At 37.4% G+C, this 72,089-nt stretch overlaps 1 protein-coding gene across 3 annotated transcripts; it reads left to right on the forward strand.

The window, feature by feature from the left end:
* Positions 1 to 23,024: 23,024 nt before the first annotated feature.
* Positions 23,025 to 53,857, forward strand: LOC109057484 (trichohyalin-like). Of its 3 annotated transcripts, XM_042722891.1 has the most exons (5): positions 23,025 to 23,339; positions 34,615 to 35,304; positions 44,038 to 44,670; positions 49,423 to 50,838; positions 52,017 to 53,857. In XM_042722891.1, exons 1-5 carry the CDS (start codon positions 23,324 to 23,326, stop codon positions 53,855 to 53,857), a joined length of 4,596 nt encoding a protein of 1,531 aa, XP_042578825.1. In that variant the 5' UTR covers positions 23,025 to 23,323. The 3 variants fall into 3 exon arrangements, with proteins under 3 accessions (XP_042578825.1, XP_042578827.1, XP_042578826.1); XM_042722893.1 differs by lacking the exon at positions 44,038 to 44,670; XM_042722892.1 differs by lacking the exons at positions 23,025 to 23,339; positions 34,615 to 35,304 and adding an exon at positions 39,929 to 40,593.
* Positions 53,858 to 72,089: the final 18,232 nt, after the last annotated feature.

A 72,089-nucleotide genomic window follows, 5' to 3' on the forward strand; every position in this document is an offset into this window, starting at 1 on the left:
GGACACACACAGTAAACTACATGTGGATTATTCTCAGATGGAACATTGTATACATATGTTTCTTTTGAAGCTATGGTCATTTTCATGGCCCATCCATTCTCTAGCATCTTCTCAGCAGATTGCTTTATTTCTTCCATTTTGCATTCCAGAGGGTTATTGACCCTCCCAACAAACTGCAAATCCTGTATTATATTGAAGTACTTGTCAGTCTTGTTCAGCAGAACAGCAATCAAATGATCCAATCTACGATTTCGGATGCCACAGAGGAATTGGTATTTTAAACAGTGGAAGAAACTATAAGGGGGAAAAAAAATGATCAGAATGAAGTGCAGCAACAGGTTGGAATTATTACAATGTACACTTTTAAACAAATTAATAAATACTCAAAACACTACACTAGCTTCCAGCAAGCCCACAAATACATAATGCAGTAAACATGCATAAAAATGATATATACCGTTCTATTAGATTGTTTGTGTCAGAGTCTCTATGCTTATAGCATCTTCTGAAGTTAGACCACAGATGACCAATAGTCTCCCAGTGGTTCCTGAAGTACTTGCAGACATCTTTTAAGTTCTTAAACTGGCAGTGAAACATCTCAGATTTTTTTCTTAAATTCATGTTCCTATACAAATGGACAAGGAAAATCATGTTTGATGTTATTAGTATAAGAACTGCAGACCTATACCCAAGTGTGTGCAGTTAGTGTACTGAGAATCTGTAATGTTCTTAATTGATTATACTGTCACAATCCATTTAGGCCTATATTAAACATGATAGAATAAACAAATATAATAACACTTTTTGCAGTTACTAAAACAGTGACCCACCTGAAATAATCCATGTTTATACACCCAAGACATGCAAGGCTATGTACACTTTCTGAATTTCCATCAGCCATTACTCCAGTATAAAGTGTCACATGTTGCAATATGCTGATTTATTATTAGAATTATCAATGTTGGCAACAGCTGTACTGCCAAATATTTTTTTGGAAACTGCGTTACTTCATTATTCAAACTATAAATATTTGCGAATAATATAAATCTTTGCTATCACTTCTTATCAATTTAACACATCCTTGCTGAATTAAAGTTTTAATTTCTTTCAAAAAAAGAAAGAATACAATTTTACTGACCCCAAATTTTGAACGGTAGTGTATATTGTTAGAAAATATTTCTATTTTAAATAAATAATGCTTTTCTATTAAAATAGAAAAAATGTATTTTGCATAGTAATACATATTATATATATATATATACACACACACACATATATATATATATATATATATATATATATATATATACATAGATATATATATAAATGTTTCCAACATTGATAATAAAGCATCATATTAGAATGATCTCTGAAGGACTGTGACACTAAAGGCTGAAGTAATTGGCTGCTGAAAATTCAGCTTTGCATCTAAAATTAAATTATATTTTTAAGTATATTCAAATAGAATATCATTACTTTAAAATTTAATAATATTTTACAATATTATATCTTTTTTTCTGTATTTTTTGCCAAAGAAATACAAATATAAAATACATACATATGTGTATGTGTGTGTGTGTGTGTGTATATGTATATTATATATATATATATATATATATATATATATATATATATATATGTATGTGTATATATATATATATATATATATATATATAAATATATATATATATATATATATATACACACACAAACACATATACACATGTGGGTTAACATTTTATAATAACTTTCTTTACTAAAAAATTTAAACATTATAAAACTGCATGTTGTTACAAGCTTGTTACCAAAGTTTCATGAATGTCACACTACAAGATAAAATTTTACTATAAAACAATTGAAATAGAAACACACCATTGAACTGATGAAAACTTCCATTGGCCTGACACATTTGGCTAGAATTATTACGATCAATTGATGGCAAAAATTTTTTACAGTTAAGCGTTACTCAAAACAAATAAAAATGTTATTGCTATAGATTAGGAAAATTTAGCCCCACAAATTTCTTTCTCCAAAATATATAAAAAAATAAAAACAGAATTAAGAGACAAATTGTAATGTCATCAGGAATTTTAATTTAAACTGTGTTGATGATTGGCAGGCTGACATGAACCCACTTTGAACATTAAGTCATTTTATAGGCTAGCTGTATTCTCAGTTGTATCTACATTATGTTGCAATGTGAAATGAAGCTATTTTCTATCCACTGATAAATTAGCCATTGAAAGGTAAATAACTAAAGAATAACTGCAGTAAATACTAAAACTGTTTGTAATATAAATTTCAACTCATATTAATATGATAACAATAAATTAATATTAATAAAAAAAAAAAAGGAAATATCAAAGCCATTCTATCTTAACTTAGTACTTACTTGAATTACATGGTACCAACAAAGGAGAACGTATGACTCGCTGAATACCTTACGGATGGAATTGATTTCAGCCTGGTCTTTATCAATTATAAAGCACCTAATAAAAATAAAAACATATTAAGCTTCAAGGCAGAGAAAAATATAACATATTACAGATAATTGCTGCTAAAAAATGCCTTATGTTTTATCTTTGTTGTTTACCATCTTCCATTGTTACTAACCAAACCAATTTGTACATTGTACAGAGATCAACATCTACCAAGTACCAAGTTTGGTTTGAATATGCTAAACCGTTGCAGAAATATAGCCTTGCGTCCAATTTTGCATGCTCTTCTTCGAATTTGTTTGCACGTTATTTAAGAATGGTTGGGTTTATCAAAAAGCTTCTGATAACTTTTTTTACCAGCATAATCGTAAGATTATCTGATTTGATTTTCATGAAAATTGGAGCAACCACCTAAGGGGAGGTTAGGTTTTTTTGGTGGGTAAAATTAGCGGGAAAATGTTTATTTTACGGAAAATGACACAGATGATTGCACGATTACATAATGGCACCAATTGAATTGTGTGGCAAATTTCATAACTTTCCCACAAGCAGTTCTATAGGCGACCATAGACTCCCAGAGCAGAAGAAGAAGAAGAATCGGTGCTTGGCTCCTAATTACACAATCTGTGTAATACATATTGCCATGTGTTTTTAGACATCCTGTGCAGAGGATACATTTTGCTATGCACTGGATTAAATATGGTACATTAATTGCAGTTGTGATGTACTCATTTAGGTGATCTACACAAATAAAAAAATCAGAATATTATGGGGAAAATACTATGAAAATCAATGGTGCCCCACAACTGCTTGGTTACATTTGTTCAGCAGAACAAATAAATTTATTCAGGCTTGGAACAACTTGAAGGTGAGTAAACGATGACAGAATTTTCATCTTTGGGTGAACTGACCGTTTAAGAAACTGTGTATACCCAAAAAAGTATTGAATAATTTATTGTATAATTAAAAAAGAATTAAACATTTTAATTAATAAAAAAATAATAAATTTAATTTATTTATTTCTGTTTGTATTTACCTTGGAGGTACAGAAAATGTTGGTTTCAGCTCTTCCAGTGCCAACTGAAGTGTGTCCTGCTTTTCAATCCCCAAGATGATAAAGGCAACAGGGATTCCATGACCATGACTGTCCCTGACAAGTAATGTAAATAAAGGAAAACCATACTGGTTGAAACCATGTGTCGCATCCATAAAAACGATATCTCTTCCGTATTCTTGAAGGTTGTCTTTCATGGATGGTGTTTGCAGAACTATGACAAGATCTGTTTGAGGACTTTAAGGCTGATAAAAAATAACAAAGTCTTTAAAAGGGCCCTCCAGAAGGCGTGAGGTACTAGTGGCATCATCTTTGTGTTGCTGATTTTTTCGCATCATACATGTCCAAATATTTTCAATGTCTTTTGGGGTAACAAAATAAGCTCGGTTGTTGAGATCAGAATGTCCTTGTTCTTTTGACCACTTATGTGATTTTAGGAGAATTGTATCTGGTTTAACACCAAGAGATATTAAATCCTGAATATGCTTGACTAGCTCTTGACTAATGTTTTCTAAGTGACCCTCAGAAGAACTTGATGGGTCATGTCCTGAATGAATGGTGTAAAGCCTTTCGACTATAACCAGTTTGTTGAGCCAGTCTGTCCTCTTTTTAAAGGAAACATAGGCCTTGCATCCTTTGGCACGTCGACTTCGTTGCGTGCATGCTTCAGACCGTTTGCATGAAAACAAGAAATATCATTTTTTTTGATTTTGCAGACTTGCAGAATTCACAGTCCTGAAGTTGGCATCTTTGGAGGTGTTTATGGTAGTGAGTCTTTGCTGAATAAAATCACAGGCATCTAAATCCTTTTCTAAAACATGGACTGTTATATCTGTCTCTTTTTTGTTTCCTTTAAAGCTCTCCTCTTTGTAGACCGTTGTTTTTATGAATTCCTCCATCTCTGATGTCGAAACCTAAAAAGCAAAAGGACAAACAATTAGACTAAAACATCAATAATGTAAAGTAAAAATCCATGATAATCTCAAGAAAACAATGCTATGTTTACTGTAACTTCTTCTAAACAGATCTGAGATCATCATATTCATGTGACAATAAATCAGTGATGATTTGAGGTCATTATATTCATATGAAACGTAACAGAATAAATCAGTGATGACTTGAGGTCATCATATTCATATGTAACAGAATAAATCAGTGATGACTTGAGCTCATCATATTCATATGTAACAGAATAAATCAGTGATGACTTGAGCTCATCATATTCATATTCATACATTTACGGCGTTTTGCTTATAGTATAATGAGCCACACCCACTGATTTCCACAGCCAGTACAATTGAAAGGTTTTCACCCAATCAATGGTAAACTGAGTCAGACCAGACCAGACCAATTCAGCACAGATAATTTTAGCCAAATGAATTGCCTGTAATTTTTTTGGATATTTCATCTCTACTAACATTACACATATTAATTAAAGATCGCACCTCTTCATCATAGTTTAATGTAGGCTAATTGCTAAGATTTCATGTTCAGCAATTATCCTATGTACCCCATTTTATGTATTCAACTTATTACACTGATACTTTTTACTACTGTGTTAGTAAATAACTGGACACTAGCTTTGAGTTAGGGCTGAATAATTTTGGAAAATAATCTAATTGCGATTTTTTTTTTAAACTAATATTGCGATTGCAATTTAATATGCGATTATTTTTAAAGCTCTTTATGTTCTGTATTATTCAACAAAGACGAGCTAAAAATCATTGTATAGTATGACCAACACAGTATTAGATAGATTAAACAGATGTTTATTTCTGTAGGCCAGGCCTATGTTACGATGAAATTAGGTGATGCATGAATTGATGAATGACATTTTTATTAAACAACTACAATCACAGTATATTGACTGATTTGTTGAACGTCCTACCTTGAAAGCATGTAATAATTATGACAACATAAAGCATCGACAAATAAGCCTGGTGTAAACATGAATATACAAATCACACAAACTAAAGTAGATTGCAGAAATATATAAACAAATCAGTTGCTTTAACACACTACTTTAGGTAATTCAATTCAGTCACTGTAATAAACATATGTAAACATGTGGACTGCACTTTTTAAACACTGTCTGTTAACTTTAGACCAACTTGGCATCAGGGGCCCGTTCCAATAAGGAGGTTCAACCAACTCTGAGTTAAAACTTGAACTCTTAGAGTTGACTTACTCTGAGATGGGAAACTCTTGTGTTTTCGGTTTCAGAACAGCTGAATTGAGTTAGTTCAGTCAACCCTGAGTAGGTTGACTCTGAGTTTAGTGTGTGCACCACGACTATGAAAAGCCATGATCAATGGAGCTCCGATATTATGATTCACCATGGCAACAGCTCCCGCCAAAAAGACGCCGGCTTACATGCACTTTTCTTATTTTACAAATGATCTGCCAATAGGGTAAGAAAATATGTCAGAGGCTATTTTCACTAAGTGTAACTAAGTGGCACTTTACTTCCACTTTTAGAACATTTTCTTCATTTTTATTGAAAATAAATTCTAATGTGATATGTGATGGGAAAAGTGAGAAGAGCGAGCTCAGCAAAAGTCGGAGTCAATTCTTTCTATTATGCTTTACTACTGGATAAGGTGAATGTAAACACTGATCATATTAGGCAAGAATGGGAAAAGGAACTTCATGGGGAGTCATGGGAAGAGTGTCTTAATGAAATTCATGAATGCTCTATTAACGCAAGGCATAGTGTGATTCAATTCAAAGTTATTCACAGACTTCATTATTCGAAGACCAAACTATATAAGATTTTCCCAAAAGTATTATCAATATGTAACAAATGTAAAATCTCAGAAGGCACGTTGTCTCATTTATTTTGGACATGTCATAAAATTAGACCATTCTGGCAAAGTATATTCAGATTTATTTCAGAGGCATTTAAATTTAATTTGTCACCTGAGCCAAAATTTGGTGTTTTTGGAGATACCTCAGATATAGGAAGTAAATATGTGTCTTTATGCATGATCTTAGCAAAAAAGGCAATTTTACAGAAATGGAAGTCTGAATCTGTGCCTGTATTTGAAGTTTGGCTAAGAGACCTAAGCTATGTGTTATCCCTAGAAGAGCTGAGATATAGACAAAAAACATTTTCAAGAATATGGAACCCAATAAAATCCTTAATTAACAATTTTAATTTATAACTTATTATTGGCATAGGGGTCAAATAATTTTATATTTTGTTTAATTTTTCAACAAAGAATAATAAGATATACGACAATTAAGTTATTGTACTACTATTGTACTAAAGGCTATAATGTTACCTGTTTGTTTAAAGCAAATAAAATAATAATAATTGTTACGTCCTGTGGACGTATTTGTGAATTGTGCGCTCTTGGGAGAGTGATTTCACCTACTGGGCAAGTTAGACATTGCATGTTTTCTTCTCCTGCTCTTTCTGTCTCTCTCTGTTATAGATCGCTAATTGGATTCCAGCTGATGTCCATCATTCATCAGTACTGAGTGAATGCTACAGAGATCCAAGGTGTATACAAATAAATAAATAAACAAAGTGGGAGTCAAACCCAGTCAATCTAGTCACAAGCCAGTTCTCCGCACCCAACACATTACTGCCTACACCACTGAAGCCATTATTCACACGCGTCGTATTTAACCTTGTGTGACATTGAAATATTTTTATTACACTGGCAGATAATTTTACAGGTAAAATGCACTTAATTTAAATCCCCCCAGGAAACAAGACTAAATATCTTATATCATTTTCTTATATAGAAAATCCATCTTGATTTAAAAATTTATATATTTGTACTTGAAATAAGAAAAAAAAACATGGTAAGAAAAGCATTTTTGTAGCATGCATGAATGAATTAAGTATTTAAACATCACTTGCGCTTTAAAAAGGAGGAGGAGGCCGAAAGAAACTCTGGATTTACCAAAGAAAACCTTCTCCTGACCAGGTTAGCTTCACAGAGTAAGTTACCATGGTAACTGACTGAGAATAAGTTACCTCTCTTTCAGAAGTGGGCTTGACTTACCCTGCTTTCTCGGGTTTGACAAACCTCCCATTCTGGAAAACCCAGTTTCCCTCATTTTAGGTTTAACATACTCAGAGTTGTCACTTAACCTCCTTTCTGAAATGGGCCCCAGGTATGCAAGCTAAAAGCAATAATACACCTTTTCTTTTGTTTATACTACAAATTTTAAGGTAGATGTATTTACATTTTGAATAATGTGCTTGAGCTAGCTTGAAATTCTAGTTATATATTGTGGCAAGTCTACTTACAAACAGACATACTTTTAATTGATTATGATACAGTAACAATAGAAGAAGTTTAATCAGCCTGTTTTATAGATATATAACTTACCTTAGCTGTAAGGTTTTTGATAATGCATTTAGGAAATGCCTACAAAAAGTGCTTGATAGACACTGGAAAATGTGTTGGAACCATACAGTACAGATAACTGTGTTTTGTGCTTTGTGTTATTTACAGGGGAAAGCTTTAGTAGCCTTTCATACCAGTTCCGAGTGGGGGTATCAACCATTCGGCAATTTATTCCTGAAACCTGTTCTGCAAACTATCAGGTTTTAAAAGATAAATACCTCAAGGTATGTGTGTTGTATCTGGTTATATATCTATGTAATTTTTTTAAAGATATTTTTATTTTATGAATCCTGTAGCTCCACAGTTCTCAATCCAGTCCTTGCCACCCCCTGCTCTGCACATTTTGTATGTTTCTCTTATCGCTTCAGACATTTGTTCTATTCGAACGCAAGTGCACTGCGAAGTGGACATCACAAGATTTTCTGCCATGATTCCAGCTCGAAACAAATATGTTCCATTCTAAGTGCATTGAAGTGTGCGAGACATGAATTTAAATTGTATTTATTTACAGAGATATATGGTGTCACACTTGTCCGTGTGTGAAGATGTTGCGCAGTGCAAATCCGTAAATGTTCCGAAGTAAGGTAAACTTCAACAGATTTCTCCTGCTCAGGGAGTAGGGAGCAATGAACACAGTGTAGGGACAATGTCAATCGGAACACAGTTCATGCATGGAGCTCACTTCTAACGAGCTGATTATATGAATCAGGTGTGTTAACAAAGAGAGACATACAAAATATGCAGAACAGGGGGTCACGAGGACTGAAATTGAGAACTGACAATAACTGACATGAAAGAAGCCAACATGTGTTCTTAGGTGTATTTTTTTTGTATTTCAGGGCCCTGACTCAGTGGAACAGTGGCAGCAAGTAGCACATGGATTTGAGACTCAGTGGAACTTCCCAAACTGCCTGGGTGCTCTGGATGGAAAACATTCAACATTCTACAATTACAAGCATTTATTTTCAATAGTTCTAATGGCTCTGGTTGACAGCAGTTACAGGTTCCTGTATGTAGATGTTGGGTTCAATGGACAGATTTCTGATGGCGGAGTGTTTGAGGGGTGTTCACTGCAGAATGCCCTAGAAAACAGAACTGTCAACATCCCTGCCTCTGCACCACTTCCTGGTTCTAATCAGCTTACTCCTTATTGTATTGTGGCAGATGAGGCATTTCCCTTGAAGGAGTATCTCATGAAGCCATATCCAAACCGCAGACTATCAGTTCAGCAACGCATCTTCAATTATAGACTTTCACGAGCTCGGAGGGTGGTAGAAAACGCTTTTGGCATCCTGGCAAATCGTTTTTGAGTCTTTCTAACCACCATTAACATTCAAGATACTACCAAAGTGGAGGACATTGTTTAAGCTTGTTGTGCTCTGCACAACTTTCTGCAGACAGAATGCGGTGAGGTATACATGGAAGGAATCGACCAGGAAGGGCCAGATCATGACACTGTTCCAGGAAGATGGAGACAAGACCCAGACTTACTGCAGGCCCCCCTGCCAAACATCACCAATACAACAACACAAGCCAAGCGGAGCAGGGACAAAGCCAGTACTTTATTTCAGAAATTGGTGCAGTGCCTTTCCAGTGGAGCAAAATATAGCTAGTGTGTATATGTATACAACGTTTAGTAAATGAGTAGATATTGTACACCAGGGATAGGCAACTTCGATCCTGGAGGGCCACTGTCCTGCAGAGTTGAGCTCCAACCCTAATTAAACACACCTGAACAAGGCAATCAGTGTTTTCGGGATTACTAGATAGATACAGGCAGGTGAGTTTTTATGAGGGCTGAAGCTAAACTCTGCAGGATAGTGGCCCTCCAGGACCGGAGTTGCCTATCCCTGTTGTACACTGACATACTTGTTTACAGTACTAGATCTCGTTTTCAGTTTTATGACTATAGTGTGACATTACTAAATAAAACTTTTTTTTATCAAATTGTTCTCGTTCTTTTGAGAGAAAAAAAAATTCTTTACCCAGTCTTATACATACACAGTATGTATAAGTATATATATGTATGTGTGTGTGTGTGTGAATAGTTCATATGCAAAAGCCTCTGAGTGCCGTTTGAAAATTCCCTTGTAAAATGAGCATTTCTATCGGGCTCCTATGTTTCTTCAGTTATTTCATTTTAATGGCAATGAAAATAACCTATTCATTGCCATTGACGTGAAGCCAGATAAAAAAAATAAAACCATTTTCACATAGACAAATATTTCAGACATTACTTTGAGGATTTTGCATATTAACTTTATATAATGATGTTTGTAGGTAGGTCCTTAAAGTGTGCAGAAATTATTTATAACATGTAAATAAGTTTCAATTAGTTATTGGTTGCCACAACACATTACAGATTTGTTCATATACTTTGTTGGTTTAAAATGTATGCAAAGTATAGTAAATGGGTAAATATACTACACTCACAAACTAACTTTATCACCAAGAAGTGCCCTTGGTTTGAGCTCTAGGACTATTGTCTGAATTTGTTTTGTGTTCTTTTTTGACCAAAAAAAAAAGTAAGAAAGAAAGAAATCAAAGTATCCTGTAAGTATTTTATTTTCAAATGTGCAGTGCACTGGGCAGTCCAACTCTTATAAGACAAAGATATGAAAATGTATACATTAAAAAAAAAACTAAAAAAAAAAAACTAGGTACTTAAAGTAAAAAATAATTTGAATACAATTTTCAATATGTACATACACTGTAAAAAATTCTGTAAATTTACATGGAAATTTAACAGCAAAATGCTGTTTTCATGTAATACCAGTAAATTGCCGTTTTTTACAATGCATTATGGGAAGACTTGTTCACTTCAGGTTGTGTGGTCGAACAACAGCAGTACAGCGCTGTAATTTAACAGTATTATAACATATTTTTTCAACGCGCACAAAACGACATTTTGGATTATCTGCACGAGGTAAATTTGCAGGTGTATCTATGATTGAAATTACCTATTAACTTTAAATATTACATCTTGAACATCTAATGCTCCTTTTTTATTTAAATCACATGATTCGTCTGTGTGTTTTATTCAGGCCAAGCAGTAACGTTCATTGAGCGAGCAAATGATCATAAGATTCGGATTATACTCACATCCCACACACATAGGCTACAGGTAAGAACTTTAAAATTTCATCCAGACTGGTTATGCTTTCTAAAATGCGCATTCCGTCTATGTAATGAGAGACATTATTATTAACGTTACGTGTCGTTGTTATTTGCGTCTTCGTTACCAATAACTTTTAAAAATCATCAGTGAGACCTTTGTAATTTTATAATCCGGTTAGCGTATTTAATAATCGAAAAGTATTACGGTCATAATCCATGCCCGCGAGCTAAAGTTGCCGGTGTTATAAAACGTGCACAGCTAACTTTATGTCAGTAAAAGGTAAGTGAGGCCTGAACAAAATTCATATTGTCTGATTACTGTGAACGTGCTTATTCAAACTGCTTCTGTCTTTATCGCAGAACTATTAGCGGCATGACAAGATGTCTTGCACCACATGTCGACCATTTTATGAAAACTTTATAGTTACATTCGATGGCATCGTTGGTTAGTTAACTACAGACATCTGTTCTTTACATTATGTTTCCTTGTCAGAATTGCGGGAAAATATGTGGTACCACTGCGACCTATGTGACACATATGAAAATACACAGCAATGTTTCAAATCTTGTGTTTCGTTGCTGCATACCTAACTGTAAAAGGAAGTTTAAAAAGCATGCAGCTTTAAAATCGCATGTGTACAGGCACCATAAAGGATATAAGGCAGAAACCACAATGTGCACTACACTTCCTCTGGAATGCCATGTTGATTTTTGCCATGCCAAAAGTTCTTCTTTCCCTGAATTTATTTCTCATATCAAAATGCACATTAAAGAGGGACGAAAAGTGACATGCCCTTTCAGGCAGTGTGGTAAAGTATTCACTGTTATATCAACATTTACCTCTCATTTGACCAGAAAACATAAAGAAAACACAGGAGACCTAATTGACTCTATTACAGCAACCCCTGAAGCCAGTTGTTCCCAGATTCAGGACCTTGATTTTCAGTATGATTCACAGGTTGATGCTGGTGAGAACTATGAGGAACCTGATGTTAATCCTGAAAATGTTGATGAAACTTTGTTTTTAAAGAATCTTGCTCTTTTCTATTTGAAATTGCAAGCCAAACTATTACTTCCAGCCTCAGTCATCCAGGCAGTTATTGAAGACCTGCAGTTAATACATGAAATCAATCAGTCCCATTTGCTCTTCAGACTTAAGGAAAAGCTGCTATCACTTGATGTTCCAGAGGCAACAATAACAATGGTACTGGATGATCTGAAAGGTGAAGACCTTTTTACATCATGTAATAGTCATACATTAAGATCAGATCAGCGTAGAAAAACATTTTTCAAGAAAAATTTTCATTACGTTGAGCCAGTACCTATTCGTCTTGGACAAAACGAAGCAGGAAAAGAGTGTTTTGCACAGTACGTACCTGTAAAGCAAACAGTTGACTCTCTTCTTCACTGCAAGTCTGTAAGGGAACAGTACAGTGATATGCATAGTCGTGTCCAGGTTAAGGACATTTTAAAAGATATGTGGGATGGCGAAAACATCACTGCAAACTTGCAACATGCAGATGTATCTGCGTTAGGCTTGATCCTATATCAAGACTCTTTTGAGGTTGTGAACCCTCTAGGGTCTGGGAAAAAAAAACACAAAATTCTGGCAATGTATCTTACATTAGCAGATCTGTTTCCCCATAATAGGTTAAGTACTGACCAAATGCAACTGGTGTTTCTCTGCAGGGAACAAGACTTTAAGTACTTTGGTCAAGAATTGGTCATGAGGTGCTTAGTCAATGACCTTAAAGACCTTGAGAGTACAGGCGTAGATTTTCCAGATGGACAGAATGTAAAAGGAATCTTACGGGCAATAGCTGGTGACAATTTAGGCTCACATAGTATTGGTGGGTTTCTGGAGAACTTTAGTGCAAGCACATATTTTTGCAGATATTGTGAAATTGACAAATATGCATTTCAAGATGATCCACTTTCCAGTGCCTCATTTCGCACAGTCCAGTCTTACAAAGATCATGTTAAGAATCTTGATGAGGGTTTAATCCAGAGTGGAGGCATCAAGTTTGACTCATTATTCAACGAGCTCTCCTGCTATCATGTATGTCAGCCAGGGTTGCCACCATGCCTTGGACATGATTTGTTCGAAGGTGTTGTGTCGTATGACCTTGCTTTATATATACAACATTTTGTACAGGTTGACAGACAATTTACTTACCTAGAATTGAATAGAAGAATCAGTCAGTTCAAGTTTCTAGGTAATGACAACAGTGACAGACCTTGTGAGATTAACCCAGGAAGTGAGAAGCTAGGTGGGCATGCTGTACAGAACTGGTGTTTTTTGAGGATGTTACCAATGCTGATTGGTGACAAAATTGAATCACCTGGTACGAATGAAGTTTGGCAACTAATTTTACTATTAAGGGAAATTGTTGCACTTGTTTGTGCACCAGCCATTTCCAGTGGTCAGATTGGGTATTTGAGAGTTTTGATTGATGAGTACCTACATTTTAGGAAACACATTTTTCCTACTCGCAGTCTGAGACCTAAACATCACTTTCTTAGCCACTACCCAGAGCTCATTGTTCATTTTGGACCACTCATCCGTTTGTGGACGTTACGCTTCGAGAGTAAGCATGTGTATTTCAAACAGTGTGTAAGAAAACTACACAACTTTAAAAATCTTTGCTTAACTCTTGCAGAAAGGCATCAGCTTCTACAGGCATTTCTTGGTGCTGGTGAGCTCTTCCCTCCTGCTGTTGCTGCTGAAAAGGCATCGGAGTTTGTGGTGAGTAACTACAATGATGCCATAAAGGAATCTGTATCTGGATTGGATTTTCAGCCTGAAAATACTTTAGTTACACATGAGGCAACTATGAAAGGCACAACATACAAGAAAAACATGTTTGTTGTCATTCAAGAATCTGATGAGGGGCTTATTGTGGGGAGGATTATGATGACAGTCATATACAACAGTTCTGTTTATTTCATCACAGAACTTTTCCAAACCTGTAGAATCCATGACTTGGGGGTTCACAGCTTGACACCACTGAATAGATCCTACTTGTGTGTAAATCAAAATGATCTTCTGGATTATTATCCCTTGTCAAAATACACAGTGTTTGATATGTCTGTAATTGTTCTTCATCATTCTGTCATCTCAATTTAGAGCAATGTCTACCTTGGTGGGAGAACTGAGAAAAATCATCCTCAAGGCTTTGCCCTCTAATGATGAAAACATCACACAGCATTTGATCGACCGAATTTTGGACTCTGGATTGGAATCCACAGATGACCTAAAGTTTGTTCAACAAGAAGACATCAGTGACATACTTCCGACTATAAAACTGCGAAAACTACTCAATGCTTTTAAAATGGGTAATTATAATCTTACATATCATCTATGCTTATTCATAAAAACAAGAGCATACATTTTAATAATTTTTGAATGGATGTATAAGTGCATGATACATGATTGATTTTCACTCGAATTGTTAAACACTGCTTTTTTTCCCTCACTCCAGTAGTAAAAATTAACAATGTGAATAGTTTTATATGTAAATTACTTTATTTTAAGATATTGGAGTTGTGACAATTTCTGATGCCTACATTTGTATAAAAAAGGCAATATTACAATGTATAAGATTGAATACATTATATTCTGTATAAATTAAATTGTGTTTGTATAGTTCATGTGGATTTTAACTGCCTGTTCAATATTTTTGTGAGGTACAGAGACAGAAACTGTCACCTTGGATCTCACCATCATGCAGCACACGCCTTCCTTATCAGCTACTAACTCATAACCAACAAATCTCTAATCTAACATTCAACCATCCACAACCCATTTAAAAAAAACCAGTCCAAAAGACAATATGCCATCTACATCCCATGTCAAGAAATCATGGTCCGATACCTTTCAGGTACCGTGGCAGCTTATGCCTGGAGAAATTCAGTCTGCTATCTCCACTGGGAAGAGACCTTCACCACAAGCAAGACGACAGATGGTTAGGGTGCTTGCAGATGAAATAAGAAAATTTGAGCCAACTCCAACACGTGCACAGTGTCTTTCCATTTGTAAAGCAATTGTTCGTCAATATCCCCAGAGCTTTGCAGATCAGCTTCATGATGGCCGAATTGTAGTAGAATTTAAAACCTCACCCTTGCCACTAGCTTCCACAAGAATAGAGAACCTCAGTCGAACCGCCAGCTTCCGACAGCACAGGTCATCAGGCAGTGGTGTTAAAAGAGGACCTACCGACACCTACGGTTGCACACGGTTTCAGCCTGATCTTCCTTTAGAGGAAACGGATTCCTCTGTTGAGAATAAACGTCAGAAGCTGGAGAATATCTACCTTCGAGAAGGCGCAAAGGGAGCTGAGAAAGCTGAAGTAAACCAGCTGATGAAAACAACTTACTGCCTGCAACGAAGCCAAATAAATAGTGTACCATCTCCGTCTGTTGCAGAGTTAATGGAAAAGTGGCCATACCTCTTTTTGCAAAAAGGCCTGTTCACACATTTTGAACTTCTCACTGACATCAATGTCCTACGTGCACTTGAACTTTCAATGCAGGAGTGTGGAAAGAGCATTGTGGAGTTTTTTAAACCAAGCCTACGAACGACAAAGTGAAGTCAGTCCTTTCCAAAGACGGAGCCACTGATTCATCATACCTCGTTGTTCAACTCCTAATGGCTCACTTCATCGAGAACCAAGAAGGACTCATTCTTCAACAAAATGTAAGTTTTTTTTTTTATTTTTTATATTCATTATGTTTGTTAGTTTTTGAAAGAATACCTGTATTGAAATTCTCATGTACTCATTCTTATGCGGTCTCAGACTTGTGTGACCTTCGTTTGTGGAGCAAAAGATATTGTAATGGAAAATTATGTGTTTGTCCATATAAGGCAAACGCATGGGGAGCTTCAAGCTCCAAAGGATATAAAGGCACCATTAAGGTAATGCATAAGACTCCAGTGATTTAATCCATGTCTTTTAAACCAATCCAAATGTTTTGGGTGAAGACAGATCAAATGTAACTAATTTTTCACTGTGCTTCTTGAAATTTCTACCTACATTCTACCTTGGCAGATATGATTTTAAGCTTGATAACTCATTCTCACCTCTGCATATGCATCAAGTGCAAAGAAGTGTAGTCAAGGTTAGATTCATGATTATGCCTAGAAATTGATGGTTAGAAGCGTTACAGTTTGAGCTGTTCTAACCCCAAACCAATGGAATCACATCCAAAGGCTGGCTACTGTAAATCACTTGACTCATCTGAATTACCTTTATCCTTCATTTATGGTTATTTTGGTGTTTAAAGGTTTGGTCCCCATTCTCTTCTTTGCATTGAATTGGCAAACAAGTCACACAGGTTTATTTATTTTATTTACTTGTAGATACTATCAATTATATAAAATTATTATCTTTACCAATAGATGTCTGCCACTCCTGCTGATCTTGAAAAGGCGGGTAACCTGCCTGTGACTCCTCGTTTGATCCTGCTTGGTAAGTATATCATATGAGACATGTATGTTTTTACACTATAACAAAACTAAGCACAATCCAGGCTGACGCAAGTTTTTATTGTCAGGAAAAGATCCACCTTTATGTGCATCATTGTAGAAACGACTGTTTTGGATCTTGTTTTATTGCACTTGTATACTGGTTTGTATTTGAGGAGATTTAATTTTTAATTCAGTTTAATTTAACGAAATATCAGTCTCCATTAGTCTGAGATTTTAGTTTACCTGTAGAAACCTCATAGGTTTTTTATCATGATACAATTAAGTTATTTTGTTTCTCACAAAATTAGTCTCTGAAGCTGCAATGGCATTAAAGGGATAGTTCACCGTGTTTATCAGCTTACCCCAAGGGCATCCGAGATGTAGGTGACTTTTTTTCTTCATTAGATCCAATTTGTAGAATTTTAAGTCAAACCGTTGTAGTCTGTCAGTCATATAATGGTAGGTATAGGGAACTTTCTCTATGAAAGGAAAAAAAAAACATGCACAGAGAAATCCAAATTAAAACGTTGCCCCTCGTAGCTTCACACTGTTGCTCTAAGACACGAAACGAGCGGTTTCATTTGGATTTCTCTGTGCATGTTTTTTTTTTTTCCTTTCATAGAGAAAGTTCCCTATACCTACCATTATATGACTGACAGACTACAACGGTTTGACTTAAAATTCTACAAATTGGATCTATTGAAGAAAAAAAGTCACCTATATCTCGGATGCCCTTGGGGTAAGCTGATAAACACCACATTTTCATTTTAAAGTGAACGATCCCTTTAAGTTAAAAACTGAAACCGAGTTAGTTGTTCAGTTGTAATCATGTACTCACAGTAAGATTGTTACAAACCTATAAAACTACATTTCTAGAAACCTACATTGTTGGTTATCTAAATTTCTTTCTTTCTTTTTTTTTTTTGCTGTATTGAAGATATATTCATACAAATTACAAGCAATAAAAGGTTCATTTTCAAATGTCTATGAATTATCCCTGAGTCTCAAATCACATGATTTGTTTTCATTTATGTTGTGTTCCTTCATTCATTTATTTATTTGTTTGTTTGTTTATTTATTTATTTAAATCATGAAAGACATGACATTGTGTGTCTTTTTTACACCAAGTTAATAAATGACAAATCATAGAATAAATCCCCAGAATAAATAATAAATTATACTTTAATCAGTCCATTTCTTTTATGTACATATCACACTACTCGCTACTGGATGAAACAATGGATGATCAGCCTCGAAGGCCGAATAATCTGCGAGGGTGTGCAGTCAACTTTTCTCTCTGGACTTGCTGCATTGTTCTCTTCGTATTACATTTTTAATTTGCAGTACCAAGAGGAAGCAGCATCCACACTAGAATTCCTTCAAAGGTAAAAAGTTTGCACTTACTTATGATTTTTTGTTTATATTAGTATGTGATTACAGGAATAGTTCCCCCTAAAATAATGTTCTCATTTAAAGTGTTACTCCACCCAAAAAATTACAATTTTGTCATTTATTCACTTACCCCCATGTCGTTCCTAACCTGTAAAACTTTGTTTGTCCTCAGAACACAATTTAAGATATTTCAGATGAAAACCAGGAGGCTTGTGACTGTCCCATTGACACTGTCAAGGTCCAGAAAAGATTGAACCACTGACAGCAGATGGAGTATTTAGACAATGTCTTTCATACTTTTCTGGACCTTGACAGTGTAATTTACCCGGCAGTCAGTGGGACAGTCTCAAGCCTACCAGTTTTCACCTAAAATTTCTTAAGTTGTGTTCCGAAACAACATGGGGGTAAGTGATTAATGACAAAATTTTAATTTTGGGGTGGAGTAATCCTTTAACCTCTTCAGCTGTGCAGCATATTTTGCAATTTTTACTAATTTTGGCATAACTGAATTAAAAATTTTGTGACTTGCTTGTTTTTGGGGAGCACAAACAAAAGCTATTCTGATATTGGTTTTTCCATACAGTGTAAGTGAATATATATATATATATATGTATGTTGTGGAAAAGTTCATTTATTTCAGTAATTCAACTCAAATTGTGAAACTTGTGTATTAAATAAATTCAATGCACACAGACTGAAGTAGTTTAAGTCTTTGGTTCTTTTAATTGTGATGATTTTGGCTCACATTTAATAAAACCCACCAATTCACTATCTCAACAAATGAGAATACTTCATAAGACCAATAAAAAACATTTTTAGTAAATTGTTTGCCTTCTGGAAAATGTTTACATTTACTGTACATGTACTCAATACTTGGTAGGGGCTCCTTTTGCTTTAATTACTGCCTCAATTCGGCGTGGCATGGAGGTGATCAGTTTGTGGCACTGCTGAGGTGGTATGGAAGCCCAGCTTTCTTTGACAGTGGCCTTCAGCTCATCTGCATTTTTTGGTCTCTTGTTTCTCATTTACCTCTTGACAATACTCCTTAGATTCTCTCTGGGGTTCAGGTCTGGTGAGTTTGCTGGCCAGTCAAGCACACTAACACCATGGTCATTTAACCAACTTTTGATGCTCCTGGCAGTGTGGGCAGGTGCCAAATCCTGCTGGAAAATGAAATCAGCATCTTCAAAAAGCTAGTCAGTAGAAAATTTCTTGGTAAACGGGTACAGTGACTTTGGTTTTCAAAAAACACAATGGACCAACACCAGCAGATGACATTGCACACCAAATCATCACAGACTGTGGAAACTTAACACTGGACTTCAAGCAGCTTGTGCTATGAGCTTCTCCACCCTCCCTCCAGACTCTAGGACATTGGTTTCCAAATGAAATACAAAACTTGGTCTCATCTGAAAAGAGGACTTTGGACCACTGGGCAACAGTCCAGCTCTTCTTCTCGTTAGCCCTGGTAAGACGCCTCTGACGTTGTCTGTGGTTCAGGAGTGGCTTAACAAGAGGAATACGACAACTGTAGCCAAATTCCGTGACACGTCTGTGTGTGGTGGCTCTTGATGCCTTGACCCCAGCCTCAGTCCATTCTTTGTGAAATTCACTCAAATTCTTGAATCGATTTTGCTTGAAAATCCTCATAAGGCTGCGGTTCTCTCTGTTGGTTGTGCATCTTTTTCTTCCACACTTTTTCCTTCCACTCAACTTTCTGTTAACATGCTTGGATACAGCACTCTGTGAACAGCCAGCTTCTTTGGCAATGAATGTTTGTGGCTTACCCTCCTTGTGAAGGGTGTCAATGATTGTCTTCTGGACAGCTGTCAGATCAGCAGTCTTCCCCATGATTGTGTAGCCTAGTGAAACAAACCGAGAGACCATTTTGAAGGCTCAGGAAACTTTTGCAGGTGTTTTGAGTTGATTAGCTGATGGCATGTCACCATATTCTAATTTGTTTTAGATAGTGAATTGGTGGGTTTTTGTTAAATGTGAGCCAAAATCATCACAATTAAAAGAACCAAAGACTTAAACTACTTTAGTCTGTGTGCATTGAAATGATTTAATTCACGAGTTTCCCAATTTGAGTTGAATTACTGAAGTAAATGAACTTTTTCACAACATTCTAATTTATTGAGATGCACCTGTGTGTGTATATGTAACTTCAAAATACAAAGGGCATAAAAGCATCATAAATATAATTAAAGTACAGTGGTTTAATTTGGTTTAGTTTGAGGTGAGAACAGACCAAAATCAAACACTTTCACTGTTCATCATGCCACTGCAGTCTGTCGGTATCATGACTTCAGTTGTGAGTACACTTTCTAGTAATTGACACACATGAACATGAAAAAGATCTTCCCATTTTAGACTCTTATCATCCAAAAATGGAATTGCTTCAGAAGTCATAGATTAAACCACTTGTGACTACCTTTAAAATTCTATTGTCTTTTTGGAGCTCAATTTCATTTTCGATGCACCTGCATGACAATCAGACCTTATATTTCATCATATTACATTATCTTGGTGGAGAAAAAAAAAAACATGAAAGTACTTTAAAACAGCCTTTGCTGTTTCACTTATTTTCTGTTACAGAACACAAAATCAGTCATTTTTCTCCAGAAATAATACAAAGGATTTAATATGTATTTATTTTTTGTAAATCATACCGTTTTAAAGCATTGTTCACTGAAAATGTTTTACTTTACTTTTCAGACGCTTTGTTGGGATAAATCCAGAAAAGGGGACCAAGGCTGCAAGGGGAAAAGTGACATCTAAAACTGAAAACCGTGCAGAAGAAGACCATAACCGTCAGTAATAAAGTATCAAATCTTTTAAAAAGACTTATGGACTTTGAATGGCACTTTATTTAAGATGTAGCTGGAACTCCCCACTCATGCAGTCGTTTTTCAGAAATATGTAGTGGGCTGATGTTTATTTTTGTTTTTCCTTCTGTATTATCGATTTGTATACTAGAGGCCATTTTGGGCTGATTTGAGGCTAGATTTGGTATTTTATGTACTGGAGAGTTATTTCTATATTGTTTTGTTTCATTTTTCCTCAGCCATTTTTGTATTTTGAAACGTTGATTGGTGCTTTTATTGGTTCTTTTCTCTGTTTGCTTTTTTTTCTCTTTCTAATATTGATTTGCACACTAGAAGCCATTTTATTTATAAAACAAAAGAGCTGTTGTTTGTTAAAGGCTGATTTGAGAGTTCAATTTATGTAATAATTTTAAGTAATTTGTTTATTTTAGTGAAACTGCAGTTTTTGAGCTGGTGTTTGCTGAATATTGATTAGAGGCTAGATTTGTATTTTATGTACAGGAAAGTTATTTTTTATATTGTGTATTGGTTATTTTTTTTTTTTTTTTCTTAAGCCGTTTTTGCATTTAGATTTTTTGATTGGTGCTTTTTGTTGCACCATAGCGTACAGTATGCACTGAATATTTCTTGGTTACTTGTAATTTTTGCCTGTTTTGTTGCATAGTGTATTCACAAGCACTGTGTAGAATTTATGGTGTTGTATTAAAAAAAAAAAGAAAAAAATAACTAGCATTTTTCTGTTTTTTTGTAATCCACATAGACAAACATAAAATGTAGTGCATAATAGTAGTTTAATCTAAAATATTGTGGTTGTGTTTAGCATGTAATTTAACAGCTATATGCTGTATTTAACAAAACGGTAAAATTCTGTTAATTTCTAAAACAGTAGGGCGCTGTATTTTTACAGTATGATGCTGGCAACCTCAGCTGCCAGTAGATTACCGTTTTTTTACAGTGTAGTTACTTGTTGGCACATGAAGTTACAGATGAAACTGTTCACTGGATGTTTCTAGGATCTGGGTCTGGCCCACCAAATACTTCAAAATTTTTCCACCTCCTGCTGGAAATGCGGCAGTACATGTGAAGGCAAGTATGCAGTATGCGGAAATGGCATCATTCTCAAAGAAGCTGGGCTCATCGGGAGTCCTGGTATCAGTGGCGTTGCCATCTGAAGGTGAACAGGAATCACTATGGACTGAAGGTTCCTTAGAAAAAAAAAAAAAAGTATTACTACACACTTGATTGGCATTTGCCATTGAACACCAGAATTGGCAGGTCCGCCTCTGGCACTCTGTGCTTTTCACAGATGAGAGCAGGTTCACCTTGAGCATGTGTGACACATGTAAAAGGGTCTGGAAAAGCGGTGGAGAATGTTATGCTGCCTGCAACATTGTTCAGCATGACCGGTTTGGTGGTGGGTCAGTGATGGTTTGGGAAGGCATATCCATGGAGGAACACAAAGACCTCTACAGGCTAGACAATGGCACACTTACTGCCATTAGATATCAGGATGGAATCTTTGGACCGGTTGTCAGACCCTTTGCTGGTGCATTGGGTCCTTGTTCCTCCTGGTGCATGACAATGCCCGGCCTCATGTGGCAAAAGTATGCAGTCAGTTCCAGGAGGATTTAGGAATTGATACCATTGAATGTCCCCCACGCTCACCTGACCAAAATCCAATAGAACACCTCTGGGACATTATGTTTCAGTCCATTTGACGTCGCCAGGTTGCACCTCAGACTGTCCAGGAGCTCATTGATGCCCTGGTCCAGATCTGGGAGGGAATACCCAGGACACCATCCTTCGTCCCATTAGGAGCATGCCCTGATGTTGTCAGGCATGCATACAAGCACGTGGGGGCCATACAAACAACTGAGTACCATTTTGAGTTGCTGCAAATGAAATTTCAGCTTAATGGACTAGCCTGCTGCATCCTTTTTTCACTTTAATTTTGAGTGTCTTTGAATTCAGCCCTCTGTAGGTTGATAATTTTCATTTCCATTAAACAATGTGGCATCTTTTCATTCCTAACAAATTACCCAGTCCATAGCAGTATAGATATCAGATCTCAATGGGGAAAAATATCATGCAGGATGTGTTTTCAAAGTGTTTCTTTAATTTTTTTGAGCAGTGTATATATATATATATATATATATATATATCACAGGTGCTATAATATATATACAAAAAATATACAAACAATTGTATATTGTAATAAGAATTTTGAATAATGAAAATGCTTTTGTTTCTGCTTATTGCACTCTAAAAAACTGGGTTGTTTTGACCCAGCGATTGGGTAAAATTTTTAACCCAGATAGTAACCTAACTGCTGGGTCAAAACAACCCAATCGCTGGTTCAGTCCATATTTTACCTAGTGCTAGCATTTTTTAGAGTGTGTATTAATCAGAACAATTAAAGAAGAAACTGCATTTTTCGTATTTAATTTCTGGTTTAAAAGAGGAAAAATTTATGGAAGACACGGACAGAATTGGAATACATAATTTCATTCTTACAAAGTTTAATTCTCAGTTCACTCAAATAAATCTTACCATTTTTTTTTCTTTCTTTCTTTTTTTCAGCCCCTGCAGGCGGAGCACAGATGAGGGTCTCTCGTCTTTCTGGGTTTTTCTTTCGATTTTGATTTCAAGGCGTTGGTGTTGAAATGGCGTCAAGTTCAGGTAGGCATCAAATTAGATACAAAAATATTCAGCAACGTTTTCTCAATGATTTATGGAGTATTTATGAAACATTAGCCAACAGTAGGCAATGGTTTACTTCATTTATTAAATGATTTTTCGCTGTGCTTTTACATTTATGTTTAAAAGTGGCATTGAGCACTAGGAATAATGGTAAAGGCTATATCTTACATACATTTTTATAGACTGCATACATTGTGAAATGGCCTGGAGGAATTATGTCTTCTGGTTTTTGGCTTTCTATATCACTATGAGCATAAATGCTGCCTAAACCAAGCTAGGCTTTAATCGTTTTTCTTGTTTATATTGATTTCAAGGCGTTGGTGTTGAAATGGCATCAAGTTCAGGAATTAGATACACATATATACAGCAACGTTTTCTCAATGAGTTAAGTAATTATGAAATATTAGTAGGCAATGTTCTACTTTGTTTAGTTTATTAAATTATTATTTCACTGCACTCTTGAACACCAGGAAGAAAGGAATGACCTGTAAAAGGCTACATCACACATACATTTTAATATAGCATATTTTTCAACTTTTCAATACATATCAGGTTTGTTATCTAGACCAACATTATTATAGATTTATGTTTTAAATTACTTTATATTTTAATAGGCTATCCTTTTCAAATATGCTTTAAACTGTTCGTTCTACAGTGCGTGCGGTGCGCAGTTTTTCCGTGTTAAAATGTTTAAAGCAACATGCGGTTGCTGTTTGGATGCGTTCCCGCAGCGGTCCTGTTGCACAAGCTGAGTAATTGACAGCTCACTGTTTGCGATATATATATATATATATATATATATATGTGTGTGTGTGTGTGTGTGTGTGTCTGTGTGTGTGTGTGTGTGTGTGTAAATAAAACTCACAAACTGACAAAACAAAGTTCTTTATGACCCGCAGGAATGCATGTAACAAAGAAGAGGCACAAGAGTTGGCCGTTTCATGTTTTGCTACTTGCTTTAGCAACTTAATAGATACATTTAGAAGTAAAATGCATTGAATCATTTAAAATAAAGGTAAACATATTCACTTCAATCAAAGCACTGCACAGTCTCCAAAAAAGCCCCGTATCGAGGCATGTATGCTGCACCCCAGTTGCCCACTTGTATGTTCTCTTTTTTATGAAGAAGTACACAAATTTAAGTGTGTGGCAGAAGAATACTTTGCGACCATGTCTCTGTCATGCATATTGTCACTGTAAAAACTGCTCTCTTGGCAGGTCTTCCAGTCAATTCCTATCCTATCTATCTGTCTTCTTTTTATTAATAAAAACACACACACCTCTATCAATTGCATATTTATTCTCTAACTGCCAGCTTTTCTTGAAAAACTAACACTAGATTTCTCTTTTCTATTCTGTTTCTTTTTTTAAAAAAAAAAACACTAGGTTTCTTTTTTCTATATTCTATCTAGTTGTTTTCTTAAAACTGTTGTTGCTCTTTTGTTGGTTTTGATTGCTTTTATTGTCCTCATTTGTAAGTCGCTTTGGATAAAAGCGTCTGCTAAATCACAAAATGTAAATGCAAACCGGTCTGTCAATCATCTTGTTACAATTAACATCCCCATTTAATTTAATTTCCTACCGTACTGGAGAGAAAAGAAGTAGCATGTTGATCTGCCAGGCGTGGGTCATTCATGCATTTTTACTAGGTTAAATGCTGATTATTAGTAGTCTAACTCAATCCAGTTAATTGAAATCTCTCTACTTAACTGTTAAAACTTTGTAGTTTTTAACATTTTTGCATTTGTAGTTCTGAACAGAATCATTCACCAAAGTGCAAGAGATAGCACTTAGCCTCCATACTTCAAAAATCTACCTGAAATAGTACACCATCCTAGCACACATACGTTTGCAAGATGTCTGTTAAAGATCTATTGATCTTGAAAGCATCTGCTGTCAACATCTGACAGACGTCTTTCAGATGTCATGGGAGATAAGAACAGGCCTAAGTATGTCCCAGAGCATAGTATATTGTCTATTTGACGTCTGCATTTACATTTGAAAGACATATTTTTTAGAGAGTTTGCTCATCTGCAATACATCGCCTTTCAGACGTCAAATAGACGTCTATTAGATGTCTTTAAGATGTTTATGGTTTAGAATGTATGTAAAACTGCAGTTGGCTTTTTCATTATTGCCGGGGATTTCAACCATGCAAACTTGAAAACTGTTGCACCAAAGTTTCACCAGCATGTCAACTTTGCCACAAGAGGAGATCAAACGTCCGTGAATCACACAAAAGCCATCCCCCGCCCCCATCTGAGACTATCTGACCACCTATGCGTGCTGCTCTTCCCAGCATACAGGCCACTGCTTAAACGCTCCAGGCCAGTAAGCAGGACCATCAAAGTCTGGACAGAAGGAGCCACTTCAGCCCTACAAGACTGCTTTGACAGCACAGACTGGAACATGTTCAGGGAAGCTGCCACCTATGACCAGCACGTCTGTTTGGAAGAATATACAAACTCTGTGACTGGATACATAGAGAAGTGCATTGAGGATGTCACTGTTGAAAAAGCCATAATTATGCGTGCCAACCAGAAGCCATGGCTGACAGCTGAGGTCCATGCCCTGCTCAGACAGAGGGATGACGCCTTCAAACTGGTGGAGGAAGGGCCTCTCAGGTCAGCAAGAGCTCAGCTTTCCAAAGCCATCAGGAAAGCAAAACGCCAGTATGCACAGAAAATTAACAACCACTTCTATGGTACTAAAGACACTAAAGACTAGAGAGAGTCAGGAGCACCAAGTTCCTTGGTGTGCACATTTCTGACGACCTCACCTGGTCCATCAACACCAGCTCCACTATGAAGAAGGCGCAACAACGTCTTCACTTCCTGCGGAAGCTGAAGAGAGCCAGCCTCCCACCCCCCATTCTCATAGAGAATTCCCCATCTTCTACAGAGGAACTGTGTAGAGCGTCCTGGCCAGCTGCATCACTGTGTGGTTTGGAAACTGCAAAACAGCAGAACGCAAGACCCTCCAGTGCACAGTGAAGACAGCTGAGAGGATCATAGGGATCTCCCTCCCCTCGATCCAGGACATCTATCAGGCACGCTGTGTACGCAGAGCCTCTGCCATTGTGAAAGATTCATCTCACCCCTCCCACCATCTGTTTGACCATCTGCCATCAGGCAGAAGACTACACAGCATCAGGACCCGCACGGCAAGGTTCTGCAACAGCTTTTTTCCCCCAGGCTGTCAGAATCCTGAATAAGCTAATACCACCCAGCATCCTACTCCCATCATAAACAGCCTTCCTACCCCATATCTACAGGAAAGAAGTGCACATTGGATGAGTTAAGTGCAACGACAAATTTGCCTACAGAGATGAGATCCAAAAGCTTACTGCCTGGTGCTCGGATAACAACTTGATACTCAACTCCTCAAAAACAAAGGAGTTGGTGATAGATTTCTGCTATCCTTTTACAAATGCTCAATGGAGTATTATCACTTATAACATCCTTGTGTGGTTTAAAAGCTGCACTATGACTGATAAGAATGCTCTGGAGTGAGTGAGGAAGTCAGCACAGAACATTATAAGAACACCGCTTCCCTCACTGGCCGACATATATAGAGCCAGATGCTTGTGTCACATGGCACACATAATTCAAGACTGTTCCCATCCAGGAAACATGCTGTTCACATTGCTACCTTCTGGGAGGTGTTACAGGGCTATTCAGGTCCACACCTCCAGACTTAAGAACAGTTTTTATCCAAGTGCAGTTAGAGAACAAAATGCATAAATTACACAAAGGACTTTTTTAAACACTATGGAACTGTGCAATATTTACAGGAAGTGTGAATGTCTCATAGTCTGTAAAACTTTAGCATGATGTGGAAAAAAAATATTGGAGTCAGTTTGTTACTTTATTTTATTAGTGTTCATTTATTTTATTAAACTGGATAAATTGTTACATCTTTTTATATTTTATGAGGTGTCATGATTTACTTTTGATAAAAACAAAGGTTTATTATTGTATGTTCATTTGGCATTTCATTTATTGTATACCCTTTAAATTTGCTTATTGAAAGAGCAACAACAGCAGCAGCAGTATGGTGTTAACATTTATTTAAACATTTAAGCCTCACTTTCTGTCCAATCACATGCGAGATTCACTTTGCATGTCGGAACCTTCGCACCTAGTTTTCATTTAAACTTATTTAATTTATTTAAACACCCAGTTAAACAAGTAATATGAAGAATACAAATTGTTTCAGGAAAATAAAAGATGTGCCACATGCAATTCATATTTGTGTACATTATTTTATTAGGCCTATTGAAATTATACGAACATTTAATGCCTCAGTTTAATGGGTAAATAAATTCAGAGGGGAAATTCAACACACACACACACACACACACACACACTTTTAGGCTTTTGTTTGTGCACATAACATTAAAACTACGGATAGAGAAATGACGCCTCGTGAAGCACTGAGGTCATCCTCTGACTGTTCTGTAAAAAGACAGAAAGCTTTGAGAGTGTAAAAAACAGTGCCATCTGGTAGTTAGTCAAAATAAAGTGACCAAAGGCCTGTTAAAGAAACCACACATTCCATAGACAAGTTTCAGTGTGTGTGTGTGTGTGTGTGTGTGTGTGTGTGTGTGTGTGTGTGTGTGTCTGTTGAATTTCTCCTCTGAATTTAATCACCCATTAAAAGTGTTCGGTTGGATGAAACCACAAGCAGTTCTGTCTTGGCAAGGTCGAGCAAGAAATGTCTGTCAGGCAGGCTGAGATGTGAGCAGCTATTGTCATATCATCTGGCTGGATTGAGAGGTAGAGTTGAATGTCATGAGCCCGTAGCAATGCTAAAGCAGTGTTAAAAATTAATGTGATATCCCGCTGTTGAAAATGGTACGATTCCTAGTTTTATTAGTATGGGTACTTCAGAAAATGACAGCATTTTAATAAAAGGCATATTTGTAATAAAAGCAATTGCCTATTCAGTTCTGTTTCACATCTTTCTTATTGCACTTGAATGGTCAAATACACACAAAATTGTGTCCATCTTGACGAGAATTTTTGGTATCATTTAATGTTATTCAAACAAAAAAGGAAAAGAGAAAATCACTCACTGCTCTTTACTTATACACTGATTATTATTAAAGCTAATAAAGTGATTATTTAATCCATGAAGTGAAGACTATGCAGTGCTTTATTTATTTTACATTTAATTATTAAATTTTTGTAGTATTTCTTACTTGAAGGCTACTGTTAAATACACTCCTGTAAAGCATTTTATTTCATTTGTATCTTTATTATTTAATTTTATTTGTAACCATTGTATTGTTATTTTTTAATATCAAACAAAATAAAACAAAATTGTGGACACACACACACACACACATATTGTATGTATATATATATATATATATATATATATATATATATATATATATATATATATATATATATATATATATATATATATATATACAGGTCCTTCTCAAAAAATTAGCATATTGTGAAAAAGTTCATTATTTTCCATAATGTAATGATAAAAATTAAACTTTCATATATTTTAGATTCATTGCACACCAACTGAAATATTTCAGGTCTTTTATTGTTTTAATACTGATGATTTTGGCATACAGCTCATGAAAACCCAAAATTCCTATCTCAAAAAATTAGCATATCATGAAAAGGTTCTCTAAACGAGCTATTAACCTAATCATCTGAATCAACTAATTAACACCTGCAAAAGATTCCTGAGGCTTTTAAAAACTCCCAGCCTGGTTCATTACTCAAAACCGCAATCATGGGTAAGACTGCCGACCTGACTGCTGTCCAGAAGGCCATCATTGACACCCTCAAGCGAGAGGGTAAGACACAGAAAGAAATTTCTGAACGAATAGGCTGTTCCCAGAGTGCTGTATCAAGGCACCTCAGTGGGAAGTCTGTGGGAAGGAAAAAAGTGTGGCAAAAAAAACGCTGCACAACGAGAAGAGGTGACCGGACCCTGAGGAAGATTGTGGAGAAGGACCGATTCCAGTCCTTGGGGGACCTGCGGAAGCAGTGGACTGAGTCTGGAGTAGAAACATCCAGAGCCACCGTGCACAGGCGTGTGCTTTTGAACCAGAAACAGCGGCAGAAGCGCCTGACCTGGGCTACAGAGAAGCAGCACTGGACTGTTGCTCAGTGATCCAAAGTACTTTTTTCGGATGAAAGCAAATTTTGCATGTCATTCGGAAATCAAGGTGCCAGAGTCTGTAGGAAGACTGGGGAGAAGGAAATGCCAAAAATGCCTGAAGTCCAGTGTCAAGTACCCACAGTCAGTGATGGTCTGGGGTGCCATGTCAGCTGCTGGTGTTGGTCCACTGTGTTTTATCAAGGGCAGGGTCAATGCAGCTAGCTATCAGGAGATTTTGGAGCACTTCATGCTTCCATCTGCTGAAAAGCTTTATGGAGATGAAGATTTCATTTTTCAGCACGACCTGGCACCTGCTCACAGTGCCAAAACCACTGGTAAATGGTTTACTGACCATGGTATTACTGTGCTCAATTGGCTTGCCAACTCTCCTGACCTGAACCCCATAGAGAATCTGTGGGATATTGTGAAGAGAAAGTTGAGAGACGCAAGACCCAAACACTCTAGGATGAGCTTAAGGCCGCTATCGAAGCATCCTGGGCCTCCATAACACCTCAGCAGTGCCACAGGCTGACTGCCTCCATGCCACGCTGCATTGAAGTAGTCATTTCTGCAAAAGGATTCCCGACCAAGTATTGAGTGCGTAACTGAACATAATTATTTGAAGGTTGACTTTTTTTGTATTAAAAACACTTTTCTTTTATTAGTCGGATGAAATATGCTAATTTTTTGAGATAGGAATTTTGGGTTTTCATGAGCTGTATGCCAAAATCATCAGTATTAAAACAATAAAAGACCTGAAATATTTCAGTTGGTGTGCAATGAATCTAAAATATATGAAAGTTTAATTTTTATCATTACATTATGGAAAATAATGAACTTTTTCACAATATGCTATTTTTTTGAGAAGGACCTGTATATTCAATTCATCTTTATTTGTATATTGCTTTTAAACGATACAAAACGTTGCAAAACAATTTTACAGAAAATTAAGTTTCTACAATATTTAGTAGTGACAATAACAGTGGTGACTTTCAGTTTATTTACATATGGCAGAAATGTACGGAAAAATAAATTAAAGACGTAATCAAACAGATGATGAACACTATTAGCAGCAGTTATTATATGATGCAATCAAACTTATAGCAAAATTTGGTAGTCCTGTATGTTGTCTCAGGGTTAGCATCATCTGAGGTCTTCTGAGGGGTTGGCATCAACTCTTCTCAGGTGTTCTGGATCCAGACTGAAGCTTGTGTAAATCCTAGTTACCACGGGATGTCGATTCCCTGGTAGAAACAGAGAAACAAATAGGGACATAATTAGCGTAGCTGCTGTTCCAACCAAGTAAAATAAATTTGTTTAACCCAAGCTAAAGAATAATAATGCACAGTTGTTCAGATACAACTGCAGTACAAGATTATGAGATGCATTATTTGAATGCTTGGCCACAGAGATGTGTCTTTAATCTAGATTTAAACAGAGTGTGTCTGAACATTATCAGGAAGGCTATTCCAGAGTTTGGGAGCCAAATGTGAAAAAGCTCTGCCTCCTTTAGTGGACATTGCTATCCTAGGTACTACCAAAAGTCCAGAGTTTTGTGAACTTGGTTAGCGTGATGGATTGTATCTTGTAGAAGTCTAGTTAGGTAAATCAGTCATGGTTCACCCTCTCCTGTTAGGCGGGACCTCGCACCACAATGAAAAAGAGAGGGACGGAGATGGACTAAGGAGGTGGACAAAGGAGTGGACGTGGGATGGAAAAAGGTGATAGCGAAGGGTTGGCAGGAAGGCTGTACAGGTGGATGCTCTGGCAGAGGACGGACACCCGGGAGGAGGATGATCCACAGAGTCCAGGGTGGTGATGATGGAGGAAGGAGCCAGGGAGGATCAGACAGAGGGAGGAGCCAGGACGTAGACAGTAGGGACTTGAAGCAGGAGGAGCCAGGCAGTACCCATGGCCACAGCCCTGATGGCGACCCACGGTGGAGCCATCGGAGGGAGAAGCCATGGTGGAGGAAGGGCTGATGACTCCAAGGGCCGACAGTGGTGGAGCAGGTGGTGGTGGAGCCCGAGGCGGAGAGCTGATGAGCCAGGGCGACGGGGAGGATCCGGAGTACCAGGGTGGAGCCCAGGGCTCTGGCGACTGAGGCGGAGATCCGGAGGTCTGCAGTGGAGCGACTGAGGACCAAGGTGGAGCTGGGTCGAAGGGCTGAGACGGAGTCCAGGACTCAGAGGCTGGAGGCGGAGACATAGGATCCTCCAGCCACGATGCCGCTGGAGACTGGCAGACCTACGGTGATTCCACCTTACAGATGGTGGGCTGAGGGTGAGCAGAGGGGCTGACAGGAGACAGCGGTGGCAATGGTAAAGCAGCAGGAAGATGCAGGAGAGGGAGGGAATTCCAGGCATGTAGGCAGTTCTGGGTAGCTAGAGCATTTAGATGGAGGTGGAAGCAGAATAGGCATGTCTGCATATATATCCATGGTTAATAAAGTCCTCAGAGTCCTGCAACTGCTCACCTTCAGCGGTGGTGCAGTGGAAGGGGCTTTCTTCAGCACCTTCATGCTCCACTATATCATCCACCGTCGCGTGCGATGTAGCCGGCTCTCGCACCTGGTCGGACGGTTGATGAGGCTCTGGCTCTGGGTGGGCTCGGGCTGACGCTCAACAAATTAGAGTGATGGTGGGCTGGGCTCTGGGTCAGGAGTGGGGCTGGTGTCATCGACTGTGATGTCCACGGTGAGCAGCACCCACTCAACAAAGGTGACGAGGCTCTCTCGAGGACCGTCCCCAAACAGCTGCCCTTGTGTGGAGGTGTTCAGTCCAGCTTAATAAAACAAACAGAGGCAGCTGTCCGGTTAGTGTGTCAGGTTGGCGAGAAACACAAAGTCTTTGGTGTGGTCCTCGAGAGAGCGGTTCCCCTGCTCCAGCAGGAGGACGAGGACAGCAGGATCATTCATTACACAAAACAAAAAAATGACAAAAAAACTAAAATTAAAACGAGGGAAGACGCCACTAAATTTACTTTCTTGTTAGGTCCGGTCTTTTGTCAGAGTGTGGTGCAGGAGTGAATGCACAAAGCAGAAGAATAACGAGAAACAGTGTTTAATTATCCACATAAGGGAAGGTGGGAAACACATGTATCCATGAACGAGACCGGACAAAGAATCACTGAACAGAATGCAACTTATATGGGGAACGTAAATGAGGATAATGATTAGACACACCTGAACATATAGACGCAATGAACAGGAGATAGAAACTAGGTCACACAGAGCACATAGGGAATGAAAAATACAACAAAACGTCTGTGGGTGTGACAAATATATATATATATATATATATATATATATATATATATATATATATATATATATATATATATATATATATATAGCAAAGCTCTATATATACCTTAAGCCTAGGCTGTATCATAGACTGATATTTGCTCCTCCTAGACCTGTGTGGTGGAACTGGCTTGTGCTTTTTTTTAAATATACTTAGCTCAACTCAAACTCATGGCTCCGAAGTTCACTTAAACATTCAAAGCTGTCCAACAAGTTTAAGAGCCACTTGCTCTAACACACGGGGCAGGGAAGACTCCAATATATTACTAAAGGGCAGTTTCTAAAGGTAATCGGTAGCGGACCATGCCACGCGGATTTAAAAAAAAAAAAATTTACTGAGACCCAGGACTCAATTTATTTTTACTAATCTTAACTCAGTATGACTCAAATTCACCACTGAAGGTGAGGCATCAACACAGACACTCAAGAGGTAAATCGCATTACAATCATCACTGGTAACACTTTATAATAACGTTCTGTTATAAGTCATTTATAAATTATTTGTTAATGATGAATTAAACATTTACAAAACATGACTATACTTTCATAAATGATCAATAAGTAATAAGTTAACATTTTAGTAATGTTTTATTCAGTTATAAGTCACTTTTAAATTATTAGTTAATTATGAACGAATCATTTACAAAACATGACTATATGTTCATAAATGATTAATGAGTGGTATGCTAACGATTTACAAATGTGTTGTAAGTTATCTTAAAAAAAGTTTAAATCATGAAATTAATCAAACAGATCATGTGTATATGGTTTATAAGTTATTAATTGATACATTATTTATCACTTATAAATCATTGAAGTATTTATGTCAAAATTGTTTTGTATAATTATCTCAATAAACAATTGTTAATCATGAACAAATGATGAATAAACCATTAGTAAATTATCAGTATATGAATTATTGACGAAGTTGTAAGCTGCATCATCGCGCTGCATCTCACTCAACACAATTTGGCATGTTGCAAACAATCTATGGTGGTCGCAAATCACAAGTGACAGCCAATAAGGAGCGAGGTTTGACCTCACTGCCGCAAACCAGTGTCATTGTGTTGAAGTGCCAATTTAGAAAGTTTTAACGGATGAGACGGCAGCTATGTACTGTTAATAATGTATAATGATTATATTATGGAAAACAAATATTTTTCTCACACGGTGGTATTGTACAACTCCTGAAAACTTGGAATAAAATGCACAAAATAATGGACTACATTTATGGTGCGTTTTCATGTTATGGCGAGCAGCTGTCCCATGGGAAACAAAATAAAAAATAAACAATTAAGTGGTTATTAAATGGTGGCTTATAAATCTTTTATAGAGCTTTCTAAAGGTGTTACTTGCTGTTTTAACATTACAACTTGTGTCTTGTGTTAAATCTGGTAGGACCTGGTATGCTAATTCTGTCATTTATCTTGTATAATTTTTAAAATGAGATTAAGTGATGATTGTGCAGTGTTTTTATTACTATTACATTTTTTGTATGTGTGTGAGTGTGTATGTTTATATGTACCTGGTATTCCCTATGTTATGGGGACCAAATGTCCCTACAAGTATAGTAATACCAGTCAGTTTTGTGGGGACCTTGTGGAGACATTTTTTGGTCCCCATGAGAAAAACAGTTTGTAAATCATACTAAATTTTGTTGTTTGGAGAATGTAAAAATCAGAAAGTTTTCTGTGAGGGTTGTGTTTAGGGTTAGAAGATAGAATATATACTTCATATAAAAATCAGTAAGTCTAAGGAAAGTCCCCGAAAAAAATAAAAACTTAACGTTTGTGTATGTGTGTCTGTGTTCTTTTTCAGTGAGCGATCTGAGGATTGTTCTGCTTGGAAAGAATGAATCAGAAAACAGCCGAGTGGGAAACATTATACTGGGTAGAGAAGCATTTCACACTAAAGCTCCATCTTATTTACAGAAGAAAATTGTGAGCATCAGTGAAGTGGTGAACGAGAGACACATCACAGTCATCAACACTCACCTGCTCCAGCAAAATCTCTCAAACCAACAGACAGTTCAGGGAGTGAGAGAGTGTGTGTCTCTGTCTGCTCCAGGACCTCATGTGATCGTACTTGTACTGCAGTACAACAACTTCAGAGAGAATGACAGACACAGAGTGAAATATGTGCTGAACCTCTTCAGTAAGCAGGCCATTAAACACACTATAGTGCTGACTACTGATGATGAGTCACACACATCCAAACTGACTTCTGTTATATGGGATATTGCTATTCATTATTTAATAAAGGAATGTGGAGGAGAACATCTTCAATTTGATACAGGAAACACAGGATGGCGCTCTGAGTTGTTCAGAAGAATAGAGAAGATACTCAAGAAAGAACATGAAGAATTTCTCATCTGTGAGATGTATGAAGATGATGGCTCATCGGTGGATCAAGATCAGAACAAATCTGGAGCTTCAGTCAAAGGAGACAATGAAGAGAAGGAGGATTCTGATCTCAATGAGGGCACAAAAACAGGACGTGATGGAGGAGGTTCGTCAAAGTTTATTTTTTTTCAGGGTAAAAATACCTCTAAGAATATGCTTATGAATTACTTTTGTGTTCTTTAATAGTTTCTGTGCAGTATTAGAGACAGGAAATGACAGGGAGCACTACTGCATGACTACTATTTATTCTTTTTACTAATCTGTAAAAAGTATCTTAAAATGTATTTGTATCACTAAAGTGTCTGTAAATAGAACAATATTTTTGATATTTTTGAACAGTAAGACAAAGTATGCAAAGTCTTCAGACATAGTCTGAGTAATACTGTCACTGTTGTATACATCAGAGCAAAGCAGACTGCCCTCTGACATATTTCTAACCAGCATGCAGTGTTGGGGAAGCTACTCTGAAACTGTAGCCTGACCCGCTACAAGCTACTCAATACTGGATTAAAGTAGTTAAGCTATAGTACATTAAAGCTACCCTTCTGAAAAAGTAGCTAGCTACACTACAAGTTAATATCAAAAAAGTAGCTAGCTACATTTGAACTACAGTACTTTCATTTTTTATTGTTATTTTTTTTTTACAATTAACATAACAAATAACAAATTATTAATGATGAATTATAATGAAGTTAATTTAAATATAAGTAAAATATTTGGGGTTTAAAACAACATACCGTCCCCTTGGAATTATAAGGTTCTATCTGCATTCTGAGTAGTTTTGAGATTTTGAGCTTCAAAGTTTTTGCATTCCATTCGACTGTTTAGATACAACTTTTTTGTTTATTTAAATAAAAAGTCCCAAGATGTACAGAACATTAAAAAATCTATCACATAATATAAATAAGTTGTCACAGAATAGGAATATGTGAATAACTTGATTTTGACAAAAATGTCAGATAAAACCATATAATTCCAAGGGGAAGATACTGTAATGCAATCATGATTTCAAAGATTAGGGTGAATTCAGGTTGATTTGGACACTTTTCCAAGCCATTTCAATGACAAAAAGTGTCCCAATCATTTGATTTTGTAAACTATCAGATACACACAATAAAAAAATAGGCTACTGTGTAGTTATATAATTGTTACGCTTTGCTTACGGGAGGAATGCGGAAATGAGGAGACTACACATTTACACTAAACTTAATGAGAGACAGACAGTAGTGGGGAATCAACTAATAATGAGACAAGAACAGGAACATGTCCAAATAAGGGAACACTAAAACAGAAACGGGCAAAACAGGTCAATAATCCTGACATATCACCCCCCCCCCTCCCGGAAGGCACGTCCTCGCACCGTAGAACAGAGGGGGATGGGGACAGGGACGGGTGGGAACTAAGGAGGAGGCTCGGAAGGAGGACGGGCACCTGGGAGAGGGCCGGCAGACAGAGACCAGGGAGGCAACGAAGAAGGAAGAAGACAGGAGGGGCATGGAGCAGGAGAAGCACAGCAGGACCCAGGCCACAGCCATAACAGCGGCCCACGGTGGAGCCGGTGGAGGGAGGAGCCATGGAGGAGGAATGGTCGCCGACTCCAGGGGGACAACCAATGGCGGCGGAGCAGGTGGTGGAGGAGTCTGAGGTGGAGGCGGAGATCCAATGTGCCAGGGTGACGGAGAGGATACAGAGGTCCTAGGTGGAGCAGATGGCACTGGCGACCGATGCAAAGGCATGGGTCCCAGAGGCTGTGGTGGAGCCAGAGCAACAGAGGACTGAGAAGCCGCCGAGGGGATGAAGGAGGCTGACGGGGCCGGAGGGACAAGACAAAGCCTGATGAGTGGAGTCTTGAGGCACAGGATGGTCAACGCCAGACCAAGGCGGAGCTTGAGGAATGAGGGAGCTGGCAGAGCTAGTGGACTGCCGGGTCACGGTGGAGAGGAGGGAGCTAGGAGGAGGGAGCTAGGAGCCAGGGTCGAGCCGATGGGTCAACAGGCCGAGGTGGTGTCTGGAGCCCAGAGGCTGGAGGCAGAGCCAAGGGATACTCCGACCAGGCAGTCCTGTGGAGCTCACACAGCATTGATGGTGGGCTGAGGGCGAGCAAAGGGGCTGCCGGATGACAGCTGAGGAGGCAGGAGCGGGTGGGAGGGCAGGCATTTGTGAGCCTCCGGGCTTTCAGGCCAGAACTTAGGAATGGGAGCCCTCTCCTCTTCAGTGTGGCACAGTCACCGCGCCATACACAGCTCACTCTCAGCTGTGGTTCAGGGGGCAGAGTTGTTGCCGGCTCACACACCTTGACTGACGTCAACAGCAGCTCTGGCTCCACGGCGAATCCTCAGCACTGTCGCTCCATGTGACGATGGCTCATTAGTCGTGGCGGGCTCTGGCTCTCCATCAACGGTGGGCTTGGGCATGCACTCTGCGAAGCAGGGAGATTGTGGGCTGAGCACTGGGTCCGGAGTGGCACTGGCGAGATCCCCCTCAGGACAGACGGTGAATGGGTATCCGTGTAGGAGTAGGAGGTCCTCCAGATTGGAGAGGGGATCCATGGTTTGCCGGGCAAACTGAATCGCATAGCCAAGTCTGACAGTTCTCGTGAGCCAGCGAGACGGTCTGGGGAGCACTAGCCAGGCCCCCAGAGACTGAACAAGTGGAACTTGGGGAACCACCGACGTACCTGTGGTGGGGCAGTGAGGCTAAGCACAGGGACCCGACCCAGAAGGCACAGCGTCCCGGAGTGTGGTCTGAGTGAGTGGTGTGACTCTTACCTGGCTCTGCGATTGGGCAGGGGGCTCGTGAGAAGGCAGAGCGTCCTTGAACCGGGCCCTGCTGCCTGCTGGCGAAAGGAGAGAAGGAGGCAGCGTGGCCAAATCTTCATCTCCAGAGCCTAGCCTGTCCCCCGATTGCAGTGATCAACATCAGGTCATCTGCTGGTGGGATGGATGAAGTGCTGGGCCCCTGCCCTGACCGAGGCATCAGCATCAACATCGCGGTACACCAGAGGGCACGATGCGCTGGAGGAGTGAGGGGCCCGTGGAGACTCGCTCGGCGGGGAAGCCCTCACTGTTACCCTCAGATCACCCTGGCCATGAACCGAAGTAGCCCTCCTCTTGAAGGAGGAACTAGAACAGGGCATGGGGAGGGGGACTCCTCCTTGTTTGACGAAGAGCAGCCTTGATCGCAATATTGCGATGGTCATTGTTCCCACAAGGAGAATATGACTCATCCACGAACACTCCCTCAGCGTGCTTGAGGCCCAGGCACGAGATGCAGCGATCATGACCATCAGATGGAGCCAGGAAACTACCACATCCAGAAACCCACGAGTGGAAAGACATCTTTAAATAGACGCCCCGTCACTCGTGGAGCTCTTTTAGTAATTGCTCTTTTAGTTTTTGTAAAAATACCGAAGTGTTGAAGCACCCAGGAGGAGTTGCAGCGTGACCACAGAATGGGAAGCTGAAGCACATTGAGAAAAAAGCAGCAGCACTGGCAACCCCCGCTGATGCCCCATAACATCAGCACTCGTGTCAAAAGGCTGTCTTGACGACACTCTGCTCAGGAAGCTGAAGGCTCGCTCCGAAGCAAAAAGCTGAATTTGCGACTGCACGCATTCTCCTTATATACCCGCGCTGCGGGGCGGGTTGCGAGATGCTAATCTCGCACGCCAACATTCATTGGCTTGTTTTGTTAACACTCGAAGGCGATTCATCTCTCTGGCGAGATCCCAATTCGTCAGTCACTGACGTAACGTTGAACATGACTGACTGAAAGGGAACTGTGGGGCACAAATTTTACTATGACCATTCATAACTGTAAAATGGACATTTGATCTAGAGTGCAATAAAGAAGAAAAATTAATCAGTTTAAAAAGGCTATTATTCACCTCCTGCATGTGCTTTAAGTCTTTGACGTAGACCGCATTTCAATCTTTGTTTTGCGTAAATTACAGTTGATTCATGTGAAATATCCACTCCTGTACATCCTTTGCAAAATCATCAGACAATCTCTTGTCAGAGGACAGACTGTAAAGCCTGAAAACAGATGGCGGTAATAAACAAATTTAGTTTGTGATCTAGTCAGAAGAAGATGCTGCATGCGCTGCCCGTGCAAAACTGTATGTAGTATTTGGTCGTGCTACATCGCTACTTGCTGGAAAAAGCAGTTAGCTACAGGAAAAGCTACACTGTTTTAAAAGTAGCGAAAAATTTAGTTATGCTAGTAGCGTTGCTACTTATAGCTAACTTCTCCCCAACACTGCCAGCATGCATCTTGTGGTGATCACCAGTATTCACCAAATCTATTGTATGGTTTTAGAAGACTTGAAATAAATCATGTGGACTACTTTTATTGTACGTTTGTAGGGCTTTATTTTCTTGTAGCTTGATTAGTAAAATTTTCATTCCACTGTCGTTGTGAAAAAGCAGTTGGACATTCTGCTAAAATGTCCCTTTTGTATTCAGAGGGAACAAATACAAAAAAATCATATGTTCTTATATCAGCACATGGGTATATGGCCTGTTCCTCTAAAGGGTGTAGTGAGTGCACACTGTCTGTTTGTATGATGCCACAGATAGATACATTGAAAGTGCATTCACCCAAATAGTAAGTCTGTAAACTACTACAAGGTAGCCTTCAGTTGATAAAGAATGCACTGCAATCTAATTATATTTAACAATATAATATTTTTGCTGTTTACATTTTGTACCAAAACTGAATTTATTGTCTCTAAATATTGTTTCAATGTCGACTGCTGGAAAAGCAAAGCTGAACATTGTGCTGTGTGGAAATACAACACTCAAGAACTCAGTGTCTAAAATATTTAGAGGGATAACAAGTAAACATCAGAAAGAGAAGAGTAAAATGTGTCAGAACAGAGAAGGAGTGATTCATGGATGGCAGATCAGTGTAATAGAGCTTCCAGCTCTCTCTCGGCTCTTAGAGGAGGAAGTGATGTGAGAGACTCTTCACTGTTTGTCTCTCTGTGATCCTGGAGTTCATCTTTTCATCCTCGTTACTCCTGTCAGTCCACTTACTAATGAAGACAGAGCAGAAATGGAGAAGATTAAAGGAATATTTAACTCTAAAGAGCACTTCATGGTGCTTTTCATCACTGAACTCACTGCTGACAAAAGTGTGTCAGATTTTGTAGCGTCCACAGAATCTCAGACTCTTGTGAGTCTATATGGGAGTTGGTATAGTGTGATGGGGTTACAGGACCAGAGAAACTCCAAACAGATCTCAGACCTGTTTGACTGTATAGAGAGCATGAAGACTGAACCCTATTCTCTTCAGATGTATATGAGAGCTTCTGATAAGAAAGTCAGACATGAACTAGAAGAGAAACTGAGAGTGAGTGATAATGAAATGAAAGAGCAGGAGATCAAGACACTGGGTGAGTGGATTCATTTATTTCTCCCACCCAACCAAACACACACAAATCAGTAATTAACAAACAAAAAACAAAACAAAAAAAAAACACACACACACACACCGTGAACAAACACCCGAAGCAGTGGGCAGCCATTGCTGCGGCGCCTGGGGAGCAGTTGGGGTTAATTGGTGCCTTGCTCAAGTTTCTCACCTCAGTCATGGTATTGAAGGTGGAAAAGAGCACTGGTTATTCACTACCCCCACAGACAATCTCTGCCGGACCTGAGACTTGTACCTGCAACTTTTGGGTTATAAGTCCAACTTTCTAACCATTAGGCAATGACTGCCCCCAATACAAAACATTTACAAACTTACAGATTATTTCAGGTTATATACCGTACAGTACATCTTATATTGGTGAACCACTTTAAAGAGCAGGTCATATGATTTTTTAAAAGTGTCCTAATATTGTTTAGAGTCCTCTACATCAGGTTTAAATGCATCTAAGGTCAAAAACATTGTAGTTTTCTCAGAATATACATTTTTACATAGAGTCATTTGTCAATGATTTCGACAGTTTGTTTGAATCCGCTTTGAACGTAATGTCTGTAAACCCCTCCCTTCCATAAGCCTACTCTGCTCTGATTGGTTAGCTGGCCAAGCCTGTTGTGATTGGCACAGAGAGAAGTACTTGAGCAAGTTAGCGAGCGCTACCATCTGTGTTGCCAAGTCCACGTTTTTTTTTTTTTTTATGTCCATGGGTTGAAGAGACCCCAATAATGTCATATTTAGTGAAAGTGAATGTGACTGCATTTAGCCCCATGAATGCAAATTTACCAAAGGAACCCCAACAAAAAGCATGTATTTTACACCCCAGAACGCAATTTTTAATGAGGGATCCCCCTCGAAACGCTATTGGGATAGTTTTGAGTAGCAATTGGGCGGATTTTGGTGTGAAAACCTGGCAACCCGTACCTTTACATAAAACAATAATATAGTGCTCCAATCCGTTAATGACATAAAACATTTTGTTTAACATTCATGCAAGCGAATCATGCCCACAGCTAAAATGTAGCTGCTAAATTTTAAACATAACAAAACAATAATGGTGGATACGTAAGCCAAGTGCAAACGTGACTAACTGATGAAACAACAATTTGTAAACCAAAAAACGTAACATTATTTATTATTAAATGAAGTAATTCGAACAACAACAGTCTACATTAGTCGACACATTCTTAGGAAATAGTAGGTTCACAGCAAATTATCAGAACTATTTTAGTAACATCGTGGTTTACCTGGAAACCTAAAGCTGCACTAGGTATACATCGATTCAAATAAAGAAGATTAGAAGCCAAAGATAAAAGCCAAGATTAGAGAAGCAGTCCTTGGAAAAATGACAAGCACACAACAAAATGTTTGAATTGTATTGCTGTGGTATTGTGGGAAAAATAATTTGAACCACCGATTCTTCACATCATCTTTCAACAATGAAAACAAAACAAACTTTCTTTCACAGTGTAGAAAACAGTGTCTTCTCAACATGATGTAAACACACTAACTCGTGGAATTGTTTGTGGGCAGACCAGACTGATTTATTTTGGGCAGGAGGGGATTATGCAAATGTGTTACCTTGTGACGTAGTTTGGTAGCAGGCAGAAGACTGAAAATATGACGACTCATTAAGGCGATTCTGAGTCAACACTTTCTATTGAGACAATATCTTTATGTATAATGCACTTTTTTGATTAACAACTTTGCAGACTGTTAACATTATAGGATAGCTACGTTACAAACTGCAAAAAAAAATATATATTTCGAAAACCCATGTGACCTGCACTTTAATGAATACCCTTTTATACATAAACTATCTATTTCAATGAGAAAAAATGCACTAAAAAATATCCTAAATATGAGCCAATTAATTCAGTCATTCATAAAGATTCATAAAGAACTAACTTGCTTAATTTCTGAATGAATCCATTTTAACCAAACAATTGAATAAATAACTAAAATTTAGAGTATAATTTGATTTCTTTTGTTCTTTTTGAAAAATAATTTCATATTTAAATATTCATTTTTAAAAATCTATTAATACCTATTAATTCTATTCTTTTCAAGCATTATTTATGCAATTGTAATTGTATTGTAAATGCATGTATTCCATAACATTGTAGCCTTAAATGTTCACATGTAATGAATTCTATGTTTTTTGCTTTTTTCTATGTAAGGGATAATGTACATCCAGCTGGTTATCGCAGAATAAAGCCTGAAGGGCTTTATTTTATTTAAGAAAGCAGTTGCTAGCAAGCAGCGAGTTCAAACTTGACGGACTTACTTATTACACAACACTTCACCACTTTAATACTCATGCCGAAAAAAGATATTAAAACAAAAACATTTCAAAATCGTACCAGTTTGTTAGTTATCTTATAACCCATTACAGTGTACAAAACAGTCATTGCAAAATGGCAGCAGCTCCATTCTATGAAGCGAGAGAGCGAGTCCGCAATACCAGGATGACATAATTAAAAAATTGTACTCATAATATTGAATTGAGTTCTAATATTTTATTAGCCAACCAAACTCAAAGCGTCTACGAAGAAAAAATATTCCTACTGTAGCAAGCAAACAGCAACGATTGCAGGCAATTAACCAGATGAGTCTGTTTTATTAGTTTTTACCAGTTGTTATCAGCGAATAACATACCTTGGCATGTGGTGACTGACCGGAATCAAGTATTCCACAGAGCCGTGTAATAATACACAATAATTACTATTAATGGATATTACAAAATAACGACCTTTTTGGGTGATTTCTCAGCCAAAATTGATGTGCGACTAATTTGTGATTGATTTGATGAATTAATCAGCACATGGTGTAGTTAAATTTTTTCTTTATAAATGACAGCTTTAATTATAAGATATTAGGTGTGTTCGACTTGAAGTGGCGCTGCACAGACAGATCGGTGTGTGACATCAATGTACTGTGAAAGCTATAATAGAGTGGACGTCTCCATATGCTTTCAAATTTCTCTCTTGGTACTTTTATGTCACACATCGATCAATCTGCGCGGAACCGCTTCAAGTCGAACACATCTATTAACAGCTGATATTATGATGTTGTCTCGTATTTCCTGTGTGTTTGTGGACTTTTATGTTATTTCCATTAAGTTCTGGTTAAGAACCATTAAGCACTGGGTGTTTCCCATTAACCATGCACCTTTGTTATCTTGTTAAGCATGTTTCTCTTGTGTATAAATAGCTTACGTTTCACTCATGGTTTGTCAGTCGTTGCATATGAACTCTTGTTCCTAGTGTTTTCCTGCTTGTCTATTAAATTATTCCTGTGCATAGATACTAGTAAATTAAAGTGCAGTTGTGATTACATCAATTCCAACATGATGCGAATACATAATTAATCTAACTTTGAAGTTAAAATCAAACTTTTTGACCTTTTGACACAGTTCCAGAAGGTGTGAAGCTGAATCTGGTTGTGTGTGGGAGTAACAGAGGATTAAAATCCTTCATATCAAACCTGATCCTGAAGCAGAGTGAGAGAAGATCAGAGCTGAGCTCAGAGTGTGTGAGGAGAGACGTGGAGCTTCATGGACGTCTGATCAGTCTGGTGGAGCTTCCAGCTCTATTCAACACTCAGCTCTCAGAGGAGGAAGTGATGCGTCAGACTTTCCGCTGTGTGTCTCTCTGTCATCCTGGAGTTCATGTGTTCATCATCATCATTCCTGATGCTCCAATTAATAATGAAGACAAAGCAGAAATAGAGGAGATCCAGAGGATCTTCAGCTCAAGAATCAACAAACACATCATGATCCTCATAAAGCAGAATTCAGAGCATCAGACAGCAGAACTAAATGAAGAAACACAGACTGTCATTGAGAGATTTGGAGGACGACATCATTTCATTGACCTGAACATACAAGTGTCTGTGTTGATGGAGAAACTGGAGCAGATAATTGAAGAAAATAGTGGTGTTTGTTTCTCCACAGAGACATTGATGGAGACACAGATGGAGAAACTGAAGAAATTTGAACAAATGAAGAGGAAAATCCATTCATTAGAGACATGGTTTCAGTCACAAGGTAATGATCAGAAAATCTGTATTGATTAAACACACATTTCATGTTTTGTGTTCATCTGCTTCTCCCATTTGCTCTTTTTACATTGACTATTACTCTACTCTATATAGACTAATACATTCAGACACAACAATACTCAAATATTTATTACTATATATACTGATAAACTTAAAAGGTTACTCTACCCCAAAATGAAAATTTTGTCATGAATCACTTATACCCATGTCGTTCCAAACCCAAAAAAGCTTTGTTCGTCTTCGGAACAAAATTTAAGATATTTTTGATGAAAACCGAGAGGCTTGGGACTGTCCCATTGACTGTCAAACAATTAACACTGTCAACGGACAGAAAAATATAAAAAACATAGTCAGCTTAGTCCATCTGCCATCAGTGGTTCAACTGTAACGTTATGAAGCTACAAGAATAGCTTTATTTTTCGTAGCTTTATAACGTTACGGTTGAACCACTGATGGCAGATTAATGTGTTATTTTAGACACAATGTTGTCTGTTTTGCTCAATTTTGGCAACAGAAATATAAAGACAAAGCAGAACTGTTCGTCTCAGAGCAACACACAATGGCATTTCATTTCTTAATGCATGTTTTGAATGAATTGGGTGAACCATTTGGCGCATTGGATTTGAAGTGGCGCTGCACAGATCAACATATTACCGCAAGAGTGATTCAAAAGCATAAGGAGCCATCTGCTCTCTATGGCTGTTGCGGTACTTTGAAGTCACACACCGATTAGTCTGATGGTGATGATCCGCTTCAAGTCGAACAAGCCTAATGATTCAATGGACCATTCTTAAAGAACCATTTACTTCCATTCTTAATTAATCAGCCATTTGAACGAATCAAATGAATGAATAAATGACTTAATGACTTAATTATTAAGACATTTACCACCACCTACTGGCAGTTTTAATTTATAGAGTATCATTTCATTAAAGAAATTGTTTAAAATTTCTATAGTAATAATAATAAAATTAATAAAATGAATTATTAAAGATAGGCTATAGTCTAGTTCCCCCACCCAAAAATGACAGTTGTGTCATCATTTACTCACCCTCATGGTCCAAAAGAGTATATGTAATAATTTTTATTAAGCAAAAAAACATATATATATTTCTTGCTGAAGCTACTTTTTGTAATGTCTGTTTGATGCTTTACACAACAATATATAAAATTGTAAAAAAAAAAAAAAAAAAAAAAAAGCAAATAAACACAAGTAACATCCCTCTTTACAGATATAAATTGTAAGAATATGACTAGTACGGATGAATAAACAGCCTGCAAGTTAAGGCTATTAAATAGCAGTCCCAAACTAGTTTTTGTTAGTTAAGTTGGTATGAACCACCACATTCATTGAAACATATACAAAATAACACAAGGTGATAATAACATTGCAATTTTGGGTGAAGGTAACAACAGTTACCATGGTGAATACACAATACTAACATGAACTGTTAATGAAACATGGAAACTGCTAACAAAGTACCAGTTATGTGATTTATTGGTACTTAACGTTTATTTCACACATTGCAATCTTGTAGTTTCTTTTGCATTTTAGTAAACTGATATAGAGCGTGCGCCACTGCATTTGCCTGTGATATTGAAGAGTGTGCGCTACAACCACAATAATATGCTGACAGAACTGGATAGTTAATTTTTTTTTAGGTGAGAGAGGTTTTATTTCGTAACAAGTTACGAAAATAGCGATAGAACTATTACGCTGACAACATCTCATCTGACCACAGATAGTGAATCAGGACAGATCGTTTTTCTCAGTGACTGTTTACTTAAACTGCATCTGACAGAAGTGTTAACAGCTTTCAGGCACATCTTTAAAAACAAAAGTCTTGCATCAGAAAAACATTTAGATTTATGTTTTTTTGTTGTTGATGTCATTTCTGCACTCCCTGCAGTACTTCTGCCAGTGTGTCTTACATGTGTTACGTTTTACATGTGAGGATCAGTTCCCCTTGTCTGCTTCAAGTAGGTTGATCTTTTAAGTGGATCAGAAGAGAATGCTGTCACTGATGATTATTATCACTGGCAGCTTCATATTTGGATATACCTGGGCCACGCCCACACTGCATATCCACTTTTATAATTCTATCGCCCCTTCCTCTGTTGACAGCGCTAAAGTAAAAGTGTGTGGCAAGCTCCCCCTCGAGAAGAGGCAGTTGCTGCACACCTCTACCCACCATCTGCCTGGCAGATTTGCAAAATGCTTCATGGGAGCTCCGTTGCCACTTCCTGCCTAAGTGTTATAGCCCTGCAGAATGAGGCTACTCAGTCCAGTTCACTCGTAGGCCACCTCACTTAAGAGGCATTATTCAACTTCGGTACAGGACAACAATGCTATGCTCTCTGGTCTGAGGTGCAAACTCTGCTTACAGCCGCTACATCCTCGATCTCAGACATCTGAACCACTCGCTTATGAGATGGCTGTTCAAGATGTTAACTTTGAAACCAATCATCACACAAATGTCCCGAGGACTGGTTTCTGTCAGTGGATCTGAAAGAAGCTAACTTTCACATCCAGATAGTCCCCATCACAGACCATTCTTGAGATGTGCATTTGAGGGAGTGGCCTATCAATCCACGCACTTTTACAAAGTGCATAATCTTTACCCTCTGACAGATGGGACTCCGCATTCTGAATTACCTTAGTGATTAGCTGGTTTTGGCCACATCAGAATGGGAACTCATCACTTACAAGTCCCTGCTGCTCAGCCACCTAAAGTGCCTTGGGTTGAAAATCAATTTAGCTAAAAGCTCTTTGTCTCCCAAACAATTATTGACTCCCAAATGCAGGCATGGATTATGCCAATACTCTCCTTGACTATTCAGCAGCTGGCGGTGTCATTCAAATTAGGGATGTCGCATCCTCTCAGGGCTTTCCTTTGCCTCGTGTTGGCTGTCTTCTCTGTGATTCCTCTTGGACCGCTCAATATGCAGCCTCTCCAGTATCGGTTAAAAGCCTGTGTCCCGTCCTACATTTGGCACCTAGGCCAGTTTTATATCAGGATAACCCACAGATGCATCAGAGCCATGGCCCCTCGGAAAACTTCCCATTGGGACTGACCTCAAGGAGGAAGGTAGTTACGACAGATTCAATTTAGACAATGTTTCTAATTAAAAACTGATCACAAATATTGATTGTTTATTAATTTAGATATTTGATTATTCTGGAAATCCCATACTTTCAATTATTTGTTCATTAGCAACCCAGTGTCACTTAGCAATTCACTTGGCCAGTTCTGTACTTACTCAGAGGATACAGGGTGATTATAATACCTTTATGTATGCCACACCCTGCAAGCAAATAACAAAAAGTGTTGTTTTTTTTCCTATAATCACAAAAACTGTAACTTGTTAAGTCAGTGACAGTCAGAAATCATAAGTTCCTAAAGATATCCCCACGGCCCATTCATTGGCACTTCGGTATGATCCATCCTGGATGCAGATTTGCGGAAACACTAGACTACAACTCTAATCTACTAGAAAAAAATACTTCAGATAATAATAAGTCAAATATAACAATTTATTATTAGTCAGGTAAAGTTTTAACATGCCAATTACATAATGAAATAATTCACACACTGCATGGGGGTTTTCTGACTATAGAATCCCAAAGTAGTATTTTGTCACTTCCCTTATACTAAGACCAGAAAACAAAGAAATTTTCAAATCAGTTGTAAAAACATACAACACCTTTTGGTGTTTTTAGGTTCTCGTGATCCAGGGTCACACCTGGCAAGAGATAGATAAACATTTCCACAGACCCTAAAGGGGAACACACCCCTTCCTAAGCAGAGCACAATTCTACAAAAGTTTTCAATCTTTCTCATAATACAAGTGACTACTGTGAAATTAAGGCCAATTTACCAATAGCACAGAGACCTTCAGAATGATACCAAACATTAAGGGGAAGAACAATGAGGAGAGGGAGGAAGGGTCGTAAATGAACAAGGAGATAAGTTTGGTCAAGGTGGTGTTGTTTGCTCTCTTTGGAGATCTTTTCTCCAGATTATTTTTATTGTTTTGTTGCATGGAATCTATTTTGTTTGAGTTCCTGACATTTTGGATTCATGAAGAAATAATTTCATAGGGAAATAATTTCACTCAGCGCAATTGGATGTGTTCCCCAAAAAACAGACCAAAAGAGACTTCAAGTTTCGCCATCATTTTGAAAAGCACTTTTAGGGTGATGGATGAAACAGAGCTTTTAGAAACTCCATATCAGTTAACCATTGCATCACAAAATTATTCTCTGTTTCATGCGCTCCAGTCGCTTCGTATATAGCGAGTCATTTGATTCAGATTGCGACTTCAAAGTACGTATCACGAATCAATTGATTTAGATCAGAACTTTGGAGAGGGTTTGTGATCTTTTGATTCAGACTGGAACTTCGGAGCTGGTTCGTTAATCATTAAGCAAATTGAATGATTCGTGATCTGTACTCCGAAGTACCGATCTGAAACAATGGTTTACAATTCATTATTCAGATCGGGACTATAGAGTGCGGATCGCAAATCATTTGATTGTCTTTGGAACTTTGGAGCAGGTTCATGAATCTTTTGATTCAGATCGGAACTTCGGAGCACAGATCGCAAATCATTAGATTAGTTTGTGGATCGTTTGATTCAGATTGGGACTTTTTTGTGATTTTTTTTATGTTTAATTTTTATTATTATTATTAAACAGTACAAAACATATATATTTTTTCTTTTGATATATCTTTAGATTCAAGAGAAACAGAAGGTGAACTAAGGATTGTGCTGCTGGGAAAAACTGGAATTGGGAAGAGTTCAACAGGAAACACCATATTAGGAAGAGAAGCGTTTAAAGCAGAAACATCTCATGAGTCAATAACTAAAGTGTGTCAGCGAGATAAAGCTAAAATCAATGGCAGACACATTACTGTGATCGACACTCCAGGACTGTTTGATACTGAACTCAGTAATGAGGTGATCCAGAGAGAAATCAGAAACTGCATCCACATGATCCTGCCTGGACCACATGTGTTCATCATAGTGATCAATTTAGGACACCGATTCACACAAGAAGAAGCAACATCAGTACAGATCATCCAAGAGATGTTTGGTGAAAACTCTTTATTGTACACTATGGTGCTCTTCACCAGAGGGGATGATCTAAAGAACAAAACCATTGAAGAGTTTCTGGGAAACCCTGGATCTGCTCTGATGAAGCTGATTGAATCATGTGGAAACAGATACCATGTGTTCAATAATAAAGAGACTGGAGACCGAACACAGGTGACTGATCTACTGCAGAAGATAGACAACCTGGTGAAAGAGAACGGAGAGAGTTACTACTCATGTAAGATGTTCAGAGAGATGGAAAGAGAAATACAAGAACAACAAAAGAAGATACTGATGGAGAAAGTGGAGCAACTGAATAGAGAAAAAGAAGAAATGATGAACAAACATGAAGAAGAGAAAAAGATAAGAGAAAAGGAATTTAGGGAAAGAGAAGAACAATATAAAAGAGACATTAAGGACACAGAGGAACAAGAGAGAAAGACACGAGAGGAGATGAAGAGAGAACGAGAGGAATGGGAGAAACAGAAACAACAGGAAAGACAAAAAAGAGATGAAGAGGATGAGAGAAGGAGAAAGAAAGAACAGGCAATGTGGGATGAATATAATCAGAGACTTCAACAAGAGAAAGAGAGAATGAATATGATGATGGAGGAAGAAAGGCGGAATTACGATAAAGAGAGAAAGAGAAGAGAAGAAGAGGACGAGAGAAGGAGAAAGATAGAAAAGGAAACATGGGATGAATATTATAAGAAATTTAAACACGAGAGAGAAAGAAGATACAGAGAGAAAGAAGAACTTCAGATCAAACATGAAGAAGAGAGAGAGAGAATGAAGAAAATGATGGAGGAAGAAAGACAAAAGTGTGACAAAGAGAGAAAGAGAAGAGAAGAGGAATTTAGAGAGAGAGAGGAACAGTATAAAATAGACATCAAATACATAGAGGATCAAGAGAGAAAGATAAGAGAGGAGCTGAAGAGAGAAGGAGAAGAATGGGAGAAACAGAAACAACAAGAAAGACAAAGAGAAGAAGAGGAGAAAGAAGCGTGTAGATTTATTGAGCTTCATATGGAAACTCCTGAGATTCAGCACGCAAACTGTAAGTGAAACCGGCTAACCAGCTATTTTTTGTGAATTCTTTATCTTTATTCTTTACTTTTCAGCAATTCATGCGGTTGATCTACTGTAAAATACTTCCTCAAAATATCAGTTTATTTTACAGTGGAGCACCAGTTTTATACTCATAAACTTGATAACTAGAATGTGAAATATCTGATATTCAGATTCTCAAATATATGTTAGTTACATGTGTTTTATGTTTTAAATAAGCAATAATGATCATAGTTGATTGTTTATGATCAGGATCTAGTGCACTGCATGCAGTCAGAGGCTGTCAGATTTACTATGAATTAATTCATCCATTTCTCCTGAAAGATAGATAGTGAATGGCTGATGAAAAGGTGAATAGAGTAAGCTTTACAGTTCAGTTCAGTTCAATTTATTTATATAGTACATTTAAAAACATCCATGGTTGACAAAAGTGCTTTACAATATCAGGATAAACACACAACCCTGCTGAAAAAAACAGCATATGCTGGTAAGGTATGTTTTGACGCTGGGATGCTGGTTTACGCTGGTCCTTTGCTGGTTTATGTTGGTCCTTTTGCTGGTTTATGCTGGTCCATTTATGCTAAAGGACCAGCATAAACCAGCAAAAGGACCATCATAAACCAGCAACGGGCCAGCATAAACCAGCAAAAGGACCATCATAAACCAGCAAAAAAACCAGCATAAACCAGCACATGAAAAGCAAAAACCAGCATACCAGCGTCAAAACATACCTAACCAGCATATGCTGGATTTTTCAAAAGGGAAACAAAACAAACCCATTAGAAAAAGTCACGATGTCCAAAATCAGAAAACAGAAGGAAGCAGTTACCTGCCCAATGCATTTGACTTGAATATAACATGGCTTACGTTATGTTTGAAAGGTTTATTATTACCGCTTTTATAGACTATATTTTTAGTGTGTTTTTTTTTACAAATTACAAATGTTTACAAATTACGAACGCCTGAAACATAAAATAAACATTATGTGGTTAAAAACTTTAAGAAAATCAATTTTACAGTTATTATTATTAATTATTATTATAAGCATATGGAATATTCAGGGAAGACACTTAGCCTACATTTTATTTAATATAAAAAATACCTGGATAATGGATAACGTTGGGAACCACTGAAATTGCTGTTAATCTCTATTGTTGTCATTTTCAGATGATAAAGATTCACCATCAGATTCAGAATGTTTGAGAATCTTGCTGTTTGGGAGGACAGGAAGTGGAAAGTCTGCCACAGGAAATACTATCCTTGGAAATAATGAATTTTACAGTGAGACCAGTTCACAGTTGGTGACCACTTCATGTCAAAAGGTAGTTGATGAAGTTCATGATCGATCAGTAGCTGTTATTGATACTCCAGGACTCTTAGACACCTCACTGACAAAAGAACAAGTGCAGGAAGAAATAATGAAGTGTGTTTCACTGTCAGCACCTGGACCACATGCGTTTATCATTGTGTTGAGCGTGGGAAGATTCACGCAAGAGGAGAAAGACACTTTAGACATGATGAAGATGATCTTTGGCTCAAAAGCAGCAGATTTCTGCATTGTTCTTTTCACTAGAGGAGACAACTTGAACAAACTAACAATAGAAGAATATGTAGAGAAAAATGATGAACTCAAGAAACTGATCAGTGACTGTGGAAACAGATTCCTGGCTTTTAACAACACAGAAACAGAAGATCAGACACAAGTTACTAAGCTGTTTGATATGATAGAAGAGATGAATCAAAGTCGATATTTCACTAATGAGATGTTTGAGGAGGCAGCGATCTCCATCAAAGAGAGAATGAAAATGATAAATGAGAATGAAAGACAAAATCTGGATCAAATTGAAGAATTAGCAGCCAAATATGACATTGAAGTCAAAAGCTTGAGAAAGAGACTGGAAGAGAAGAAACAAAAGATAGATGAGACAAGAGAGAGACTGAAGAACAAGTTTAGAGAACAAGAGGAAACACTCAGGAAAGAGTTTGAGGAGAAAGAAAAATCAGATCAGAAGAAACGAGAGACAGAGGATCAGAAACAATCAGAAGAGGAGAAACAGCAAAGAGCTGAATATGATCAAAGAATAGAGGAGATGAAGAGAGAGATTGAAGACCAGACAGAACAGTATGAAAAACACCAAGAAGAAAGAGAAGGAGATAGAATGAGGGAACAAGAATATAAACGAGTTCAAGAAAAGATGAAAAATGATCATGAACGTATTATAGCAGAATTACAGATGAAACAGGAGGAGGAAATAAAAAAGAGAGATTCAGAGGAACAAGAAAAGAAAGAGAGAGAAGAATGGAAGAGAAAAATAAAAGAAGCTGAAAATGACACAGATACTCAAGAAGAAATTAAACAACAGATGAGAGAATGGGAGGAAGAGAAGAAACGACAGATGAGTGAACGAGAGGTAGAGGAAAAAGAGAGAAAAGAGAGACACAAGAAACAGCTGAGAGAAAAACAAGAAGAACTGGAGAACAAGAGAAAAAGATTTGCAATTGATAAAGAAGAAGAAGAACAGATGATAGAGGTTGAGAGAGAGAAACAGAGAACAGAGAGAGAACAGAAAGAGAAAGAATATGAAGAAAAGATAAATGAAATGAAAAGACATTATGAGCAGCTGGAACGAGAGAGAAAAGAAGAGTGGAGGAGAAGAAAACGAGAGGATGAAGAGAGACGAGTGGAGAAGAGAAAGAGATGGGAGAAAATGATAGAAGATCTGAAACAAGAGCAAGAGAAGGAGATCAAAAGAAGAGAAAGAGAGGAGAGAGAAATAATAGACAGAGAAGAAAAAGAGTGGTATGAAATCAAACAGAAACATGAAGAGGAAATAGAGAAGATGAAGAAGAAACATGAAGATGAAGCCAGAAAACAAGAAAAAGAATTGAACGATTTAAAAAAGAGAGCAGATCAGCAGGTTCAGGAGCTCAAGGAGAAGATATCCCTAACCCATGAAGTGAAAAGTCTAGAAAAGAAACTACAAAATAAACGATGTCTTGTCATGTGAAACGTTTTTAAATATTATTGATGAGCCAGATAGCTGGCACTTTTTCTTTCTAGCATAAGTGAGCTACAGATAGTTTAGCACATCCAGGTAAGAGTTCAGGAATGATTGTATTAGAAGCAGAACTTAAATACACAAACAGGATCCTGATATAAGACCAATGTTAATAGCAGTAAATAAAACTGATATCAGCTATTCATAAACTGTAAAATCTCTCATAGTAGATAAAGCTGAGATGCAGAATCTAAAGATTCCCAATAGCAACCTGTGTGTGTGTAGCTTTAAGAGCAACCAGACAATGGGCCTCATTTACTAAATGAACGTGTGGCAAAGTGGTCTTTTTGCAGCAATATTCAACACTCAAGAGATATACAATAGACTACGCCACCCTGGGACTATACCAGGGAATCACAGTTCACTTAAAATGTTATAAGGAACCCAGGTTCATTCCACTGAATAAAATGAGCAAGAGACGTGGGTAGCAAAATAGAGTTTGTTTATTAGTACAAAAATTTAAAATGCAGGAATAATAGTCACCCAGCCAATTACTAAGCTGGAAATCACAATCCACAATAAGGATTCACATTTACTTCGGAGCTGTAGCCTATTGGCATCAAATGGGCTAAGAGAGGGAGCAAAAGAGGAGAATCACACTAAGTGCACACACACACACACACACTCACTCCAATACCCGTGATTTTATCAGTGGTGCTCACACAGCATAACACAGCACACGGTGAAGGAAAGCCTCACTGCCGTCGGACACACAGCTCCTGTAATTGTAATACAAAACAGAATAAATCAAATCAATAGAAATTAATCAATAAAAACTTATTAAATGCAGGGGAGCAAAAGAAACCCTTCCAAACATAAAGAAAAGAAATAAATTCTAGCTTAAACAGCTAGATAATACCACAAAAGGAAAAGGAAAATAAATTTAAAGACAACAATGTCCAAGAGAAAATCTCAGCATTCTGAACCGGTCCAAAATGAGAAACACCACAAAGGGAAAATGAAGAAATAAATATCTGAATGAGCGCGGCCCTTGAACTCGTTATTTCCCAACGTACGAGGAAAAGATCTTTAAGAATACAGTCACAGTAGGAGCAGGTTTTAACCAACAACTCCAAAATCGGGCCGCGCTAAATCACCCAGGACAAAATGATGAAAACACACAACAAAAATATACAGAAAAGAAACGAAAGCAAATCCAGCAGGAACAAAACAGCAGCGTGCTTCTATATGTAGTAGGGAAATGCAGCACGCACAGTCTTAGCCCCTAACAGATAAGAAGACGATTAGTAAACTAGTTATAGTTTATGAACAGCAATCGGAAATATAAACACACACATACCAAATAACGCAGCCGTTTGCCACACCAGAAAGCAGAGCTGACGTCAGTATCCACGGGATAGAAATGAAGAAGTAGATGCCCAAACAGCATATATTGGATGTCCCCACTCAAACGGGTAAACACACGGGAATGCTGCGGTAAAGATAAACATAGCTGACCCCCACACCACATCACCTAAAACCTCTGGCAATATACTAAATCTTACGTACCTGGGACTAGGCAGTGTAACGAGCCAGACCGCACGTAACGGTTGTTTACAATAGACTCTCCAGTGTACGCAAAGCCCCACAAAATGACACAAGCGGTGTTAAAATGCCCAAACGGCTGTGTTTTAAAACCACAGACCTCTGTTGAATGCCGGTAAACAGGAAGAGCGCAGGCACAGAACAGATGACGCACATCCGGCCCGCACCAAACAGCCATTTATACACACCTCCCTGCGGGAAGATAGGCTACCAATAACATGACGTCACTACAGGGAGGATCTGACTAATCTGCCACAATCGTACAACAGAAAATTGGGCGTACAGTCGTTTAAGCGCAAAACTTGAAATTTATCAATATGAACGTGAGCGGAGGCTATGATCAAATCTCACGACTGGTCTCAGCTCGTGTACACAAGTTTTTGAGTTACATGTACTTGAGCGCAGCATAGTAAATATGGTGGAGAATTGTAGAACTACAGCATTTTGTTAATTTTTTATTTTTATCTGACCGCCAAACGAAGCTCACTATTAATCGATTGTTAACCAGTAAGATTAGAATGTCTTTTTTTTTAATGGCTTTAGCTTTATATGCGAGAATAGCAGCGTAAACAAGACTATGAGGATTCAATTGCGCTTCTGTGAAAGGAGAAAAACAGAAATTAAGTCTATAAAATGAATAAAATAAATAAGATCACACAAAATATATAATACGCTATAATTAACAGATTAACAAAAGAAAAAACACTGTGCAACAAGTATAGGCTACGCTCGTTTTATGACACTCAATGCTTTTTTTTCCGTTTCTTTATATCTTTATTTGATTTAATCCATCTGATCGCACAGGCGCCTCACGCACACACACACAACATTAGTTCTAGTGTTGCCTGATACATTTCAGTCATTCATCATCAAACTAAAATGCAGTCAACCAAATATAAAATTTTAAAAGGTCCGCTGTAAAATCAGCGTGCAGCGCCCAAACAAATATTTTTGCGCATGTGAAGAATTTTACACGGATATTAGAACATGAGTGAAGTATAAAGACATTAGGCTACATAACGAATAATAGTTATGCAAACAAATGTAACAAATATGGCAAAAATGGAAACATTTGGATTCCTGTGGTAGGCCTATGAGACAGGCTTGTGAGCCCAATGCCATTTCAGTTTTTCTTGACATTTGTATGCTGTTTATAATGAATGCCACTATAGCCTAATTTATGTTTTATTTAAGTAATAGAAGCCAATATGTTAAATTTAAAAACCAGAACTCGGAATGTAAAACTGTTGTATGCGGAATTCCCCAGGGTTCTGTAATTGACCCTAAACTTTTTATATGATTTATTAATATTTGAGGCTTCCAAAGGCATTAATTATTTGTTGTTTGCTGATGACACATCTGTGTTCAAGAACAGGACAGATTTAAATGAATTAGTGGCCATTATTGAAAGGGAAATAACAGAATTAAAGAAATGATTTGATTATAATAAAATGTTTTTAAATTGGAATAAGACAAATTATATGGTTTTTGGAAATAAGGGAAAATATGAATGTGCTAATTTAGTTATTCAGGATGTAAATATTGAATGTGTTTCAGAAATTAAATTTTTGGGGGTTATCCTAGATAGCAAACTTAGCTGGAAGCCTCATATCGATCATATCAAAGGTAAAGTTAGTAGAAATATTGGTATTCTTTATAACGTTAAACACATAATGGATGAAGCTTCATTACAGATTCTATACTCAACCTTAATTGTTCCATATTTAACATACTGTACCGAAGTGTGGGGTAATGCATGCACCAGTTATACAGAAAGTCTGTTCTTACTTCAGAAGAAAGCAATAAGAATTGTGACTCACAAAGGTTTACGAGACCAGTTGTTTTCTGCCACCAGATTTATCAACGTGTGATCATTCGTACGATGAGATTGGCGGCATACAAATGTTTCATGAACCACACGTGAACTTACGTTGATTTGTGCGCAAGGCTCTGCAGTCGTTTCTACGATTTATAAATAAGGCCCACTGTGTTCTGTTTTTCTTTCTTTTATTTATTTATTTATTTTTAATCATTTAATCATATATTCATTTTACATTTAATTATTCCATTTAATGACATAATCATTTATTATACATTTTAACCATTTAATCATTTATTATTTTCCTTGCTTTTTTAGTGCTTGCTTATGATTGTGTGGTTTCAAGTGATATTTGTCCTCATGAGTTAGAGATCAGAGAATGAAACATGCAACTAAGATTATTCAATAAACCCTGCTCTTTTTACTCCTGCTTTCTACTATTTAACAGCTTCCCCTGTCTGTCTCTTGGGTTTATGATGGTTTCAAGTACAGCTAGGTTTTGGGTATCAGACAAAACAGATATATCACACTGATCGTAATGATACTTATTAATAATAACTATCAGTTTTCAGAGCTTTTTAAAGGAAGCTTTAAGTTACTTTAGATGTGGTTTTTATTGATTATTTGTAACATGATCATATGAACAGTTTATTGAAATTATGCTGTATTTTTTGGTAACTTTTCTGGTGACTAAAAAAAAAAAATAAATTAAATTCCTTATTTATACAGATGATGTGATGCTGTTAGTCCTTTTTTTGTGAGATTCTGAATAATAACCAAATACATTTTACAAACCGCTTTACAATATATAGCCTACATATTTTTCCAGTTATCATGTAATTTATTAAGAACTATTAATCATTGAAATATTCCTCACAAAACAAGCTTCTCCTGCATGAGCACCGCTGTCATAAATGCTACATTTAATACTATTTACTTTCTACATTGTAGAAAGTCATTTTTAATGAATTAAACTGTTAAATCCCATAATTCAACTTTTACAAACAAGGCTACGGATAAGCTACTCTACAAGTTAATTGAGAGTTATACTCTAAAATTGTCTTTTTTTCACTGTTTTTCACATGTTGTTCCCGTAGGATTTTTTTTTTGCAAATAAATTTCCATTCAAAAAATGTTGTGATGCTCCATACAGAAGCAACTCCAGTCAAAATCTAAATATTTTAACATGTTCTAACCAGACACTATGCATCCAGTTTCAAGCATAAAGCAAATATAAGTATGTCCACAGCAAGGGCAAGTTCAAGCTCAAACCGGTGCCCAACGTTTGATACGGTTTCCGGTAATTAGGAACCACAGTTTCCACAAATCCCTTCACTTGATTTGGATGTTCTCTTTTATTCCAGAAGGCAAGGGCAGTGACTGTAACATCGAGTGTATTTTGCAGTATTAAACACGTATTTATACCAATTTCATCAGGCTCCTAAAATTCTTCAAAAACAACACAAATAATGGTGTGTTCAATGCACCACCGTTTCTGTTAAAAAAAAAAAACCGTTTTGCACCATTTTGTCGGGGCTGAAACAGCCTTGTGCATTTACTTCCTGTCGCGCACTCATGCTCTCAAGTGGCCAAGACCACAAGTGTGGGTATTTGGACAAGGCAACTGAAAGTGTTTTTTGATCCGGAGCAGTATTTGGTGCGTTTTGATAAGCTACCGTTATTCTCGCATGGCCCTCATGGCGTCACCACTAGTTTCCTTCCTCATTCAGTCAGAACACATTTGCTGTGTCTTCTGAGGTAAGTCGAGCAGTTTAGATATTTACACATCCTTTAAAAACACTTTACACTGTTTTTTTAATTAACATTTTACAAGGTTATTTATAAATTGTTTTCATCAGATAAAACATATGCACCTGTTCTGGCATCTGCAGACTGATTTAGTTCAACAGGAAAGCAATGTCAGAGAGAATACTAAAGTCATGCGACAAATGAAGCAGAAAAAACTCTCAGTTGTAACAAACATACTATTTTTATTTTTTTTAAATAGAGATGTTTTGTCTTCATTTGATTCATTCAAACGGTTGATTCATTCAGGAATGAAGTAAATAACTCTTTACGAATGGGTCTTTGAATCATTGGTCCACGCGATTCTTTAAAATGCGGATACATTCAGAAACTCAATACCGCTTTAAAGGTAATATGTTCTCTGCAAAATTCAGCAAAATCATAATCAAGATATATAACTATCAAATTATTTACTGAACTGTTGTATAAAATCACATTTAAACTTACGATGACAAAATCAGCACTCGCGTAATACTTCTCTCCCTGCTAGCCTGATATCGTATGATATAAATATGAGACAAAAACTCATACAGGGACATGTTTTGCCCTAATGTCTTGAATTTTAGGGCATAACTGCATTTATGGAGTTGTTGCCCTGCATCATATTTGTCAACAGTCAATTGTATGAAATGTAAGATGATGTAAAGGTCTGGGGCCAGGGCCAGTGCTTTTACTGCATTAAAATATATTAATTGCGTTATTTTTCATAACTAAGTAAGTTAACACGTTAAACTGACAGCCCTAATAAAAATGCATCAAAATAATAAAAAAATATATGTGATCTTAGACCACAAAACCATAAGGGTCAGTTTTTCGAAATTGAGATTTATACATAAACTGAAAACAGAATAAATAATCTTTCCATTGATGTATCGTTTGTTATGATAGGACAATATTTGGCCGATATATATGGGATGATATTAGACTCAAAATGATTAATAGATGCATGCACAATTATCCATGTACTGCATAGATTTTATACATGTATCTTACTAATCACAAACAAATACCTTTCAATTTGAGTCTGTGGAATTCAGGATTAAATTATTGTGCAGCGATTTTTACAAATACAGACATGTTTACGAATAAAAAATGTTCTCTTCTGCATTAATATATCATAAATTGCTAATGCAAAAAGGAATCCAAGCATATGTGGATCAGGTGACATGCATGCATTAATTGACGTGTAGTTTGAGTCAATCTTGTTCAGTTCATTTGGATTTTGAGACTTTATTTTCGCAGTTTACAGCATTTCACGTCCCCCCCACAACCACACACAACTACCAACGAACAAGGCCCGGTGCAATTCATTAACGTGTCCACAATTTAAAAAATTCGCAAATGTGCGTCACTACACTGAAACAAATGCTTTTCAACCGGTGTCTGCAGAATTAAGAATTACATTCATGTAAAGCATTGTGTTCAAATAGAGACATTTGTGAATACAAATGTTATAGTTTGTATTAAAATATCATAATTTGTGCATGTAGCGATTAAAATGTGCATTTGAGGATCAGGCGACACATGTGCATTCATTCATGTATCTTCTGAGTCGATTCTAATTGATTAATTTGAATTTTGAGACTTTCGTTCCGCCCATTTAGCCCAATCCACACACACACACACACACACACACACACAGCTCACGATCCACACGCAGCTGAGCCACAGAAAATCAGCGACCACTAGATAGCACTAGCCCCAGTCACATGTGCGCATTCCATTGTGTACTGTTTTATGAATGTTACGTGTTTTTTTTGTTTCTTTTTAGTTTGGCTATTCTCCTCTGCCCGTAGAAATGCAATAAAGATATTTTATTGAACAGCCGCAATTATACAAAGCTACGAGAATAATTGTTGTGCACAAATGAAAAAAAATAATGACTTTATTCAACAATTTGTCTCCTCCGCATTAGGGCTGAACGATTTTGGAAAATAATCTGATTGCGGTTTTTACCAATATTACGATTGCGATTTAATATGCTTTTTTTTTAAAAAAAGCTCTTTATGTTATGTATTATTCAAAGATAAGCTAAAAATCACTGTATAGTATGACCAACACAATATTAGATAGATTAAAATGTGAAAAGAACGGGAAATGTTCTTTTCTGTAGGCCAGGCCTATGTTACAATTAAATTAGGTGATGCATGAATTGATGAATGACATTTTATTAAACAACTACAATCACAGTATATTGACTGATTTGTTGAACTTCCAACCTTGTAAGCAATTAATAATTATTACAACATAAAGCATCGACAAATAAGCCTGGTGTAAACATGAATATACAAATCACACAAACTAAAGTAGATTGCAGAAATATAAAAGCAAATCTGTTGCTTTAACACACTACTTTAGGTAATTCAAAGTCACTGTAATAAACATATGTAAACATGTGGACTGCACTTTTTAAACACTGTCTGTTAACTTTAGACCAGTGGTTCTCGCCCCACAGGGTGAAAACTCCTGGTCTATGTGACACTTTCATGTAAGCAGAATATCGCTGTGAAGAGATCACTAAACTCATATGTTTTCATATCATCATCAGCGCTTGTTACGCCATCAGTGAGCGCGCACGGGGTTGCCAGATTGTACAAATTAAATAAAACACTGGGAAGAAAGTGTATCCTTAAAGTAGAAAACTTCTGTTTGGGGGCTTAAAGCTCTTCACATCTGGCAACCACAGGCATTAGAGCTAGTGAAGACTTGTTAGCAATGCAAGATAATGCAAATGCCAAATTAAAAACACGTTTCAGGATTAATAAAGAGCCGGCCAATATCATGAGAATGGTGGATATCGTTATCGAGATTAAAATACGATTAATCGTGCAGCCCTATTTCTGCATTTAGCTTTTGAATGACCAGCACCTGCCTGGGTCTGTGCGACATCATCTATGGCTTTTCTCTTCCCTTTCAAAAACCAATCCATCTCCCATTCTATGTACGGTTTAATTACTTTTCTTGCTGCTGATGGCCCGAGCGCCCCACATTTTGAGAACCACTGCTTTAGAAAGTGTTTAAGTAAATAAATAAGAATATATATATATTACCTTATTATATATATATTATTTTAAGGTCGAAGTCGTCAGTGTAATGCACCATAACACTGTTACTGCTTGAGTAATTTCATTATGCCGTTTTAAAGTATGTTCATATTATATACACTTTCAAACATTTCCGAGTGTAGCGTGTCAGGGTTGCCAAGTTTTCACAACAAAACCTGCCCAATTGCTATTCAAAACTAGCGCAATCGTGTTTCGAGGGGGGGTATTCCAGGTGGTAAAATACATGTTTTATGGAGGGGTTCCTCAAAACACGGACTTGGCAACACTGTAGTGTGAACAACTTGATGCTTCCTCTGAAGACTGCTTAGATGTGTTTGACTTGAAGCAGCGCTGATTAGATCGATCGGTGCGTGTCATCAAAGTACTGTGAGAGCTATAAGAGAGCGACGTCTCTTTATACTTTCTCTCGCCGTACCTGATGTCATACACCGATCGATCTTCAATTCCAGTCGAACACACCTCTTTACTCTCGCGTGTCACATGACCGAGCGTAATCGCAGCCTCTGCGATTGAAAAATTTTGTTTTTTTCATATCGCAATATTATCGCGAATGCAATTAATCGTTCAGCCCTACTCCGCATCATCGTGGTGCCATTTTGGAGAATATCTCAGCTGCGTCATTCTGATACGCTGTTTCTGTTCAGATCAAATCACAACAACGTAGCACAAAACAGCATAACAAAACAGCATAGATATTCTCCAAAATGGCACCAAAATGATGCGGAGGAGACAGACTGTTGAATAAAGTCTTTTTTTTTTTTCGCACAAAAAGTATTCTCGTAGCTTCGTATAATTGAACCACTGATGTCACGTGGATTAATTCACAGATCTCGCTACGTTTATGGACTTGGGAACATTTCAGTTGCATTGCTGTCTATGCAGGGTCAGACAGCTCCAGAATCCACCAAAAAAAAATCTTAATTTGTGTTGCGAAGATGAACGAAGGTCTTACGGGTTTGAAACAACACGAGGGTGAGTAATTAATGACAGAATTTTAATTTTGGGGTGAACTAACCCTTTAACAGCATTTGGAAACCAGGTTGTATTGGAAATTAGGCTAATTCAAGACCCTGTACACTTTGGAAAAAGTGTTGCAAGATTGAAAAACAGCATAAAGATTATGATCTATTACACTCAGGAGACTGAAAGGAACAGATCATTGTCTTCACACGCACAACCCACACCATCGACATTTCAACCCGTCTTATCCTCATTACACATCAGCTCAGAGTCCTCATCCAACCTTTTTGCAGATACTGCAAGACCATAATCATTATGAAAGCCTGTGAATAGCTTACATTGTTACAGTATTTATGTTGAAATATTTTTAAGTAAGTTGTTTTTTTTCCCTCATTTCTTTACTGTTGCACTTATTTGAATGTACAGTACCAGTCAAAAGTGTGGACACACTTTCCCATTATCTTGGATGTGTACTTGTGTCCAAACAGTTTGACTGGTACTGTATGTAACTTATTAAAGGTTGTATGTTGCAGTGTTAAGTAGAAGCACTGTTTGGGAGTTGCATGGTAATGCGCAGGTTTTTTTTACTGAATGTATACAGTATTTTTTTTTTTTTCAACAAATTTTTTAAACCCAAATCACAAAACAGGCTGTGTATACATTTTTCGCAGCCATTACATCACCAGTGTGATAGTGTCTTGAGAGGCTGTGAATTGCTTAAATTATGTATTAGTTTAGATTTTTCTTACAACATGCATTTACATTTTGTTGTATTTTTTTACATTTTGCCACTATTGCCTTAGTAAACATGTGAATATATTGAACAATATAACTTTTATTAAAGGCTATATTGACATTGAAGTGTTAAGTAGGTTTTTTACTGTTCAATATACTGTATTTTTTCAATAAATGTTTAAAACCCAAATTACAAAAACAGCCTGTCTGTACTCTGTACATTTTTGAAAGCCATACATCACAAGTGTGATAGTGTCTTGTTAAATAGATTCAGTTGTTACAGTATTTGTTTACATTTTTGTACAACATGTCGATTGTTTTATTTTTTTCATTCCTGCATAGTTGGTCTTGTAAAAAAAACAAAAAACAAGACATTAAGGACTGATATGTAGAATCAATAACTGAAGCACATAAATGATTTTTATTGAGATTACAACTTTTAACAACAGAAGGCAATGCAGTACACCCATACACAACAAAAATGTATGCATTTCCAGTCAGTAACTTAGAATACTTCCATTATAATTCTTATTAAATTATTATTTAATTATTTCTACTTTTATAAATGTGTTGCACTTGCCAAGAAATGCTACCTGCCGGTGAGACAAAACAGTCCTGCAAAGATTTTATTGCATTTTTGCTGGTACAGTTGCATTGCAGTGTGTTCTATGCTCCGCCGGCAGAAAAGCCCCCATCCTATGATTTCTCCAGACTCCATCAACCATGTTGTGGTCAGCATTCTCCCAGCCTTTAAAGGCTGGAGGTGTATATGCCTCTGACCTGTGGTCACAGAGGAAGCTGTGGATGCACAGGGAGGTCATTGTTATTTTCACCACCTTGTCTGGCTCCAAGCATTTGGTCGACCTGAAAACTCTCAACCTGTTGGCAGGAATGCCAAATGCATTCTCTACCACTTGTCGTGCCCTAGAGAGATGGTAGTTGGTGACTCTTATCTGCCTGAATGGACAGGGCTTCATGAGGTCATGCCTTAAGGGATATGCCTCATAACCCACAAACATGTTGCCAGAGCTGGGCAAAAGCTCAGGTGGAGGAAAGTTCAGTAGGCCCTGGTCCATTGCTTTGCGCAGGTCAGAGTGTGCAAACAGTCCAGCATCTGAAACCCTACCTTGGGTACCCACACTTGCATAGATGAACTTGTAGTTCGCATCTACTGCAGCCATCATTAGTACAGAGAACCTGCCCTTGTAATTGTGGTAAAGACTGCCACTTTTTGTTGGAGGCTGTATGTGAATGTGCTTGCCATCAAGTGCCCCAAGGCAATGTGGAAACTGCCATTTCCTTTCAAAGTCCTGGGCTATTATCCACCATTCTGCCTCCGTTGATTATGTCTACAGCAATAGGAAAGAAAAAAAAACATCCGAAAATCATCATTAGAATGCCTTTACAAGTCACAAGTACAACAAAATTGGATAACCCATCCTTTTGTGTTGCAAAAAGCATAGTGCTAAAAACATAAAATAAGGTATAAATAAAAAATATAAAAAAGTATAGGCATACAGATAAAAAAAGGATGAAGTAATAAATAAAAGTATGTACTGTACATAAAAATATAAATAGAATTCAACAATGTCATTGTTTCTAATAATACTTTATAGTCAAATAATATTTCCAAGGTAATTCTACTGTTGATATGTTCATATCAAAATGTAGTTGTATAGTGGATATCTGAAATCGCATTTTTCACAGCTTGTCATAACAGCCTACCTTCAGGAAGTCTTCCTTCTTAACCTGGTACAGAGCGTCACAGGTCTCCACAACTATCTGTGAGATGGTGCTGGTCCCAAGCCTGTACTAGAGGGACTTGAATGTTTCACCTGCATGAGACAAAAATAACAAATACAAAACATACAGAGACAGACTTTAAAATGAATGTGACTTTGACATAGAAGTCACACCAACCTGTTGGCAAGAACTGCAAGGTCAAAGACAGACACTCTGTGGGTGGTATTGCCCATCTCATCTTGGTGTGCTGCTTATTAATGAGGTGTTGGACTTTCCCCGATATACTGAGCTGCAAAAAGAAGATTACCTGATTATTTGCAAAGTAATTGTATTAATAAATTATGAATATAGAGATTTTTAGAAAAAGTCAAAATTCTTCAGATTCTAGCCTTCCAAATGTGTTCCTGGTCACTTAAGACCCTACAAAAATATATATTTATCACAAATGTCTGATATTGACCAGACAACCAATCAGATAATCAGGAAAATAAATCAGAGTAATTGAAAAATAATAATAAATATTACCAAAACGAAATTATTTCATTACAGCTAAATATATAAAAAAGTGTGCTTTTGGCTTCCTGGCTAAAGCCTGGGTAAGGCAACAGGGCAGACATTAAACAACAGTATCAAATGCACAGTGAAATGTGGGTCCACTTGTGCAGCCCACAATGGTTGAGGAAAACATTAAAACATACAAAACACAATATGCCTTTTGCATTATGAGAACAAAGGCATATTGTGTAGTTTGGGCCTATTGGCTGAACGTGTAGTAACTTTTTGAGGCATTACTTAGACAAAAGGAGATAACTTTGAACTAGCCTTTTATAATGCTTTACCCTGCAGCCTTCTTTCAGATGAGTTTCTACATCATCAAGTCATTCTTGAGGGTCTGCAACCTGGGTGACAGTTTACCACTTTCCAGGCAAAGTAAAATCTTTTGAGTGAATTCAAAAGTGTTGGTCAGTGCTTTGGGATAATTGAGGTGTAGTGCATAGATAAGTCCAAAGATTACCAAGAAGGCATTGCCAATTCTGGGGAGGCTGACCACGGCCTCACTTTCAATGATGACAGAGATTCTCACAGGGTGGTAGTGAACTGGACTTGTGTCATGGTCACTGATGACAAGTAAGGAGGCCTACTGCAACACCATCAAGCTCTGGCTCAGACTCATCCTGAATGAAAAAGAGACACTACTCACAAACTAACACATGGAAAAGAACAGCTGACATAATTTATCTTTCTTTAACCAAGTCCCATTGAAATCCAATACCTCTTTTACAAGGGAGACCTGGGTCTCATTCTAAGAGGTGAAAAACATAAGATCCATGTTCTGCACACTAGGGGTTGAACGACTTCAGATTTTTTGAAGTCGACTGTTATGACATCAAAGTCGAGTCGACGTTAACTAGTCACTCACATCATTCATAAAAACACAAGAAATGGGACTGCTTTGCAACATGCCCTAATTTGCAATTTATTAGCAGAAAATGATACAGATGCTGAGACAGTTCATAATATGCTGCAACTTAACAGTAACAATGCAACAATAACTCCCGTTTTAGTGCAACAATTTTTAGTGATGCATTATATTGGCATAACAATGCCATTTATGCAAGATAGGCTGTAAGCCCTCTCACTGTCACAGTCCTGCTCATTCACAGTTTTTACTTTTCGATCATGGTTTGCATGTTTAGTATAGTATCTAATTGACCGTTCGCAAAGACCCTCCCCCTTTAGTTACTGTTGCTAAGTCCAACACAGTGAAATATACATCGCGGAGCAGAGAGGACACTGACAACGTGCTGACAGACAGGACAGAGCAGGTTACTTTTAATATGAAACAAAGTCTCAACTTTCATATTTGGTCATTTTATAAAAAAATATATACAATAAATACCGTTTTGTGGCTCTTTAATGTGTTTGGCAGATCACTGTAGAGCCTCAGTTAAAGCTGCTCGTGAACCAATCATCTCTTCCTTCTAGTTAATTAATAGCATCAAATAAACATGAATGAACATAAGAAGGAGTGTCGTTTTATCTGCGGAAAGACATCAGTACACGCCGGTATTCAAGTTCAAAACGTTAATGTACTAACTCTCCTGACTGCTTTGTCGGACAGAAATGGCGGATTATGATTGGTCAGATCGCCTGTCAATCAAACTCCCTGCGAAGAGTAAATTGACTGCTGTCAAGATGATTTGCGTAGGGGAAATGTGGTCTCCATCATCTTTGTAATGAGGGGCAGGTTCTTCTCAGTCTTCTTGACTTCCTCAACAATGGTCTGCCTCAACTGCTCAAGGCTTGAAGGATCCTTTCCTTGGGGAAAGTTGGGTAGTAAGTTTAATTCTGCTCGCTTGGGTCTTTTAATGTTGGAATGTGAAGTATCATTTTCAGGATTACTTCTACTTCTCTTTCCAGCATTAACAGTGACCTCCTGACATCCAGCCTGTCTCATCTTGCTCCTATAGTTGCCCATCTTAAACTTGATGCTGTTTTTCCACCCATTCCAGCCAGCCTCAGATCCTGATTCCCTTAAGCAGGGATGTTTGGCTACAAGACAGTACCTCATTTTCAATGAAATGAGAGCCATTGGAGCATGAAACATATTGACCATATGTAGTATTTGTTTCAGTAATGTTGTTAAGAATGTCTATGTTTTTAAACAACTCTTGAATCATTGAAAGGATAGGAACATACATGCTGGTATGTCCAGGTTGCTCCAACTGATACTCCACTGGCATTACATAAGGATAGTTGTGCTCAATAAAGGTTTTTCTGCGCTTGGATGAACTCAACTCAGCACCTTTAGAGGTTGATGTAGCCAAAACATTGCAGTCCATGACAGCGGCAACAACTTCACTCAGTGTAGGTTCTGCAATACTGTGACCATTTCTTTGCAGTATGTCATTAACTGCCTGGGCATTCTTCATGCAAATCACTAGTTACCTCAGAAATACTGGCTTGAATATTATGGGGATCCTCACTAACAATATCACTAACAATATCAGTTTGAAAGTCTGATGCAACACCTGCTTGGTGTTCTCTACTTTTATGAGAATTGAATGAGGAGTACACATTTGTTTTATAGCTACAATCCTTATATGGGCACGTCACCGTTTAATGATTTTTCAAATGCTTTCTGAGATGACTGAAAACGGCTGATTCAGAAAAGGTTTGCTGAAATATGCATAAAGGGCATTTAAATATCACAGGCCCCTGAAACTGTTCTGTACAACTGCTAGGTTGTGCTATATGATATCTTGACAAATGAGTACTCAGTGCATTAAGTGTCTGAAATGTACAAATGCAATCAGTGTACAACCATGGAAGAGGGCTAATTCTGGAATAGTGGCTGTGCTGCAGCCTGTAGTGTCTAAATAACTGTATTCTGGAGGTGAAAGAAGCTGCGCACAACTTACACTTCCAGATCATTTTGGAACCAGCAACCTAAAAGGCGAAGAAAAAAATGACAAAGTTCAGACCACCAAAATTGTTTTTAATTTTAAAACAGAATTGCTTATACTTAATAAATATAACTACAAGTTAATTACTATTATCTTACCAAAACATGATTATGGAATACAGATAACACTGCTTTAAAATGACGACATGTTTTCCTCAAAACAATCAGTTTTATATAACGTCTATAGATGTAAAACAGCATAATTAAACTTTTTTTACAGCGTAAGTTTTTAACATGTTTTTAAGACAAATCTTGAATTAATTTTTGGACTCATTTTTAGACCAATCCTTTCTTTTTTGCAAGCAAATACAAAGTTAAGTAAAATATGGGTTGCACTTTATTTTACAGTACGTGTACTTACATGTACTTATAGTGTACTTACAGTGTATTTATCTAAAAGAAAGTTCCGGTAATACAAGGTAACTACATGGGGTAGGGTTAGGTTTAGGGGTAGGTTCAGGGTTAGTACCTAGTTATTACATAGTTATTGTAATTACAATAAAAAGTACAAACCACTTAAATCATTAAAAAATATACAAAATATCACAACACCAAAATATGATCTAGGCAGGGCCAAAGGTTAAATATCAATTAGGAAGATGGTATTTATGAACAGAACACATTCATGAATTGTTGACTTAAATACAGCAAAAAGCTTTATTTTGTTCAAACAGGCAAGTCGAATAAACAATGATATGTGGGAGTGCATCTGATTTAAGGTCACCACACTAAAACATTGTCTGAGAAAAAACAACAATTTAAGTTGGTATTTAGAGGGGTAAGGGGGGGAGGGGGAGGGGTGATTGATAGAATAATTCACATTCATTGGATTACCTGGTATCTTTATCACGTCTCCAGTTTTCTTTCTTAACTCTGTATTAACTTCTTGAAACTGGAACAGAGAGATGCAAATGCATGAACTGATCTGAAACTGGACAATTAAAAGCATTCAAAGACTGTCAAATTATAAATACTTCCATTTTTATACTTTCCCTGTTAATGATCTTTTCATTTGATCACCAAAGTGTCTAGCTACTAAAGGCATCAAGCTAAATTAACATTAATGTAAAGAAAAGTAGCAGCACTGGAACTTTACTGCATGGTTAATTAACAATAATGCAATTTCTACAAACTAAAGCCTTACTGGTAAGGGTTTTTAGTGTATTAATATTTGTCATGAAAAGCAGCTTAACCGACACAGCACAAAATGGCGGCCCCTCGTGTTCAGTTAACAGCAATCTCCGTGTCTCAGTTTGCTCCACAGAATTTAAAACGAGCGTCCCAAGAAGCTACAGAGAACGCAAACTTGCTGTGTCAGTGTAGGAACTGTAGTTAAACTGTAGTTATGCTCGTTCACGCTCTTTTAATATGATAATGGACCTTATCATATTGAAAGTTTCCATCAACAAAAAAAATCGAACTATTGCATACGAGGTGTCTGTTAGTGGTTAAACTAACGTCTAATTTTCTAACACCACCTTTAAGCGGGGAATGAGCGCGTGATTCCTAGATCTATCCGTCGTCAAATTATTCAGTGAGTCTGGTAATGTTAATACAAGACTCCCGTGATTATCCAGTGAAGGTATACGCTCTCTGAGACAAACACATCAACAAATGTATAAAAATAAGTAAAAGTGAATAAATATTAACACTAAAAACTTACAGTAAGTCAAATGATGCTGACTGCTGCCGCGTAGGTAGTAACTTTCTGCAGGCCTTCTGTTGTTGCTTGCTTCCCGACACCCGCGTACAAACTGTTCTTTGGGTTTAGGATAGCAATCAGCGTAGTATGTGCAATGCATTAGTGCCGCCTTCTTCTTCGGATGTTGAATCAGACTAATTCAGAATAAAAAATAATCCCTGGAGCTGCTCAACACTCAAATAAAAAATATATAGGCTACATTAAACTGATGACAATAAAAATACAATAAATAAATAAAATAAATACATTTTGTCTTCCACTAATGTCTAATGCATTTCAGTTTGCCCCAATTAAATTGTTTTTATAGGCTATGGTTGTAATTTATTTGTTATGATAGATTTTACTTATTTGGTTAAGCACTTTGAGATTTTATTGTATTTTAGCATGTGCAATATAAATTAAGTTTATTTTTAAATAATCTCTATTTGAAACAATAGAAATAACAGGACTTCATTCTTAGCATGTAATTACTTAATTCTATTAAGTTGTATTTAATTTATGTTTTTAAGTTATGCTTACGTATTCACAAAAAAAGTTCCATTTAATCAAAAATATTAGTTAAAATTACTCAAAAAGGAAGACCATGTTACACCAACTTGAAATAATTAAGTTAGTACAACTTTTTCTAAAACTTTGAGTATACACTACTTAATCTATTTAATTAATTTGAACGTTCGGGTTTACAGTGTGCCGTTTCTCCTGATTAGTCCTTCAGCAGTGTGTACGATGTAAGACCTGGGTGTTTGAGCTTGACGAATGCCTTTTGATTTCTCTTTCGGCAGCCACACTCTGTCCTGGCTGCAGTGTGGGTAAGGGTCGTGCACTATAATGCATGTCATAACGGCACTGCTGTCGTCTGTGCCCACCCGCTGCCATGGTCTCTCTGGTCTCATGGTCAGCAAGGGCTCTCTGTGTTCTACCCTATGCTGTGAACATATACATATAAATATCCTGTTCTGTAGTTGTGTCTTTTATACATAGCTGCCCTCTAAATCACCCCTTCACATCCAGTCTCTGATTACCTGGTCCGAACAGCATTTTTCTTGGTGGCTGCAAAACTCCATGTTTCTTTGTGGAGTAAATGCTGCTCGGAATTGCTGTGACAGCAGCCCCCATGTCCAGTTTTCTCCATTCTAACACAGTACTGAGACTGTGAGAGCTGATTTCTGCTCAGCGGATGTTTGGCCGTGCAGGTTAGGTGACCCATGAGATGAGCACGTGCAACGCGCGCTGCACCTACTGCTGCTGGTCCGTGAAACAAACAGGAGGATGGTCACACAAAGTTGCAATGACAAAAACGCTGGAATCAGTCGATTGAGAGGTATGGTAATTTAATGTTT

Source organism: Cyprinus carpio, chromosome B4 (genome assembly GCF_018340385.1).
Source record: "Cyprinus carpio isolate SPL01 chromosome B4, ASM1834038v1, whole genome shotgun sequence".
NCBI classification, from domain to species: Eukaryota; Metazoa; Chordata; class Actinopteri; order Cypriniformes; family Cyprinidae; genus Cyprinus; species Cyprinus carpio.

Bases quoted from the DNA above. Each gene is read 5' to 3' on its own strand.
- LOC109057484 (XM_042722891.1), top strand. The intron at 35,305-44,037 runs GTTCGTCAAAGT...CTTTTGACACAG, and splicing joins AACAGGACGTGATGGAGGAG to TTCCAGAAGGTGTGAAGCTG. The intron at 50,839-52,016 runs GTAAGTGAAACC...TGTCATTTTCAG, and splicing joins TGAGATTCAGCACGCAAACT to ATGATAAAGATTCACCATCA.